The sequence below is a fragment of the Vipera berus genome (genome assembly GCF_964194415.1).
Source record: "Vipera berus genome assembly, chromosome: 4".
Lineage (NCBI taxonomy): Eukaryota > Metazoa > Chordata > Lepidosauria > Squamata > Viperidae > Vipera > Vipera berus.
Genome location: NC_138206.1, coordinates 268157 through 336239, shown reverse-complemented (window position 1 = coordinate 336239; position 68083 = coordinate 268157). Strand labels below are relative to the sequence as shown.

The 68083-nt window shown below is 58.7% G+C and overlaps 5 protein-coding genes across 8 annotated transcripts; 4 read left to right on the top strand and 1 right to left on the bottom strand.

Moving 5' to 3' along the window:
• Window positions 1–13279: 13279 nt before the first annotated feature.
• On the top strand, window positions 13280–14521 carry LOC308667848 (leukocyte cysteine proteinase inhibitor 1-like; the record flags this gene model as incomplete). The annotated part of the gene is made up of 3 exons (XM_081327379.1): window positions 13280–13345; window positions 13559–13660; window positions 14387–14521. The coding sequence occupies 3 exons, from the start codon at window positions 13280–13282 to the stop codon at window positions 14519–14521; spliced, it is 303 nt and encodes a 100-aa protein (XP_081183505.1).
• A 2224-nt stretch (window positions 14522–16745) lies between these two features.
• LOC308667828 (uncharacterized protein) lies at window positions 16746–21616 on the top strand (the record flags this gene model as incomplete). Its single annotated transcript, XM_081327350.1, has 3 exons — window positions 16746–17137; window positions 18020–18273; window positions 18633–21616. 3 exons carry the CDS (start codon window positions 16746–16748, stop codon window positions 21614–21616), a joined length of 3630 nt encoding a protein of 1209 aa, XP_081183476.1.
• Window positions 21617–25202: 3586 nt separating this feature from the next.
• Window positions 25203–28678, top strand: LOC308667838 (uncharacterized protein C11orf42; the record flags this gene model as incomplete). The annotated part of the gene is made up of 3 exons (XM_081327369.1): window positions 25203–25274; window positions 27270–27975; window positions 28545–28678. The coding sequence occupies 3 exons, from the start codon at window positions 25203–25205 to the stop codon at window positions 28676–28678; spliced, it is 912 nt and encodes a 303-aa protein (XP_081183495.1).
• A 447-nt stretch (window positions 28679–29125) lies between these two features.
• FHIP1B (FHF complex subunit HOOK interacting protein 1B) lies at window positions 29126–46396 on the bottom strand. 4 transcript variants are annotated; one of them, XM_081327473.1, is made up of 13 exons: window positions 46346–46391; window positions 46106–46153; window positions 35763–36045; window positions 34941–35552; window positions 33717–33875; window positions 33084–33170; window positions 32664–32831; window positions 32286–32365; window positions 31727–31896; window positions 30659–31576; window positions 30074–30252; window positions 29819–29981; window positions 29126–29619 (listed from the first exon to the last, which is right to left on the bottom strand). In XM_081327473.1, the coding sequence occupies exons 3-13, from the start codon at window positions 35901–35903 to the stop codon at window positions 29324–29326; spliced, it is 2973 nt and encodes a 990-aa protein (XP_081183599.1). In that variant the 5' UTR covers window positions 35904–36045; window positions 46106–46153; window positions 46346–46391; the 3' UTR covers window positions 29126–29323. The 4 variants fall into 4 exon arrangements, with proteins under 4 accessions (XP_081183599.1, XP_081183600.1, XP_081183602.1 ...); XM_081327474.1 differs by lacking the exon at window positions 46106–46153 and having other exon boundaries at window positions 46346–46396; XM_081327476.1 differs by lacking the exon at window positions 46346–46391 and having other exon boundaries at window positions 35750–36045; window positions 46106–46158.
• A 2410-nt stretch (window positions 46397–48806) lies between these two features.
• Window positions 48807–55664, top strand: CNGA4 (cyclic nucleotide gated channel subunit alpha 4; the record flags this gene model as incomplete). Its single annotated transcript, XM_081327676.1, has 5 exons — window positions 48807–48883; window positions 50085–50198; window positions 50619–50725; window positions 52975–53970; window positions 55270–55664. 5 exons carry the CDS (start codon window positions 48807–48809, stop codon window positions 55662–55664), a joined length of 1689 nt encoding a protein of 562 aa, XP_081183802.1.
• Window positions 55665–68083: the final 12419 nt, after the last annotated feature.

Below are 68083 nucleotides of genomic sequence, written 5' to 3'. Positions count from 1 at the left end.
CCAGAAGGCACCGGAGGGGAAAAGCAGGGGGTCTCTCTCAAAGGTGCTTTTTTCAAAAGCCAGCTGGACTTTTTTTTGGGGGGGGGGGCGGTTTCCTTGAAGATGTTTCACTTCTCATCCAAAAAGCTTCTTCATTTCTGAAGAAGCTTCTTCATGAATTAAAGAAGCTTCTTGGATGAGAAGCAAAACTTTTTCAGGGGAAAAAACAAGAGTTGCCTTTTGAAAAAGCACCTTTGGGACAACCAGGACCCGAGGAGGGCTGATCTGCACACACACACACACACACACTCCATCGAAATGAGGGTCTTTATTTGGACACTATGATACTTTTGCCAATAAAGCAACGTGATCTAATGACATGTACAGTGAAGTGTTATTTACAAAAGCCTCAAATGTACAGAAGCAAATAATATGAGAAACATTTCTTCTCGATTCTACTTCATTTTCTCCCTCTCACATCGTCTTCCCTTCACTTTCTGCTTTATTCCAGTTTCTCCTCGCCCTGGAGTCCCTGGGCCTTTTCTCCCAAACGGAGACCGGACCTCGCCACCTTTCCCTCTCCAACGGGCCCAACAGCCTCCGCCCCCCAGGCGCCCTTGCCGCCCTTCCTCCCCATCCCAGGCCGGGTTGTTTGGGCTTGGCAGGCTGGCCGGGCCCCCACTCCGCACCACGTCAACCGGGTGGTCTCCGCTCCAGCAGCAGGGCCTGCAGCCTCTGGAATACATTGGAAAAAACACAAACCCTTTATTATTTTGATCTTTGTATCTTAGAAATACCATTTTATGGGTGCCTTCTAGAACTCCCCCTTCCCCGGCTCCCGTTTCCTGGCCTTGTGCTGAGTCATCTGCAATAAACAAAGAGCCGCACACAAAGGTTAAGCGAATAAAGATACAGCCAACTTATAGTGGGTGGGCATCACCAATTGGCTTGATCCCCAAAACAGAGGGAGAAGTTATGTTTTGTACGGATCTTAGGAAATTAAATCATCGCTGCTTTTTATAAAGATCCTGTCAGCTGCGACCTTAGGCTGGCTTGTGCTTCCCTACTAAGAGGTGACAGGAAGCCAAAATCCCTGAGTTCCACTTTTCCATCCCTTTAACCGTCTCTCGTTGCCCCCCTCAGCGTGACCAGTCAGGTTCGTGCAGGATGTTTCCCTAACGGTCAGTCCAAGCGTGGTTTGGTGTGCGGCTCTCCCTTCCTCCAGCCAGGTGACCTTGAGGCAGCATCTGAAGGAATTACAGCACTTACCGTACTTTCCTTTCCCCGAAGCATTTCCCCCCTTCGTCACCCCCCCCACAGTCCTTGGCAGGTCCCATGCCAAGGTCAGTAGAACTAGGGGGTAGTCTAGGGAAAGGCAAGTAGCTGGGCTCAAAGAAAAGATGCTGCTGGGCAGCACATCAATGGACGTGGAAGTGGCTTTGTCAAAGCAGAGAGTCTACCTCAGTAGGAGCACCGGAAGTCCATTGTTGCTGTAATCGAGGGTGTTACTGCAATGGCACCATTCACAGTTTTCTTTCAGATTTTGGAGGAGACCGTCTTCAAAGCCATGGAGGCTTGCTTATTCATTCATTCATTCATTCATGACATTTATTTGCCGCCCATCTCTTATCCAACTATTCTGGGTGGCTCACAGCATAAAAACATACAAATGTTAAAAAAACAATAAAATCAGCCATCGTTGAACACAGCGGATAAAAGCATTGACAAATGAAAGCATTAACACAAGATGGCAAAGGAGAGGGCCGGACACACAGGAAGGGCGGGTGGGATGAGGTTTTAATTAGTCAACCTTCTCTAGAGTAAATCTCCCCCATTAAGTCCCCATGGCATCTGGCAGAGCCGGGTCCAAAGGCTCTTATGAAATTCCAGGAGGGTGGGAGCCAGGGCAGAGAAGGCTGGTCTCCTGCACCCCGCCAGCCAAAACTCCTTGGCTGGCAGGATCCGCAGTGGGGCCCCTCTGCCGGGCATGGGTGGGGCTCCCCAGCAACTTCTGTCAGCAGCCGCGTCTTCCGGCTTCCTTGGCTGAGGGACGCGGTGGTGCAGGGCTTCTTTCACAACGCCTCTGTCCACATACGTGGCCTTGAGCCCTTCCCAGACCCCAGTGCACTATGGAGCAACTGGCAAGGCATAATAACCCGTCCCACCATCTTATCTGGCCTCTGATAATCAGAGGCTCAATGACAGTGGACTCCCCGTGATCCAAGGACTCCACACTGATGACACGGCCTTGCCCAAAAAGTGCCGAGAATGGAGCAGAACATGTGCATGTGAAATTTTTTTTTCCCCGGCTCCAAAGATGACGGACGTGCTGGGGAGAGCTCCGTGAGCCCCCAACGGTAAGGGGCCCCCCAGGAGCCCCCAGGGATGTATCTGGACCCCTGTGGTGGGGTCAGAGGCTTGGGCTATTGAGTTGGGCAATGTGCCGCCCGCTGCCCCCCCGGACCAGCTGTAGGGGCGCCGGGCCATCTCCGCCCCGCCCCCTGGGCCGTTGGCGGCCGTTGTGAGTGGGTACCAGCGTCCCCTCGGCCTGCCCTTGAAGAATCGCCGCAGATCAGCTGTGCAGCGGAACCGGCCCTTGAACAAATTGCCGCAGATCAGCTGTGCGGCGGAATCGGCCCCTGAACAAAGCGCCGATCAGCTGTGCGGTGGAATCGGCCCTTGAACAGATCGCCGCAGATCAGCTGTGCGGCGGAATCAGCCCTAACAAATCGCTGCAGATCAGCTGTGCGGCAGAATCGGCGCGGATCAGCTATATGGCGGAAACGGCGGCAGCGAGGGCAACGGCGTCAGTGACAGCTTCTCTGGCCCCTGATCGACCGTTTTACCAGGGGCCTTGACAGCGACGGTAGCGGCGACGGCGTGGCATCTCCGGCCCGCCCCCTAAACCACCGCAGCCGCTTGAGTGGAACCGGCGTCTCTGCTCTGCCTCGGCCACCTTGGTCTGCTCCTGAGCGGCGGCCGCCTCCTGAGGGATTGACATCAAAGACGCGCCGCGGATCAGCTGTGCGGCGGCAGCGAGGGCGACGGTGGCGGCGACAGCTTATCCGGGCCCTGGTCGACCGTTTTTTTCCAAGGGTCCTTTGACAGCGGCGGTACCGGCGGCGGCGTGGCTGAACCGCTGCACCCGTTTTGAGTGGGACCGGCATCTCCGCTCTCCCTCGGCCACCTTGGCCCCGAGCCCCGGTCGACAGCTTTTCCAAGGGCCTTCGACGGCGGCGGTGGCGGCAGGAGATCTCCGGCCTGCACCCTGAGCCGTTGCAGATGTTTCAAGTGGGTGCCGACGTCCCCTCTATGCCTCGGCCGCCTCAACCTTTCCTGGGCGGCGGTGGCATCTCCGTACAGATCTTCATCAAAGGAGACGCCGCGGACCAGCTGATCAGTGAAGACACCATCGACGATGACGGCGACGGCGGCAACATCGACAACAGCATCCCCGAGCTCCTGGGACGCGGCATGGTCCGCCTTCTTCGAGGCACTTGGAACGGAGGCAGCGACATGGCATCTGGGACTCCCGTACCTCTGGGAGGCCGAGCTCTGGACGGTCCCCAACCAACAGGGGCCTATGGAGCTGCGGCCCCGGTCGACCACTTTTACCAAGAACCTTCGACGGCAGCATTAATAGACGCGGCGTGGCGTCTCCGGCCCGCACCCTGGGTGCCGACGGTGTCTCCGTGCCAATCCTCAACCAAAAAGACGCCACGATCCAGCTGATCAGTGGAGACAGCGGCGACTGGACCACCGAAGCCATCATCACCTTGCCTCTACCAACTCTCAACCTCCCTGCCCACCCTCTCCCCACAGGACATGATGGGCCTGGGTGCAAGCCACGGTGGCAGAGTGGCTTGACCTTACACCTGCAGCCCCATAGAGGTGAGAGCTCTATGGGGTATGCTTCACCCAGAGTGGGTTCTGGACCACCCCCGGAAACAGAGTCACAACCCATCGTGAGAGGATGGGGAGTGGCCTGCTTCTGGGGTTCACCCAGCCAAGTGGCAGTGGCTGGGTGACGGTCAGATACCCACCTACCCGACTCGACCCTCCTGCCAATTCTCCATCCAGGGGACTGCCTTCCCAAAAACCCTTGTGACTCTATGCTACTCCAATATTCCAGCACAGACCTACACGCCCTCAGGGGTTCCCCCATCTCCTGGGTGCGACCCGCCTACGCTACATCCAATCTCGATGACGGGCCAGACCATTGGGCCTCTGAAAGATGGCCGGGCAGGGTCAGGGGCCTCCAGCATAAGTCCAACAAGAGGCCCCTGGTTAAGTTCCTAGTTAAGTTCTTTGTCGGGTTAGGGAGGGGGGCGGGAAAAGACTATGGTTGTTCGGCGAAGGGGGGCCTTCCAACTACCATAGCGCAGGCCAGGCCTACGACCGTTCACGAAGGTGAGGAACGAGAGCCAGTCGCCGACAAAGCCCAGTGGCGAGCTGATGGACAACCAATTCCCAGGATGGTGGGGAAGGGCAGAAGGTGCACAAGCAGAGGGCCATATCGACACCGGGAGGGTCATCTCCGCTCTCTACAAGCGGTGAGACGCTCCGACCCTCTGTACTTCCCCCGAGGACCCGGGAGCGAAGATGTGCAGCCTCCTAAGCTCAGGCTGGTCTACCTAAATGCCAGGTCCGTTTTTAACAAGGCTCCTTGTTCGAGACCTAGTGGAGAGTGAGCACGCGGACCTGGCTTGCATCACGGAAACCTGGCTGGGCCCAGAGGGTGGTGTCCCTCTGGTTGACCTCTGCCCACCTGGTTTCCAGGTGCTGCACCAGCCTCGGGCCCATGGTAGGGGCGGAGGAGTGGCAGTAATCATCAAGGAGACCCTTAGCCCGCGGGAGACCACCGTCCCTCAGATAGTCGGGTGTGAGTCTCTCTTTCTGAGATACGGTCCGGGGGCGCAGTTGGGCCTGCTGCTGGCGTACCTTCCACCTAATCGTGCAGCGGCAGCCCTGCCTAAGCTACTCGATGTCCTCTCAGGGTTGGTGGTTGAATTCCCCAAACTCATGGTCTTGGGCGACTTCAACCTACCGTCCCTGGGAGGATCGTCCGAACTAGCTCGGGAGTTCATGGCTTCCATGACGGCCATGGACCTGTCGCAAATAATTTCTGGACCGACGCATGAGGGAGGCCACACCACCGACTTGGTGTTCTTATCTGGACGGTGGCGTGATGATATTGGTGGGGGCTCCACAACCGCTATGCCCCTGTCATGGACCGATCATCACCTCCTACGGCTAGACTTCCCCTTTGCCACCCCCCGCCGTGGGTACATGGTGTCAACCAGATGGTACTGCCCCAGGCGCCTAATGGACCCTGATAGGTTCCAAGCAGCGCTTGGGAACCCACCTGCACTCCCTGCTCACAGCTCGGTGGACGCCTTAGTGGAAGCCTGGGAAAGGGCAACCACGGAGGCTCTGGACCGAGTTGTACCCCTGCGGCCCCTGACCCGGCGCAGATCCCAGCGAGCCCCATGGTTCACTGCGGAGCTCCGGGAGATGAAGCGTCGGAGACGGGGCCTAGAGAGCCGTTGGAGATCCAGTCGATCAGAATCCGACCGATTGCGACTAAGAATCCTCACCAGGTCTTATCTCGCAGCGATAAGGGTGGCGAAATCCAATTATTTCTCCACCCTCATCGCGTCCGCAGATAATCGCCCGGCTGCCCTGTTCAGAGTGACTCGCTCCCTTCTGAACCAAGAGGTGAGGGAGGAACCCTTACAGGGTCGAGCCGAGGAATTCGGTCAATATCTGTTGGATAAAATCGCGCGGATTCGAACCGGCCTGGACTCCAACTGGGCAGAGTCGGAGGAACAGGACATGGGCAGTCTTGTCGACGTCATCTGGGAGGAATTTGATCCTGTGACTCCAAAGGAAGTGGACAGGATTATGAGGAGGTTGAGCTCCTCCACATGCTTACTGGACCCGTGCCCTTCCTGGCTGGCTTATGCAGCTCGAGAGGGGACACGTGGCTGGTTTCAAGCGGTCATCTCTGCTTCTCTGAGTGAGGGTCACTTCCCCACCTCCTTGAAGGAGGCGGTGGTGAGACCTCTCCTCAAGAAGCCCACCTTGGACCCAACCTCATTGAATAACTTTCGTCCAGTCTCCAACCTTCGCTTCCTTGCGAAGGTTGTTGAGAGTGTGGTGGCGCATCAACTTCCTCAGGTCCTGGAGGAAGCGGTTTATCTAGACCCGTGCCAATTGGGCTTCAGGCCGGGCTACAGCACGGAGACAGCATTGGTCGCTCTGATGAATGATCTCTGGAGGGCCCGGGACAGGGGCCATTCCTCTGTCCTAGTCTTATTAGACCTTTCGGCGGCTTTCGATACCATCGACCATGGTATCTTGCTGCGGCGCCTCAGGGGACTGGGAGTGGGAGGCACGGTTCTGCGGTGGTTCTCCTCCTTTCTCCTGGGTCGCTCGCAGTCGGTGCTGGCAGGAGGACAGAGGTCGACTCCGAGGCCTCTCGTTTGCGGAGTCCCTCAGGGGTCGGTTCTCTCGCCTCTCCTGTTCAACATCTACATGAAACCGCTGGGTGAGATCATTCGTGGTTTTGGAGTAGGGTACCATCAGTATGCTGATGACACCCAGCTTTTCATCTCAACTCCAAACAGCATCAGTGATGCCCTCGACGTGATGTCCCGTTGCCTGAAAGCGGTCCGGGAATGGATGGGGAGGAACAGGCTTCAACTCAACCCGGACAAGACTGAATGGCTGTACATACCGGCAAGCCAGGATACTCAGGACATTCCATCCCTTAACATCGGGGATGAGTTATTACCCCCTGTTGATAGGGCCCGCAACCTGGGTGTCCTCCTAGACTCACAGCTAACCTTGGAAGATCACATAGGAGCTGTGACCAAGGGGGCCTTCTCCCGGGTTCGACTGGTGTGCCAACTACGACCTTATCTGGACCTGGATGCCTTACGTACAGTCACCCATGCACTTGTGACCTCTCGCCTTGACTACTGTAACGCTCTCTACATGGGGCTGCCCTTGAGAGCCACTCGGAAGCTTCAACTGGTGCAGAGTGCAGCTGCACGAACACTTTTGGGGGCCTCCCGATACTCCCATATCACACCTCTCCTCCGTGAGCTGCACTGGCTTCCGGTTGCCTTCCGAGTGAAATTCAAGGTGCTAACAATGACATACAAAGCCCTACATGGCATGGGTCCGGACTACCTACGGGAGCACCTTCTGCCAACGTCAACGCCCCTCCGTCCTGTGCGCTCCCACAGAGAGGGCCTCTTCAGGGTGCCACCGCTCAAAGAATGTCGGCTGGTGGCCCCCAGGGGGAGGGCATTCTCAGTGGGTGCGCCAACCCTCTGGAACTGCTTGCCTACCGAAATCCGGACGGCCCCCGACCTTCGCACCTTCCGGCGCGACTTAAAAACTTACCTGTTCCAGCAGGCCGGCCTGGCCTGATAGCTCTTGGGGTCTCAGTTGTTTTTTACTATTGTTTTTACTATTGTTCAACTGTATACCTACCTTACTCTGTACACTGCCCCGAGTCCCTCGGGAGAAGGGCGGTATATAAAAACAAACAAATAAATAAATAAATAAATAAATAAATAAATAAATAAATAAATAAATAAATAAATAAATAAATTTCTGCAGGCATGTAACATGCCTTCGGTACAGAATCCAGAACTCCTTTCGTATAGGAGAGAACATAGCCTTGTAGACTTTCAGATTTGTGGAACTGCAGATGTTACGTTGATTGAGCACTCTAGTACACAGCTGCCCCTGTGCATAGCTGGCCCGGCTATGATCCTGGAGCCAATTCCTGTGTCCAAAGTAGTGCTGGGTGTCTTGGTAGACCACAGACTGAGCTGCATCAACCGTAGCATCAAGCTCACAGGGAACGGTGGTGCCGTGCTATGCTGCACTGGCTCAGACCACATCTGGAGTACCCTGTGCAATTCTGGTCACCACCATAGAGAAAGGATGCTGAGCACGTAGTATAGGAAGGAGTGACAGAGATGGTGCAGGGCTTGGAGACTTCAGCTCCCAAAATTCCCCAGCCAGCATAGCCAAGACTGCCATTCGTAGCAGCCACCTACACCACCCTAGCCCAGCCTCAGCCTGCCCCACCCGTGCAGGAAGTGGGGCAAAAGGGGAGGATGGCCCAGGATGGTCCAGCTCTGGAGCCAAGGAACTAGACATACCCAATTCCAGCAACCATTCTTTACATGTTTTAGCCTCCACCCACCCCCTGGTCATCTTTGTTGCTCTTCTCTGAACCCTTTCCAGAGTCTCAACAGCTTTTTTACATCGTGGTGACCAAAACTGGATGCCGTATTCCAAGTGTGGCCTTACCAAGGCCTTATAAAGTGGTAGTAACACTTCACCTGATCTTGATTCTATCCCTCTGTTGATGCAGCCCAGCACTGTGTTGGCTTTTTGGGAGGCTGCAGCACACGGCTGGCTCCTATTTAAGTGATTGTCCACTATGAGATCCCTCTCACAGTTACCACTATTAACAGGAAGCATGGTTGAACACTTTAGGAAGAAGAATCCAAATCTGGAGTAAGGAGGAATGTCCTAAGTGTGAAAGATACCAAGCAGTGGGACCTCCTGCCTGCTGGGACCATGAGGCTCCATCCTTGCAGATGTTCAAACCAAGTTTGGACATATATCTGGGATGGCCTGAGTACCCCAAGCCTCAGGGACACCAGTTGCATTGTGTTCACACACACACACACACACACACACACACACACACACACACACCCTCCTGAGTTAGAAGGTCTAACTCTCCCGGCATCTCAAGGCTGGGGGAGAAAGAGTGGGGAAGCGTTTCTTGGTTGCAGCATGCTGAGTGTCTCCACCCGCCTCCTCCTGCTTCTTCCCTTGCAGTCGCTTCCTTGGCTCCAGGGCTGGGCCATTCTGGGCCATCCTCCCCCTTTGCCCCAGTTCCTGCCTGGATGAGGCAGGCTGAGGCTGGCCTAGGCTGATGTAGGTGGGCGCTAGGAATGGCAGACTTGCCCGCTGTGGCAAGTGCGCAGGAGGGCTCTTTTCTGAGTTTGCCCCATCCTCCCGCTGCCCAAGGTTGCCAGTCGGGCTGAAGGAGGAGAAGGGAGGCCCAGCAAAGCAGGAGGAGCCCTCGGCAGAGGGAGACCCCCACCCTCTTAGTGGCAGCACTGCTGGAGAGAGGCAGAAGGGTGCTGTCGCTGGCACTCCCTAACGTAGTGATGGAGGGGGTAAACTGGAGCATCCCCCTCCTAGAAATAAAAGACTAAATGAAGAGAAACTCCTCACTGCAGAGAAGTTGCAGGACACCCGCCATAGCAGAATGACAGAGTTGAAAGGGACTTTGGAGGTCTTCTAGTCCAACCCTCTGCTCAAGTAGGAGACCCTATGGCATTCCAGACAAATGGCTGTCCAGTCTCTTCTTGAAAACCTCCAGTGATGGAGCCCCAACCTCTGGAGGCAAGCCAAATTGTTTGTCTCCAGAGGTTGTGGAGCTGTGGTGGCATGGTGGCACAGTGGTTAGAATGCAGTATTGCAGGCAACTCTGCCCAGAGCCAAGAATTCGATGCTGAACAGCTCAAGGTTAACTCAGCCTTCCATCCTTCCAAACTTGAAAAAATGAGCAGAGCCAGATTGTTGGGGGCAACAGGCTGACATCTGTAAACCACTCAGAGAGGGCTGTAAAGCACCTTGAAGCAGCATATAAGACCCTCTTCCAGACAAATGGTTGCCCCATCTCTTCTTGAAGGCCTCCAGTGATGGGAGCACCCACAGCTTCTGGAGGCAAGTTGTTCTATTGGTTAATTGTTCTCACTGTCAGGATATTCCCCATTAAGCTTCCATCTGTTGCGTCTTGTCCTGCCTTCAGGTGCTTTGGAGAATAGCTTGACCCCCAACTCTTCTTTGTGGCAGCCCCTCAAGTATTGGAAGACTGCTATCATGTCACCCGTAGTCCTTCTCTATGTTAGACTAGACCAGGGGTAGGCAACTTTGGCTCTTTTATGACTCGTGGACTTCAACTCCCAGAATTCCTGAGCCAGCCATGCTCAGGAGAAAGGGAGATGTTTCCATGCTGAGCCATGCTGGCTCAGGAATTCTGGGAGTTGAAGTCCACGAGTCATGAGGGGGCCATAGTTCCCCCATGTTGGCTGAGGAATTCTGGGAATTGAAGTCCACGAGTCATAAAAGAGCCAAGGTTGCTTACCCCTGGATTAGACATACCCAATTCCCTCACTCGTACATTATATGTTTTAGCCTCCAGATCCCTGATCATCCTTGTTGCTCTTCTCTGCACTCTTTCTAGAGGCTCAATATTTTTTTTTATTCGTGGTGACCAAAACTGGATGACGTATTCCAAGTGTGGCCTTACCAGTGCAGTATAAATCAGTACCAATATTTCACATGATCTTGATACTGCTGGCTCATATTTAAGTGAGGATACCTAGTTCCCTCTCACACTTACTGCTATTGGGCCAGGTACCACCTATTCTATACCTGTGCATTTGGTTTTTCTTGCCTAGGTGTAAAACCTTACTTTTCTCACCGATAAATTGCATTTTGTTGCAGTGTCCAAGTCTGTCAAGATCCTTCTGTATCTTGAACCTATCTTCTGGGGTGTTAGCCATTCCCTCCAACTTGCTGTCATTTGCAAACTTGGTGAGTTTCCACCCTATTCCCTCATCTAAATCATGTATTGAAGAGTACTGGCCCAAAACAGACCCTTGGAGTACCCCACTACTTATTTCCCTCCATGTAGATGTTGCTCCATTGAGGACTGCACACTGAGTGTGGCGGGTCAGCCAGTTATGAATCGATCTGGTGGTGATGCTGACTATCCCATATTTTTCTATCTTACCAAGAAGTAGGTTGTGGTCTACTTTGTCAAATGCTTCACTGAAGTCTAAGTTTGCTATGCCTAATTTGCTGATCCACGAACTTTTCAAAGAATTCAGTAAGGTTTGGCTGGAGCTGTGAAGTCCCACTTGAGTCAGCCTTCCGGACAGCTCAGGGCTAGAGGACCTCAGATACACACACACACACACACACACACGCACAGCCTGCTCTCTGGGGGCCAGCCCAGGTGCTTGGGGGACAGGAAAGGAGCAGATCCACTCACTGCCAGCACTTCAATACAGGAGGGAACTTATTCTGCAGTGTTTTTTGCCAATAAAGCAATGCGATCTAGTGACTTAACCAAGTGAAAGTATTATTTACGAAAGCTGGCATCGTGTCGCATAAGCTACATACCTGCTACCACCCAGGTCCCTTCCAGCATTTCCCCTTCTTGCCTGGCTGGTCACAGCCTCACGCCTGCTGAGTCATGGGCCTTCCAGGCAAAAATTCAGCGCCCCGGCACAGACCCAGCCTCTTTCCTCCTCCAGCACCGGCCTGCTGGCAGTTTGGACATTAACCCAGTGCCTAAGACCGATATTGTTGATTGCTGGCGAGGAGGTCTCTTGGGCTCACGGGGAGACTTAATCATAGCTTCAGCTGGGAAATTCAGAGCATCCTAGACCAGAAACGCTAAAGAATTCCTCGAAGCCCGGCACTCAAACAAATCAACCATCAACAGGCAGATAGAGATATGCAACATGTACATGCCATTCAAAAGAGACAATCAAAAAGCCAAAAAAAGGAAACAAAAGACCACCAAGTCTTTTTAATACCAAGATTAATATTAGGCCAACAATCAATAAGCAAACAATACCCCAATCAAGCAAACAATAAACAGCAGCCTACTCAAGAAACCACCAAGACTATTCCTACCAATGCTGACAGGGCAAGCCACTTGTCTATAAAATGAGAGCAAATCCCACTCTCCTCCAGCACTGATGGTGTTCCCTAGTTGGGTCATGAAATGTCCGCAAGAAAACCACCCAGCTCAGAGAGCACCAAGGACCCCACAGTCAGTCCTTCCTTCCTTCCTTCCTTCCTTCCTTCCTTCCTTCCTTCCTTCCTTCCTTCCTTCCTTCCTTCCTTCCTTCCTTCCTTCCTTCCTTCTAGCACTGATGGTGTTCCCTAGTTGGGTCATGAAATGTCTGCAAGAAAACAACCAAGCTCAGACAGCACCCAGGACCCCACAGTCCTTCCTTCCTTCCTTCCTTCCTTCCTTCCTTCCTTCCTTCCTTCCTTCCTTCCTTCCTTCCTTCCTTCCTTCCTTCCTTCTAGCACTGATGGTGTTCCCTAGTTGGGTCATGAAACGTCTGCAAGAAAACAACCAAGCTCAGAGAACACCAAGGACCCCACAGTCCTTCCTTCCTTCCTTCCTTCCTTCCTTCCTTCCTTCCTTCCTTCCTTCCTTCCTTCCTTCCTTCCTTCCCCTTCTTTCCTTCCTCCTCCCTTCTAGCACTGATGATGTTCCCTAGTTGGGTCATGACATGTCTGCAAGAAAACAACGAAGCTCAGACAGCACCCAGGACCACCTCCTCCTCCTCCTCCTCCCCAATTTATCCTTCTCCTCCACTCTGCAAGCGCCCCTCCCTTCTAGCACTGATGATGTTCCCTAGTTGGGTCATGAAATGTCCGGAAGGAAACCACCAAACCCACGGAGCCCCGGGGCTGAGGAAGCCCACCTGGCATACAAGATAGCCACAGAGGCCCTTCGAGAGTTTGGTGGCCACCATTTGGGTCTGTCCTTTTGGCAGCCAGAACCAGTGAGGAATTGGGTGGGGGGATTCCCCCAGAGGCCTAGCTGAGGTGGTCAGAGGAGGAAGTCGGGTGCTGGCAGCAGGGAGGGGGCTCCCAGATCCCAGCCTGCAAAGGCCTCAAGGCCTCCCAGCACGTTGTCTCAGGAGAAGGAGCAGGATGCCTTGGTAAAGCCGGGGCCAGCAAAGGCCTCTGCCAGCTGCCAGGGGGCGGCGGGGGTGGGAGAGATGCAGGAGCAGCCAGGCTCGAGAATGAGCCAGGTTAGAGGGAGGGTTTGGCCCGGGTCCCTTCCTCCCACGGCAGGTGGAGCAGGAGCCAGGTGGGGTCCCAGGAGCCCAGCCCCGCCAGAGATTGGCTGCTTTCCTCTCAGCCTCTGCTCTGGCCTCTAGGCGGGCCCTGACTCACACGCCGGCGCCCGGCCCCACCCTGTCCCTCTTGCGAAAGGGCCCCGACAGGCCTGGGCTGGTTCTCCTCCTTCCGTCACCGGGAGGGCAGGGCCGCGGACAAAACTGCCCTGGCCAGATGCACGGGTGGCCTCACGTGACAGCAGCAGCACGACACACAGGCAGCTCCCTGGACTGGCCATAAAAGACCAAGAGCTCCCAGAGGCTCCTCAGTCAGATCCCCACCCCGTCTGCCAGCTGCTTCTCCCAAGAACTTGAGCACCATGAGTGCCGGGGGACTTTCGCCTCCGGAACCAGCCACCCCTGAAATCCAAGGCATTGCTAACCAGGTAGGTCGCCCACCCAACCCCTCCGCAGGACCCCGTCCAGCTCCCTCCCCTGCTTTGCCAAGAAATGCCCCTTTCCTGAGCTCCCCAAAGCCGGTTCAAGCATGCACCCCTCAAGCCCCCGTCGTCTGCCCAGGCTGGCGAGGGCCCCCCTGGCGTCCCCCAGAAGTGCCCTCTCCTGTCTCACTGCCTTGGCCGTGTCGCTTCTGCCCCCAGGTGAAAGTCCAGCTGGAGGAGGAGACGAACAAGAGCTTTGCCATCTACAAGGCCATTTTGTACTCTGTGCAAGTGGTGGCCGGCATGAACTACTTTGTCAAGGTCAGTGGCTGGAACCACTGGATTCCCCGGATCCCAAGCGGGGGAGGGGGAAAATCAGCCTCTTAAGGACCATCAAGGAGGTTTTCCGGCATCGGCTTCTCTCTCTCCTTCACAACGGCTGTGCTCGAAAGATGCTTGGCCACACCAGTGGTTGATGTGGCCCCTGCATCCGTTTAGTTTCAATTTCTACTTCTTTTCCCTAAATCCTGAGGCGTGACCCATTCTGCCGCCCCACCCCACCCCGCTGGGCCCCTCGGGGGTTCAGTGCCACCCCAACCACTCAGACGGCCGCAGCCTTGGGCTCTCCCGGTCTGCCCTTGGAGGGGATGACCTTCCTCCAGACCGTCCTCTCCTCCCAGCAGCCCCCCCCCCCGCAAAAGCCTCTGGCTTGGAAGGAACACCTGAAGAGGTGCGAGGAGGAGGAGGAGGGTCTTCTGGTCTGGGTTTTAGCCAAACGGGCAAGTGTGAGCCCCCTGACCCATCTCCACCAGCTGGGCCAGGAAAGACCTTTTCTGGACCTCAGGCTCCCAGCATTAGAAAAGATGGGAGGGGTCTTCACCCTTAGAGGGCATCCGGCTGGAGAAGACGCCCCGGCCTCTGGCTGCTCAGTAGGACCCAGAATTCGTTTCTGAACTCCCACAAGTAGCAGCCGTAGACACCCCGTCACCCCGCTGGGGATGTGCCTGCTGGACCCTGATGCCCAGGTCCGCTGCTCCCCCCTCACAGATGCGATGCGGCGACAAAGAGAACGACTACGTCCACCTGAGGATCTTCGAGGCGCTGCCAGTTAATGGCGGACAGGTCGAACTCTCCAGCTTCCAGCTGGGCAAGACCAAGGAGGACCCCATCGCCTACTTCTAGACGCAGCCCTCCGTCTCTGCAGGAAAGGGGACGGGCCCCGGCCACGCACTGCCAGAGCCACGTAAGCTTCCCGGCACAATAAACAAATGCATCTCTGCTAAAATGTCCATGGATTTTTGATACAAACTCAGCTGGCCGGTATTTACAGCTAGTCCTCAAGTTACAGCAGTTCTTTAGCGATCGTTCGAAGTTACAACTGCACTAGAGAAAGTGACTTGTGACATTCGCAGCCATTGCAGCATCCCCAGGGTCACGTGCTTAACAACTGACTCATATTTATGACAGGCGCAGCGTCCCAGGGGAGGGTGTGTCACGTGATCCCTTTTTGAGACCTTCTGACAAGCAAAGCCAATGGGGAAGCCGGATTCACTTAACAACCCACGTTACTAACTTAACAACCACGGTGATTCACTTAACATCTGTGACAGGAAAGGTCGTAAAAAGCGGCAAAATTTGCTTAACAACTGTCTCAACAACAGAGATTTTGGGCTCAGTTGTGGTCGTAAGTCAAGGACTGCCTGTTCTTAGAAAAACTCTCCATCCACTGCAAAAACACTGGGGGGGAGACCGGGGGGGGGCAAGTCAGCGACCCAGAGACAGTGGAGGACCCTCCTCCTCCTCCCGGCCGTTCTCTGAAGCGGGAGCTCCGGAGACACATGGGGAGCCCCAGCCTCCTGGGCGGACGGCCTCTTCTCTGCCCGGGGAAGCCCCCACGGAGCCCGGGGGCCGAGGCCAGGCCACCCCAAGTAGTTAGGCCCGCTCTGTCCAGGTTTCCAAAGCTGTATTTAGGCTTGCCAACATGTTCACCTCACTCTGTCACGGGACAAGGAGGATGCAGGCAGACAATGAAACTTAGATACGGGAAAGAGGGAAATTGTGGTTTGCAAGTTACGTTCAGGAACAATGAATACATGTGTGAAAGTGACAAGTAAAAAATGCTAAGAGGGAGTTAAATAACCCTTTATAATAAAGGGGACGACTGAGAAGGAGGTGGCTGGATGGAGTCACTGAAGCAGTAGGTGTGCGCCTAAATGGACTCCAGAAGATGGCAGAGGACAGGAAGGCCTGGAGGAGCGTTGCCCATGGGGTCGCGATGGGTCGGACACGACTTCGCAACTAACAACAACAATAGGGCTGGTGAACTATGTGAGTTCCAGAATTCCTGAGCTAGCATGGCTGCTCAGGAATTCTGGGAGTTGAAGTCCACAGGTCATAAAGGGGCCATAGTTCTCCAGCCCTGTGTTTTGTGTGTGTGTGTGTGTGTGTCTGTGTGTGTGGGTAGGTAGGTAGGTAGATAGATAGATAGGTAGATAGATAGATAGACAGCTCTGTGTCACATGGAAGAGATTCAAAATATAGAGGATCTGCTTCTTTATGCTCGCTCTACTGACCCACAAGTGAGCAGAGAGGCGATGCATGCCCACAACACACCCGCACCCAGGAGCACGCTGGCTTCTTTCCTAGCGAATGCCCAGAAGCCCGGGAGACTTCCGGAGTAAGGAGGTGAAGCCCTGCCGCGGTCAGTCCTCGCCAGCCGCCCGGCTCCCAATTCCCTCTGCGGACTCTCCAGTCGGACTCGCAAGAAGCGGCGCTCCTCCTTCGGCGACCCGCAGTCCCAAGTCAGGCCGGCTCAGCACCGGGACTCGCCCCCCACGCCGCGCCGCCCCTCGCCCAGCCGGCGATGCTCAGAGCGGGGGTGGCGCCTAGCCGGCCGCTGGGCTCCTCCGCCGCGTTCCTGGAGGAGCCCAGCGGATGCCCGCGCTGCTCTGGCTCGCCCGCCGGCTTCCCGTTGCCGCCACGTGGAGCCAGCCGGGGGGAGAGAGACGCGGCCGGCGAGGGGCGGGGCGGCGCGCCCGGGAGTCGCGAGAGGCCAGCAGCGCCGGCTGACTCGCCCGGGCCGCCGGGGCTCCGTGCCGGGGCCGCCGACGCCCCAGGGCAAGCCGGGCTGCCGGTCGCCGCCGGGGAGGGGGAAGCGCCGCCCCCGGGGCTCCTGCAGGGCGAGGACCGCGCGGTCTCGGGCAGGAGGGCGTCACTGGCCCGCCGGGAGGCCGGCCCGGCTCGGGGGTTGGGCGGGTGAATCAGCATCCGCTGCCAGCCGCTCGGCGCGCCGGCTGCTGCGCGGGCCCCGCCTGGCCGCTCCCTGAGCCGTGCGCCCGGGGGCCGCGGATCGGCGCAGGGGGGACCCGCGCGCAACCCCGCCCGCCCCGGGTGAGGCTCGCCGCGCATGGAGCCCGCCGGGAGCCGCCTGCAGGGCAAGCCCTTCCACGGGCGCGAGTGGGCGCTGGGCCGGCTGGCGCTGAGCCTGGAAGGGGGCGGCGGGGTGCTGGTCACGGGCGGCCCCGGCAGCGGCAAGACGGCCCTGTGCACCGAGGCGCTCTGGCCCACCTCCGGGCCGGGCCTGCGGGTGGCGCTGGGCGACTCTGCCCTGGCGTGGCACTTCTGCCAGGCGCACGACGCCGCCGCCACCTGCACCCCGCGCGGGTTCCTGCTGCGGCTGGTGCGGCAGCTCGAGCGCTGCCCGCTGCTGCCCGGCTACCGCGAGCGCCTCCGTCGGGGCGGCGCCCCCCGGCCGCTGGAAGCAGCCGCGTGCGTGGACCCGGACGAGGTCTTCCGCAGGTAAGCGGCCCCCGGCTCCCCTGCCCGAGGACGGTCTCGCCGCCTTGGCCGGCCTCGGAGCCCCTGGGCTGCCCTTCCGGAGAGGGGAGATGCCTGAGGAAGCGAGGGCCGGGCCAGCCCCTCCCCCGCCAGGCTCCGGCCGGCCTTCCCGGGCACATTGGGGCCAGGCAGGGTGCCCCCCCCCGCTTTGATCTAACATGGGGGGGCTTTGCAGAGCACATCCGGCCCTCCGGATTGTTTGGCTGCCTGCGATTCCAGTCACCTTGGTTGCTCGAGGTGCAGTCTGGAAGTCGTAGGGATGGCGGGGGGGGGGCAGTGGCAGGGAATGGGGTTTGTATTGAACCAAGGTGGTCAGCCAGTGCTCTTCTTGTGCCCGGGAACAGAAACACCACCCGTGAGGGACCGCTTGGTTCTTAAAGCTCCGAGGAGAGGGGGGCGGGGAGGGGGTGTTGCATTGTCAGCCTGGTCACCGCTGGCGCTGGGTTTCCTGGAGGAGCAGAGAGGATGCAGGCGCATTTCCCGTTTGCATTCCTGGGCTGGATGCACTTTCCCTGCCTGCTTAGGCCAGCCTCTGCCATGCGCTGGGCCCACATGTGGCCAGAGGGGCCCTGGGCCAGTGGCCAAAGCAGGGACTGGGGGACTGGAAGAGGCGGGCTTGGTCCCTGTGGCCCTCTGGTTTTAAGCTTCCTATCGTTGTTGACTGTCCAAACGCTGTTTCCTTTCATCAGAGATTGCTTTAAATTTATAAACTACATAGAAACCAAACTGCACCCACAAGAGGTCCTGAGGCTGGGGTGCAAGCAGTGCCTGGCCTAGGCCGATAGGCTCCAGCTGCAGAACACTGGAGGCTCCCCTCAACTCTCCCCCTTTCCCTCCCCCCAGAGCAGTGCTGCTGCCCCTGCTGGACCTGCCACCCCCCCAAAAGCCTCTGCTGATCGTGGTGGATGCCTTGGATGCAGGCAAGAGAGATCGCCAGGAGGAAGAGGAGGAGGAGGAGGAAGAAAGAGGCCCCACTCCAGGGCCCAGCAAGTCCATTGCCCAACTTCTGGGAAGCCACCTGCGGCTGCTGCCCCCCTGGCTGCTCCTGGTCTGCAGTGCCCGCTCTCAGAGCCAGTGGGTCCGGCGCCTCTTTCCTGGTGAGCAGGCCCTTGGGGTGGGGGAGGGGCAGGCTCTGTCCTGGGCCACCTTACGGGTAGAGCTTTCAATGGAGGGGGTCCTTGACTCTTCAGTCCTGGGGGGGGGGAACTGAAGAGCAAACGGAAGAGACCTCTGCCCAGATATGACCCCTGTCAAACTAACCCCGCTGCCTTTTGCAAACCAGCTCCCGGTGACATGGGGGCAGCCTCTCCCTTGAGAACAGGGGCCAAATGGGTGGGGAGAGCCGGCACGTGGACGCTGGCCACTCTTTGCTTGCAGGGGCCCGTGGCCCTCAGCCCCAGTGAGAGGGAGCCGGTGTGGGGCAGGCCATTGTTTCATCAGGCCTCTTCCGCTGCAGGATTTCGACAACTGTGCCTCGATGATCTTCAGAGGGAGCCCATCATCTGCGATGTGCAACACTACATCCTCGCCCGGCTGGACCGGGAGGAGGCGCTCCGGCGGCGCTTCACCCAGGACACAACCGCAGCCCTGACCCAGCTGCACCTGAAGAGCGACGGCTGCCTGCTGTACTTGGAACAGGTGCTAGACAGAGTGGCGGAAGAGTCGGTCACCCCGCAAGAGGTTCGTCACATCCCAGGGACGCTCTCTGGACTGTACCTGTGGCTCTGCCAGCGCCTCTTCCCACACAAACGGTTTGCCCTGATCCGCCCTCTGCTAGAGGCCCTGCTGGCAGCCCCTCACCTGCTGACGCCTCGTGAGCTTCACGCTGCCGTCTGGACGTGCCATCCGCTGCTCTGGGAGAGCTTTCAGGTCCGTCTGGCAACCTTGGCAGGACTTCTTCAAAAGGGCCCTGGGGGTACCTGCATGTTCTTCCACGTCAGCTTTGCCGAGTGGCTTTGTGACATCAAGCTTTGTACGTGGAAGTACCACTGCTGCCCGGCCCGAGGGCACGCCCTGCTTGCCGTGAGTGCCTCCTGCCGGGCACTGGAATTAAGCCCAGAGGAGGTGATTGAACTGGCCCGGCACTTGCTGGCTGCCGAGCTCAGCCTTGAGGCCTGGCAGCTGGCGATGTGGCTGGTGTGGTGCCGGGTGCCTGTGGAGCGCTGCTTGGGGCTGGAGCTGCAGGCGCCTTTGGAGCCAGCAGTGCTGGAGCTGCTGGTGCTGGCAGGCGCTCGCCTGGGGGACCGAGGGCCAGCCCCATCCCTGCACCACGCCTTGGAGCGGGAAGATTCTGTGCGACTGCTACTAGAAAACGGCACCAGCGTTAACCAGCGGGACATGGACGGGCGCACCTGGCTTGCTAGTGCCGCCCACAGCGGCAACCATGAAGTGGTGGGGCTGCTCTTGACACATGGTGCGCAACCAGAGGCCCCAGATCACCTTGGACAGACCCCCATGACCTTGGCTGCTCGCCAAGGACACACAAAGGCCCTGCTTTGCCTGCTGGCCCACGGCACAAAGGTCGATTGTGCGGATCACAAAGGTTGGACAGCTCTACGTGCGGCTGCCTGGGGCGGTCACAGCGAAGCCGTTGGTGTTCTGCTGCAAGCTGGGGCCAGTGTGGATTGCGCTGATACTGAGGGAAGAACAGCACTGAGGGCTGCTGCCTGGGGTGGCCATGAGGACATTGTGGCCACTCTATTGGAGCACGGAGCAGATGTCAACCAGGCTGATTCTGAGGGGCGGACGCCACTCATTGCTGCTGCCTACATGGGTCATGGAGGGATTGTGGCTCTGCTGCTGAGCCATGGGGCCCGTGTTGACCACGCCGACATGGATGGGCGGACGGCCCTTTCAGTGGCCGCTTTGTGCATTCCAGTGAACCGTGGCTGTGCCAAGGTCGTAGAGCTTCTCTTAGATCACGGTGCTTCTCCGGGCCATGCCGACTGGGACAATGTGACTCCCTTGCTGGTAGCTGCCTATGAAGGCCACGTGGACGTCGTGGAGCTCTTGCTGGAAGCAGGGGCCGAGGTGGACCAGGCCGATTCCAGAGGCTGCACCCCACTCTTGGCTGCTTCCTCCATGGGCCATCGGGCAGTGGTAGAGACTTTGCTGCTTTGGGGGGCAGCCATTGATGTCCTAGACAATGAAGGCCGGACCGCTCTGGGTGTTGCAGCTGGACAGGGCAGCAAAGCCGTTGTCCAGGTTCTGCTAAAGCGGGGCTTGGATGAAAACCACCCGGATGGGCTGGGCTGGACCCCATTGCACTTGGCAGCCTGGCAGGGCCATCACAGGACATGTGCAGCTCTTTTGGAGGCTGGAGCACACGTAGGAGAGCCGAACCAGGACGGCCGCATCCCACTGATGCTGGCAGCCCAGGAAGGACACACGGATGCTGTGCAGCTCCTGCTCGAGCACCACTCCCCCATCAACCACCAGGGCTACGATGGGCTCTCGGCCTTGTCTCTGGCTATGCTGGCTGGACACCACAGCACCGCCGAGCTGCTTCTGCGCAAGGGGGCAGAGGTGAACTTGTCTGACTCCGAAGGGCGCCCCATGCTGTACCTTCTGATGCTGGAGGGCTGTGTGGAGATGGCCGAATTGTTACTGGAACACGGGGCCAGGCTGGAGGGGCGGGATGCCCAGGGCCGCACCGCATTGCACGTCACCTGCTGGCAGGGGCAGGGGGAGGCCACCCAGCTGCTGCTGAACTACGGGGCGGACGTGGATGCCCTCGACAAGGAATGCCGCTCGGCCTTGCACCTGGCTGCCTGGCAGGGCCACGGGAGCATCGCACACCTGTTGCTGGAGAGGGGGGCGCAGCCCAACCATAGTTGCAGCCAAGGGGCCACTGCTCTGGGGGTGGCCGCGCAGGAAGGGTGGGCTAATGTGGTGAGCGTTTTGCTGCAGCACGGGGCCAGCCCCGATGTCCAGGACAAGGCAGGCCGCACGCCCAGGTGGCTGGCAGCCAAGCGGGACCACCAGGCTGTGCTAAAGCTGATGGAAGGTTATGGGGCCTGGCCGGGACCAGCCTCTCCCCAGCTGGGCGCTTCCAGCAGCTCGGCCAGCAACCCCGTCCCCCAAGGCAGGCGAGGCAAGTCTCCTGCGGCCTGGCTGGGTTCCACTGGTGAGTCACAGGCCTCCCACGGCTCTTCAGCCACAACGTCCATTTTCCACTCCCATGCTGCCCCCCAAATAGTTCCTCTGGACCCACTCTCTGGGGCACAGCACATGCAGCGATACTCCCCACCCCATCGGCCCCGGCCAGGCCCTTTGGCGCTACCACCGTCTCCAGCTCGGGACAAGCATAGCCAAGACTCCAGGGGGGCCCAGATCTCCATTGACACGCTGGCCCCCCACCTGCACCGCAAGGCAGCCATCAAGCTGCAGTTTGAGGGCCCGACTTGTGGCTATCACTATAAGCAGGAAACTCCCCTTTGATGTGGGGAAGGGGGCGAGTCTCCACAGGCGCCAGTGCCAGGCCGGTGTGGTTGGTCAGAGGTGCGGTCCTTGGCACAGTGCTTTGGCACTCGTGGCTAGGAGTGCTGAGGGGGTCCACTTTAGGACCTCTGGTGCCCACCCCAAGACCCACTCCAGCTTTGGAAAGGTGGGTCCCATCCAAGGGCAGGGGCAGAAGTGCCACAGTGGTGTCGGGCATCACATGCTCTGTGGCCATGTGGGGGTCATGTTCCTCTCAGCAGCGGAGAGCCTCCCCCAGGAAAGGGGGCTGGTGACCCTCAGCTGTGCCAGTAAAAGGCAACCAGGGTCGGGCTGGCTTTCTGCACCTAGACCGAGCATAAAACTAGCACATCATACAGTGCCTGCACGCGCACAACCTGCTATGCACAAAAGAGCCACGCTTGTGAGTTAAGATGACGGCCTTGTTCGCACAATATGCCGCATCACACACATCACCCAGGCCTTTTACACTCATCTGTGGTCTCGTGTGAATTCAGTTGCTGACTCTGGCCTGGTGGCCGAGGCCGGAAGGGAGCATCTGGGTGTCTTTGAACGTCTCCTGTGCCGGGGGGAGGGGGGGTGCTCAGCCCCATAAAGGAAGGGTCTTACCCCACAACCTCAATCTCTGGCTGTTTGAGAGCAGCCCTCCGGCACTGGAGGCGGCTGACTGCCAGGGATGCTGCGATGAAGGACTCCTGCCCTGGGTCAGAGTTCAGCTGGATGACCTCTAGGATCCCTTCCAGGTTTTTCTTAAAAGTACTGCTAAGCCTGAAAGGGGATGGAGAAACTTTGGGAAGGAAGGGAGGGAGGGAGGACAAAGGAAGGAAGGCCTCCGCTGTGCTGGGTGGTCCCATCTGCCCGCTCCTTGGGCTGGGCGCTATTCCCCCTTTGCCTCTGGGGAGACCTCGTTTGCCTCCCTGGTGCTGCAGCCCTCGGTGCTGGCATGGGATCGGGCACCTGCCAGGTGGGGCTCTGCCCTTGGGTGCTCTCTGCCACCCCACCTGCGGCTCCAGATGAGGCCCTCGGCCTGGCGGGGGAGGGGAGAGGCACGGAAGGCGGCCATTTCACTGCCCAGAGATGTGGAGGAGCAGACCTCAATAAAGGTTCAGCCAACGCTGGTGTTCCTGTCGCCTGGTTTTTGGCGGGGTCCTTGGGGAAGGAGAGGAGGAGGAAGGAGCAGAAAGTGGGGGAGGTGGGTGGGCACAACCCCTTCGGGCGCCCTCAACACCCACCCAACACAGAGGCCCACCGAGAATCCAGGAGCCTTCAGAAAGGGACGACACGGCTCAAAAGGCCGTGTTGCCCCAGGGCAGGGGTGGGCAACCTTGGCTCTTATGACTCTTGGGCTTCAACTCCCAGAATTCCTGAGCCAGCCATGCTGAAGGAAAAGGGAGAGGTTTCCAAGCTGAGTCATGCTGGCTGAGGAATTCTGGGAGAAGCTTCTTCAGTTCTGTGCGTAGCTAAATGCCGATGGAGATTCTCAGTCATCCAGGTCATGCTTGTCCCAAGAACTGAGGAAGCTTCTTGGATGAGAAGCGAAACGTCTTCACGGAGAAACCAATCCCAATGGCCTCCGGAAAAAGCACCTTTGGGTTATCCCTGTCTGGTTGCATCAGGGCCTGTGGAGAGCCAGGCAGGCTAAGAACTGGCGACGTCCAGCGGCAATCGCCAAAACTGCCCTCCACTCAGGCAGGCCTCTTCAAGGGAAAACCGAGTCCAGTTGCCTCTTGAAGAAGCTCCTTTGGGATGACGGAGAAGCTCCACACACAAACAGGGATAACCCTTAACAACAGCTGTGCAAACAACAACGCACACCAGGGTGCCTTACGAGCAACCGGCAGGGTTTCCTGGGACGGGGCCTGCCGTGAGCCCAGGCCACAGCAGCAAGGGGTCGCTTGGGACTACCGGGAACGTGGCGGGAGAGAATTTTGCAAAAGGGGGAGGGGGCTACCACAGAGAAGGCCTTCTGCCTGCCCCCTTACTTGGGGTGTTCTCGGCAGGCACCTGGGGGTAGATCCCACCTGATCAGCACTAGGATGTTCTCTGGGCAGGGCCTGCAGTGGAGTCCCCGTGCAGGGCCTGAGGAAGAAACACACCCCCCCAGAGCTGTGTGGGGCAGCATGGAGCCTGAAGGAGGAGGAGGAGCTGCTCCATGGCCCATCTCAGGCCAGCCTGTGAGCAGCCTTGCATTCCCGGCCGGTTGTGGCCTGTGCCTGCTTTCCAAGACTTGAGTTCAGATCAGCTTGCTCTTGCTGCCTGCGAGGGCCTGGCCTTTCGGGGGGGCCTCGTCTGCAGGGCTGATCTCCCCCGTTGGCCAGCCTCCCCCACAGCAGCCAGAGGCCATCCAGGGGGGTGTCGAGGTTCTTCCGCCCATCCATCTGGGCAGGAGGCTGGGAGCCCTTCTTGAGCCAAAGCCTCCCAGGACTGATGCCTCAGAGGGAGCCAGGGGAGCCCAGTCAGCGCGGGGGCGGGCAGGGCAGCTCGTCAACAGTGAGACTCCAAGGCTACCAGCAGACAGTGTGAGGGTGGCCAGCTGGTGTGGCAGCAGCGCCCCTTGTGCCACCCATGCGGCCTGCTGGAGGGCAGCCAGCTCTCACTGCCACTGTGCCCAACTGCTCCTCTTCTGCAGCCCTATGGCAGCCGTGCCAGCTGATCCTGCCTGTACGTGCAGAGCCCCTCCTGCCAAGTGCCAGCACCAAAGAGCAGCCCTGATGTGCCAGGGAGGGGGGGCAGTAGCCCAGGCAAGCAGAGAGCATCCCCGCCTGAGGGCAGCACGGCTCAGCTGGGGGTGCACAGGCGCTATTCACCTGGCCAACCTGACCAGGCCACACACACGTGTGTCTTACTCATCTCTGGTCCAGACTAGCACAAGGCACTCTAGGTGGTGCTGCCCTTGAAGACCATTCCGAAGCTGCGGCTGGCCCAGATGGCAGCAGCTCAAGTAGGCCTCACTTCCCGGACATGCTGCCTGCAATGGCGCTCTGTTGCCTCTGGACGCCACCTTTAAAGCTGGCTGCTCCCAAAGGCTTCTTCCCAACCACCGTGACTGGGAAGAGGGGATCCCTCAGGCATCCCCATCTTAAAGAGAACCATCCACACGAATCCCAGAGGCCTGCTGAGCAGAAAATTGCTGTCCTTCCTCTCTCTCTCTCTCTCTCTCTCACACACACACACACACACACACACACACAGGCTTTCAAGATTGTGTTACTGAAGCCGATATCAATCAATGGAGTTTCACCCAGTCCTGGGGAGTCAGTTTTCCCATTTGGCCTACCTCGCAGGGCTGGTTCTCTGCATCATTTCCCCATAGCAGAGGAAGGGCGTTGCTTCCTCCTCCTCCTCCTCCCCCTCCCGCCCAACTGATGCAAGCAGAGCTTTCTTTGTGACTTCACAGGCCAGGTGGGCTTCTGGGCTGCTGTTCCCTGGCCCTGCTGCCTCCAGGACTCTGGGGGAAACCCCTCCTCCCTCCCCAACTGGCTTCCCCCCATCTCTCCTGGCTTCCCTTGTGCCCCCTGCCCCCCCACACACCCTGGATCCCTTACGGGGCAGCCCCACAGCGGGCAAGATGGACAGCGGAGGGACCCCGAGTCTCAAGATCCGCGAGGCAGATGCCCACTGGGAACTGATCCGGGACAAGGTGAGAGCTGGCACTGGGAAGGCCAGTACCCCAGCGGGCTAAGAGGCCAGCCTAGATGCGGGTCAGGGGCAGCAGCAGCAGGGGCATTGCAGGGCCCCTGCCCCCCCCTTGGCCTGGATGGGGAGGGGTTCGTCAGCTGCAGGGGACTGGGGGGAGGCGTCTTTGGCAGCCCTGGACACCTGCGTCCATTTGGCCGTGAGCGAGCTAATGTGTGGTCTGAATGCATTGATGGTTCGGTTCCCTTGATTGCTGGACATCTCTCCGAAACCCATCAGTTCAGGAGAGCGGGGGGGGGGGGTGCGGGGGAGAGAAAAGCACTTGCAGCCACAGATGAAGAGAAAGATCATTTACGAATGAAGGCGAATCTACGTGTCCCAGGATCATGTTGAAGGATCCAGTCTGGGTCGGTCACCAGAACCAGAGGTTTCTTCTTCCGAGCTTTTGGACTCGTGCTGGACCCCCCCACCCCCCCATCCTCAGGGAACGTCTCTCTAGCAGAGTGGTGCTTTTGGCTGTTCTGTGTGTGATATTTATATGGTGCCTGTCGTGTGTGGCTTTTCAATCAACATCTAAAAAGCCACACACACAACAGGCACTATATAAATTTCATACACAGAACAGCCCAAAGCGCACACACTGCTAGAGACAAGTTCCCTGAGGATGGCGGGGGGGGGGTCTAGCACGAGTCCAAAAGCTCCGGAGTCAGCGCCTCCAGTCCCAGTGACCGACCCAGAAAGATCCTTTCTCCAGGCCAAACTAACATCTGGTTTGGCTCAACCATCAAGGGAGGTGGGAACGGTTGACTTGTGCAGGGGGGGGGAGCACTTGCCAAGGGAGGGGCACCAGGGAGCCCCCCCCCTGGGAGAGAAGGCAGTGGGGAGCAGGGCATGGAGACCCAGAGAAGAGCACTTCCACCCAGGAGCCTGGAAGGGATGTCCGGTTTCCCCTCCCCCCCCCACCGCTGTGACCCTTCTGAGCCCCAGAAGAAGAACGGCTGCCAGGCACTAAGCAGGCAGGGATGAGAAGGGCTGGGGGGGGGCTGGGGACTCGAGGCTCCTCCCGGCAGCCCATCAGAAAGCCTATCAAGGTGTTCGTTAAGCTCAGTCAATTGAAGCAGAGGAGACTTCAACTCCCAGAATTCCTGCTGGCTATGGAATTCTGGGAGTTGGAAAGTCCACACATCTTCAAGGGTGAGAAAAGCTGGTCTATCCGGTGAGACGGGGGAGAGGAGGGAAGGGCAGCAGCTGGCAAGGAAGCAAGGCTTTAAGCTGAATCCTGTAGCGGTGGGAGCCGAGGACTACAAAGTCCAGGCCTGCGTTTTGAGTGGCGGGATGGGGGTGGAGGCGCCTGGAGACCGGCATGTAACTGCAGGATGGGAACAGGCCATCTGCGTATCCCAGGGAGGCCAAACTCTCTGCACTAGGGCACAAAAACGCCAGCATGTATGTCGGCCTCTGAGCACGCGGGTCCAGGCAAGAGCATCGGCGTCCTTAGGACGCGAGGGGTTCAGGAGCTACAGAAAATGCCATCCCGGGTGGAGCAGATCACAGTGCTTCTCTCGGGAAAGGCAATCTTGGGAGAACTCAACAGCCCAAACCTCAGTTGGAAAACTCACTTGGCCCAGTCTGTAAGGTTCAAAAATTCCTCCAGGGACAGGCCGGCCCTCTCGTCTTCCAGCAAGCAGGAGAGGAAGAAGCAGAATCCCAGCGTCCTGCGTCCTCTTCAATCCCCTCCAGTAAAGGGGGGGGCTGTCCACTGGCTCCCACAGAGGGTTTGGGCTCCAGGGTTGGGTTGCTTCTTCTCTTGACATGGACCGAGCAGTGGCATCTTTCCCCTGCCCGTCACACCCCCTACCCTTTGTGGCCCCCTCCCTCCCCATCTGGGTCCGGGGCCCGTCCTTCCTTGCTCGCCCCTCTCTTTGAGCAGCACTCCTGCTCCCCAAAGGCAGGGAAGGCCACGCTCCCTGGAACGGCCTCCCATCCTCTCTCCCCACAGGTCATCGAGGAGCGCTTCGGGCCCACGGTGGTGCCGGTCCCCTTCCTGGAAGACGCCGCCTCCTACGACCTCCTGACGGTGCTGATCAAAAAGCCGCAGCTGGGGCAAAACCTCCTGCGCAGGCAGTGCTGCCTGGTGCCCATCGGGCGCCTGGAGAGCCTGCTGCCCGGGGGCCCAGCCCCAAGGGAACTGACCCACTGCACCCGCGAGTACAGCGCCCGGGTGAGGGGCGAGTCCCGCTATGAGGAGACACGGCTGGTGGATGGGGCCCTGCGCCACATCCGCCTGTGCCTGGCCGGCGTCCATAAGAAGGTGGCCTTCTTGGCGCTGCGTCCCGGGACGGTGGCCCTGCGCCCGGACCTGCCGTGGCTGCGCTCCCAGAGCAGCCTCTACGTGGTGCACGAGGTCTTCTACGCCAGCAGCCTCTCACTGGCCGTCACCCAGGAGGCCGAGCACCGCCACTTCGTCCGGGAACAGCTGCTCCCGGTGGCTTTCTCCTGCCTCAAGTTCGCCCTCAGCCACAAAGGCGTGCTGGGCTCCCAGAAACCCATGGGCCACAGCCTGCCTGCCAGGGCGACCTGGGTGAGGATGGCCGTGCTGGAGGCCTCTCCCCCGGCCAGGGCTCTGGAGGGCCCCCTGTCCAGAGAGGGCACGGCCCTGCGCAAGCGATGGAGGGCCCTGGGCAGGCCCCTGCGGACAGTGACAGGTGAGGAAACGGGGAGAGGCTGCCCCCCACCTCCCCTAAAGCAAGGATGGAGTCCCTGGGCTTCCCCCCTCCCCAGAAAACTAAACCGAGGAGGGTCTGTTTTGCCCCAGATCTCAGGAGGGCTCCAGCCAGCTTGCACGGCAGGCTCTCCTTCTCTGGGCTGCCGAGGCAAAGGGCCACACAGCTCCTTTCCTGCTGCCTGGAGCCCACAGGGCCTCTCCTAGCACGGCCAGAGAGCAAGGCCCACCTGCTCACTCCCTTCCTGCATGTTTAGGAAGAAGGGGGGGCAGGAGGACTGTGGGGTCCTAGGTGACCTTTGATCTTGTTTTCTTGCAGACGTTTCATGACCCAACTAGGGTACCTTATCAGTGCTAGAGGGGAGTGTGGGCTTTGCAGAGGGGAGTACAAAGAGGAGGAAGCTTGGGAGAATAAGGCTCTGGTCCTGGTGACCGACTCAGATTGGAGGAGGAGGAGGATTTGGGATGCTCAGAATGGGGGAAACTCCGGGTGGTTTTTCCCTGGGGGACTCCTGCCAGGACCACCACCCCCCTTGTTCTGCGTCTCCACAGGGAAATGGCCCTTCAGGCAGCGACGGCCCAAGCTGGGGCTCTTCTGCGGCAGCCTGGCTGACCCCGAGAGGCACTGCATGTCGCTGCCCCTCCTGCAGAGCATCGCAGCCGCGGAGAGCGACACGGAGGAGTGATGTGGACGGCAGCAGCCCCCCTCCCCAGCAATAAATTACCTTGTTTCACATGCAGCAATCCCCAGACTCTGGCCTGGCTGGGGGGGGCTGTTCTCCAGACGGGGGGCAGCAGGGTCCCTCCAGCCAAGGCCCCGGAGGACAGGAAAGATCAGCCCTGTGGTGGCTCCCGTCTTGGATCCTTGGCAAGCTGGCACCGGGGGGGGGCATACAGCACAGCTGCGCAAAGCCCTGTTGGGGAGCTTGAGGTGCCCCCCGGTAGGAAAAGAAAAAAGCAAGAGGGTCCCTGCTCTGGCTTAAGCTGCCCCCCTCAGAGGCCCGGGGTAGAGAGAGGGAGAAGGGCTGAGAGAGCGCTGGGCATGGAGACCAACTTGCCCAAGGACCCACGTATGGATGGGCGAGGGGCGGCCCCGCCCAAGACACAGACACGCCGCGGAGGGCAGGCAGAAGCAGCTTCTTATAGATATATATATCTATATATATTGCAACAAACAAATTTTCCAGAAAAAAAACATTCATTCCCAATAAATTAAAAAGGTCCATGTCCTGGTATGGAGTTTTAAAAAGAGGGGGGGCCTCCCTGCGGGTGCCCCACCCCAACCGGTGGGCCTGACAGGCTGCGGAGCCTGGGGAGGAGAGATGGGGGCGTCACTCCGGGGGGGGCTCCAGCAGGAAGGGCGAGGTGACGGCGTGGGCCTGAGCGATGGCCGCCAGCTCCTTGAGGAATTCGCTGAAGACGACCGCGCAGTAGATGGCGTTCTTCACCCGCAGCGCTTCGCCCTGCTTCTCGGCGGAGCTGCGGAAGAGGGAGCCACCCGAGAGCGCCTGCAGCACCTGGCCCTCGCGCACATGTTGCAGCGCCAGCTGGGCGGCCTGGCGAGCCCGTGTGGGGCTGTTGGTGTGGCGCATGATCAGCTCCCCGATGGTGGGCTTCCGGCTCTTCACTGGCGGGAGAGTGGACACGGGTCAAGGCTGGCAGCCTCACGGCCAGTGGGCGAAGGCCGAGCCTCGCCAGGGCCACTGAGCGCCCGGCCCTGGCAGCCCTCCCAGCAAGCAAGCCGTCCCAGGAGAGCCCCTCCCCCTCCCCCCAGCCAAGCCCCCCAGGCGCCCTTCCTCCCTCGCCAAGGGCCCCGCCTCGCTCACCGAGGGCCTCAGGGCGGCGCAGGGGAGGCAAGGGGTTGGTGGCGTCGGGGCCGTCCGGCCTGGCCCGGGCAATCAGGTACTTCCTGGCCTTGAAGAGCAGCGAGGGGAAGTCCTCCTGGCTGGCCGCAAAGCCCTCGATTTTGTTCTTCACGGAGCCCAGAACCTGCCGGAGGGGGGAGGAAGCCAGACCGTCAGCCACCTCCTGCAGGGAGAGCCTGGGGCGCCCCTCCCCCTCCCCACTGGCCGCAGGGCTACCTGGAGGAGGGACTTGACGCTGGGCTGGAAGACCATGTTGGTGTTCAGCAGGAAGGAGCGCAGGAGGGGCTGTGGGTAGCAGGCGAGCTGGGCCAGCAGCCCCGTCAGCAGGAAGTTGACGTAGAGCGAATTCTGCAGCATGTTCTCCAGCTTGGCCAGCAGGATGCCCAGGAAGGGGCCTGCGGACACAGGTGGCCACCGTCAGACGGGTGGAGCGAGACATGGGCCCTCCCCGGTCCCTGGGCTGCTGTACAGGAGGGCTCGGGTGGGAGGGGCACCAATCCTGCCGCTTGGGCGGCCTACACTGGAGCTGAGAGGCCGCCGGAGATGGGAAGGGCCCCTCCCCTCCGCTCTCCCCTGGTGGTTCAGAACCCTCGTGAGCCGGTTCACCGATTGCAGCCCGGAAGACCCCTGACCAAAAATGGCCAGGCAGCAGCTTCCCTTAAAAGGGCCCTTTAGGAAACAAACAGCACGAAGGGTCGCAAGAACCTCCTTCCCTGGGAGGGCAACGTGACGGACAGGCAGGGCAACAGCCCAAGGCGGGAAGGGAAACCCCGCCCGGGGGTCCTGGAGAAAGAAACTCACCGGTGAAAGGCTGGCTGGGAGGCTGCCCCGAGGGCCGGGGGGGGCTGCTGATGATCTGGGACAGGGGGTCAGCAGGTGGGGCGGGGGCCGAGCCCTCGGGGCAGGAGGAGAGGTGGTGGTAGGCGTCCTCTTCCTCCAGGGAAAGCGGTTCAGGCTCGGGAGGCGGGTCTGACGCAGGGTCTTCCTCGGCTCGGCCCCCATTGGCCATCTCGTCCTGTAGCTGGCACAGTTCCCGATGGAACTCCTCAACCGTCAGCGGCCCCCCATTCTCCAGGGGGGCCTGGCTCAGCCCCTCGCCCACAGGCAAGTCCAGGCAGGAGGCGGCCTCCCAAGGGCCGGGGGACGGGACCGACCCGTTCTCCAAGAGGCCCTCAGGCGGGCACCAGCGGCCCTTCTTGATGCCAGCGTCCAGGTGGGCCCCGTTAAGCAGAGGGTGCTTGTCTTTGGTGTCCGCGGGTGGGGCGGTGCCGGGTGGCAGACCAGCAGGGGCCCCTTCTAGGCTCGCTCCCCGCTTTTTAGTCCGGGGGGAGGCAGGTGCAGGCTCTGGCGGGGGCCCCCTGGGGTGGACGGATGCGTTGGCTGTCGAGGAGGCATCCGGAGGCGGACCTAAGCTGCCAGCATTGGGCTCCTCCCCATCGTAGGGGGCTGACCAGACGCGACAGGCACGAACGCAGTGGTCAATGTTGAGCCGCGCATCCCGCAGGTATTCCAGGTAGTTCCCTTCCAGCTCCGAGACCTCCTCCCACCTGCCGGGATGGTGACCAGGGCTGCCCGTGGGCGTCCCTGGAGAGTGGGGCGTGGGACTGGGGGCCTCCATGCTGAAGCTGGACTGGCGGGTGAAGAAGGAGATGCGAGACGGCGTGGAGGGCTTGGGGACGGTCACCACGGAAGAAGAGTCTACGCTGGGGCTGCCATGGCCTGGGGATACGGATGAAGGAGGGTCAAGCAAGGTCACAAAGCCACTCTGGACAGAGCCCCGTCCTCAACAGGAGGGGCTCTGCATGTACAGGCAGAGACCCCCCCCCCAGGAGGGAGCCCTGTTGGTTAGGCTCTCCCCCTTAGCCTCACCCTTGGACCAGGCTGCGCGTTCCTCCTCCTGTTCAGGGGTGGGCAGGCTCTCCGGGCAGCAGCAGCGAGGGATCAGCGAGAGGAACTTGGCAGCGGCCTTGCCATACAGGTCCAGCTCCTTGACCGCCCTTTTCTGGCTCAGCATGACGTGGCTGCAGGGGATCAGGTACCTACAAGGGGGAAACAGCAGCTCATGAGTAAAGAGCTGTGGCACCACCTGCACTGTGCTAGAGGCCCACCAGGGGGCGCTCCCCACCCAAAGATGCCAAGCAGATGAACTAAACCTGCACTGTGCTGGAGGCCCACCAGGGGGCGCTCCCCATCCAAAGATGCCAAGCAGATGAAGGGGTGCCCGGGCAGCTGTTCTAAAGGGAGTCATTTTCCTGCCACCCCTCCAAAGAGATGCCGGGCAGACCTTCCTCCTCTGGCTTCAGCACTGCTGGGGGGACATTCGCTTCCCCTTCCCCACAAAGAAGGCCTCTCTGCCCCCACCCGCTTTGGGCAAAGCGACCCCTCCCTCAGGGATCCCCGGATTCCCCCTGCAAGGATCCCCCAGTACCTCAGCACCAGCTGCAGAAGGACATCCTCGCAGTGGAGGCTGATCAGAGTCCGGAAGAGGCTGAGGGAGACCATGCAGAGCTGGGGAAACAAGGAGAAGGAAGGGGAGAATTAAAGAAGCCCCCCAGAGCCCCCCCCCAACTAGGCAAAGGCGCTGAGCCCCTCCCTCCCTTCGGGGTGGGCCTTCCTGCAACCCTGAGCTACGAAGCCGTCCTGCCAAGCCGAGCTCCTGCTCCTTGGAGGGCGGGGAGCTGAAGGGGGTCTCTCTTCTGGAGACTGATTTGGGGGTGCGGAATGACTGTTTTCAGCCTTCACTTCCTCCCAGCCTTGTGCTCCCCCACCACACACCCCGGTGCCCATGCCAGGCTGGCCGCCTCACCCGGGAGTTGCTGGCGATCCGTGCCACCAGCGTGTCGAGGATGGTGCTGTTGTCGTGGTGATGGAGCAGCAGGAAGCGCAGGAAAGTCTTCAGCAGGGCCGTCTCGCTGATGCTGCGCAGGAAGAGGTCCAGGTAGGCCGTGCTGGCGATCATCTCTTCGATGGACGTCTGCAGACAGAGGGACGTCAGCAAAGGCTGCCCCCCGCCCCGCCCCGCCCCTGAGGCCTGCCGCTGGAGGACGCGGCTGACCCAGCGGGGGGAAAGACGCCCACCACCGCCCACCGATAGCTCGTCTTTGGCAGAAGCTCTGGGTGTCTCATAGACAAAGCAGCAGGTGCCCGGCCAAAGGCAGCCCTCCCCCCCCAGTTTACCCAGGGGGCATCAGCCCCCTTTTGAAAGGGAGAGAAGGCCCACCCTCACCTTGTGCAAAGCCGGGCCCATAACTGGCACCAGGAACCCGTTGTGGATGTAATCCACCAGCTGCTTCTGGACCAGCGGGTGGGCCACCTGCAAGGAAAAGGGGCCGGGGGAGTCAGGAGGGGTGCCCGCCAGGACCCACAAGAGGAGAAACAGCTCAGAGCAGCTAGGCAAGTCCCACACTCAACAGGTGAAATTTGGTCACCCTGGGCCTGGCCAAAACACCTCAGGAAGGGCAGCCGCCCCTCCCTTAAGCTCGGGGGGCTCATCGGAGGAACAGCCTGGTGCTCTACCTGCGGGGGGGGGGCAGCAGCAAGGAAGGGGGAAAGGGGCCCTGGGTAATACCTGAGAGGGGCAGGATCCAGAGACCGGCATATGAGTGAAGGCCGCCCCAATGGGGGGGTGCCTAGCCCCCTTTGCACACGGCCTTAGCAGAGGGGGGGGCCCGCACACCTCTGAGCTGCTCTTGGGGGCTACCGCTCCCCCATTCCTCCAGAGTCCACAAGAGCTGAATCTTAAGGACTCTGCTCAGCCCTCCAGGCGGCACCTTTTGGGTGAGACCTGCTCAGGGCTGGGTGCCCGTCTTTGCCCCACTCCCCGCCCACCTCAGCTCTCCCTGCTGGACAGCAGCCTTACCTGGATGACCGCATTGCAGAACTCCAGGGAGTTCATGAACAGGACGAGGGACGGGACCCCGATCCAGTCCTCCCGGCGCAGGAAATGCCAGTCGTCCCCACGGACTTCAAGTTTGCGGGGCAGCGAGGAGTACAGGGCGCTCAGCCCCGTGGCCAGGACCTGGGGGGGGGTTGGAAGCTCCTGTCATAATGGGGGGGGCAGCCATTACCAAGCCAGACTTCTAAAACTGGACCAGATCTTTGATTCCCAGGACAGAGAAGAGGGGTGCAGAGAGCCTCCGCACGGCTGCCTATCCACTCTGGGAAGCAGCTGTGGCTTTATTGATTTCTGCCCCCCTTGAGCCGTTTCTCAATCTGAGCCGCTGAAGACGCCTGAACGTCCCACTCCTGAAACTCCCCAGGCAGCAAAGAGAGACTCTCTCCTTCCACCAGGATGCTGATGGGAGCTGCCCCCCCCAGCTCAAGAGGTGCAGGGTCCCAGTGCCCAACCAGGGGCAAGAAGCTGCACAGGGCCCCTCCTTTGCACTCATCTGGAGGAGGAGAGGGGGCACACGGCCTTCCCCAGTGGGGGGGGGGTAGGCAAACGGGCAGTCCACACCCCCTGCCAATGCCTGTGTGGGCTGACTGCTGGAGCCAGCTGGCCCCCTTGCAGGACGTGCCTCCACAGCCGATCAGTTGCAGCACCGCCCGTCAGGCGGGCACGGTCAGGCAAGCGCAGAGCCAGCAGGCCAACCCCGCCAACTGACCCAGCCACTCCTGGCATAGACGAGGGTCTGCCAAATGACCGCAGGGAGGAACCACAGCCCAGACCCCGAGCGGCATCTTTGCTATTTCTGGCCTGACATTTTAAGTCTCTTCTCCTCCCTCCACAGCCTGCAGTTCTGGGTGCCCACATTTGTTTCTAAAACTGGTTCACCGCTCTATAGCAACAGCTCTGGGGTAACAAATATAACCGAAACCTCAGCTCAAAATAACGTAGAAGCCTGAAAAAATAACGGGGTTATCTTAATCACTTTAAAACAGCTGTTAAAAACAACAAATGAAAGAGATTGCCGCGAGGCAAATGTTGAATTTGGCACGTCAGCCGCCGGCCTACCTTGCAGGAGCCAACGAAGGCTCTGAAAGGCAGCCGGGTGCCAACCAAACCAGCAGGGCAACGGCCAATGGCGCCTCCCCTGGGCTGGCAGAGAAAAAAATACCCGGACGGTGATTTCCGCGGCCTTACCGGGCAGAAGTAGGAGTGTTCAGTGATGTAGCGGGCGACGGTCTGGCTGCCGGAGGACACGGCCATGAGCAGGAGCAGCGCGTCCCGCGCCTGCTGGCCCACGACCCCTTCGTGGTGGATGCAGGGGATGAGGAGGGAGAAGAGGAGCAGGTGGGGGGGTCCCTGCTCGGAGGGGCTGTGGAAGAAGAGCTCCAGCAGCGGGGGGTCCCGGGCCACGGAGACGCAGAGCTGGTTCAGCAGCAGCACCAGGCTGCTCTCCAGCAGGGGCGAGGCCGGCTCGGCGCACAGGGCCAGCAGCCGCAGCAGGGGTGCCACCACGGCCTTCTGGTGCAGCAGCGGCTGGTGGGCCTGGCTGATCAGCATCTCGAACAGCTTCAGCAGCTCCACCTTGCGCTCCTCGGGCACCTCCCGCTGCAGGTGCCAGCCCAGCAGGTGCTCCAGCACATTCTCCGAGACGGCAAACTCCAAAACGGGCCCCATCGTCGGCTCGGCACGCGGGCGCTCCTCTGCCAGCAGGGTGACCATCTGGTAGGTGTTGTTGCGCACGGCGCTCAGGTCGTCCGCAGAGCCCGGGGCCATGTGGGGCCCGCGCTTCTCCAGAATCCTTAGCACCTACCCAGAGAGGAAATGTGTCGGGCTGGGTCCGTCCCCTACTGGGCCAGACCCATTCCAGGGGGTGCCCTGACGTGGGGAGGGTTCCTTGCACACCCATCCCGTCTGCGCCACACACACTGGCTGTGGTCCTCTGCGCTCCACTGCCCGCTCGCGCTGCCCCGGGCTGCCCAAAGCTGCTCACCTGAGCCACTCACCTGAACCACTCACCTGAGCCCAGTGGTTCTTGAAGACCATCAGGCAGGTTTCGGGGTCCGCCATCACCGGGCCCTGCAGGCTGGCACCCCGGCTCGCCTTCGGCCCAGCTGCCGCTCGGGGGTTCAGTTTGCTCAGCCAGCTCATCTTCTCCATGGGGAGGGGCCTCCCAGACAGAACAACCGGGAGGGGAGGGGGCTGCAGGCAGGTCAAAGGTGGCCTCGGGTGAGGCAGAGCAGGTGAGAAGCCGCCAGTCTCCTGGCTGGGGCATCCATGTTGCTACAGAGGTGGTGCCAAGCTGCAAACACAAGATAGAGAACGTGGGCTGTGGGGGGCCGGAGGGGGATCCCAAGTGCTTGGGCAGAAGACCCTCCAGGGCTGGAGAATCAGAACTCTGGAAAGCAGACCCACCAGTCAAGGAAGGGGGTAGATGCAGCTGTCAGGCAAACGACTCAGAGCCCTTGGCAGGTGGGCACCAGCTGCTCTCGACCCCAGAGGGGAGGGAGGCCCCGCAAGGCTTTTGCTACAGGAGAGTAGCAGAGGGGGAAAGAGGCCCTTGAGCAGGGGGGGGCACATGGTCCCAGCCCCACCTTCTGGGCTCAGATGCTCTCCCCGTGGAAGGCCAGTTTCCCAGGCAGAAGAGGGCTCTGCCAAGTGACGAGGGCAACTTCAGGACGCTCCGCACCACCCCCACCCCCACCCAAGCCGTTTGGCCTGGCCAAGGCTGCCTGTTCTTAGGGAGCACCCAGCGTCCCAGCCCTGGAACAGGAACCGCGGCTGCCAAGTTCACCGTGAATAAGCAAAGTGGAGACGTCAGGTCCGTGCCAGGGAAATCCCTTGCCACCTGCCAGCGGGCAACTGCTGGGGCTCAAGCGCTCGAGTGCCCGGAGGGTCTTGGCACAAAACCCAGGGAAGGCCAGGGACCTCCTCAGGTGCCAAGGAAAGGGGGGGAGGCTCCAAGGAGATGAGGAGGCAAAAGCTGCATGACGGGCAGCTGCCATTGGGGCGCCCTGGCACAAGAAGGGCCCCTTCAGTGCTTCTGCATTTTCTCTCATCAGAAGCCGAAGTGAGGCTCAGAAACCACTTCCTGAACGTCATTCTGCCAACGGGCAGCGCCAGGGTTTCCGGATAGTGTCCAGCTTTGAAATGGCCTCTCAGCTCAGCTGGAAGGCCTCCTGCATGTCCCTCACTCAGGGCACACCACAGGCTGGTCACTCCTGATAAGGCAGATGCCTTCAATGCCCACAAAACCGCCCCAGGAGGGATTTGCTCCCAAGAACTGAAATGGAGCCCGTGCCCAAAGAGCCAGGGGAACCGACCTCCAGCTGACAGCGGCTCCCCGGCTGGTCCGACAGAGATCTCAGCTGCTTCATCAGCACAACTGCCCGGTGGAGCTGCCAGGAAGACGGTCTCGGCTCCTTTTAAAGCAAGCATGGCCCGTTTGCAAGGACCAGCAGCCACCGCCAGCAGAGGACCCCGTGAGCTCAGCCCCATGGGCCCTGAGCTGCAAGAGCGGGGAAGCCAGCTTCATTTCAGCTTTCCTTCCCAAAGGCTGTGGACCGCCGGAGGCCACGGGGAGAAGGCTTGGCCGTGCGTCCCAGGACAGAAGGGCACCGCCAGCTGGGAGTGCTGCGAGGGAAGACTGCTGGGACTGCCACCACCCAAAGCCAGGGCCAGCTTCCCAGCAGCCTTCCCAGCAGTGCCACCAGGCGGGATCCGCATCCGCCAGCCTAGGCAAGGGACAGGCAGGGCAGTGGCACGCTCAAGAGGGATGGAAAAGCGCGGCACCTCGTTGCAGATCTCAGTGCCACAACTGCCACCTCACTCCTGCGCTCTGCAACCGCTTTGGCACCAGTCTGGGGAGAAGGAGGGGCAGCACTGGGGAGGGAGTAGACGTTCAGAAAGGGAAGGTGTAGATAATGTGTTTAAAGTGCATATTTTAAGACAGGCATTGTTGAGAGTTTGGAAGAAGTATAGACATAAGTTAGACTACAAGATGCCATTGTGGGCAATCCCGAAACATGCAATAGAAAACATAAATGTTGGCTTCAAACATGATGTGATTACGTATAAGGGGATCTTAAGCTTGGAAAGGAACGTCTGGTGTTTGAAGCCGTACAATCTCTTGCGAGATGAGAAGATCGTTCAAACTTGGTTTCAATATACTCAATTACGTGCCAGGTGGAAAGAAGATCAGAAAATTGGTTTCTCAATGACTGATGAAAATTTGATAAAGCAAATTAGAAACCAGGGTCCAGCACATATCAAACGGATTTATCTTGCATTGATAGATATTGACTCAGAAACAGAACTTGTTAAGGATTGTATGATAAAATGGGCCCAGAATATTCAAGAAGTTATTACAATGGACACGTGGGAAAAGATCTGGGTGAGGAACGTAAAATTTACGCAAGCCCAAAACCTAAGAGAGAACTTTTATAAAATGTTTTATAGATGGCATTTAGATCCTAAAAAGCTTGCAAGTATGTATCCGAACTATCAGTCAAAATGTTGGAGATGTGGTGGCGAAGATGCAACGTATTTTCATATATGGTGGACCTGTAAAAAGGTTAAGGCTTTTTGGATAAAAATTTGGTGGAATATGCAGAAGATCTTCAAGCAAAGGATAAAGTTTTGTCCGCAATTGTTTTTATTGGGCATAATTACAGATGCTACTGTTGTGGACACTAAGTTGATGCTGAATTTAATTACAGCAGCAAGACTTTTAATAGGTCAATATTGGAAGAAGGAGGAACTGCCAACTATAGAAGAATGGACTCTAAAAGTTTCTGACCTGGCGGAAATGGCAAAGATTTCGGCTTACTTGAAAGATCATTCGCAAGAACGTTATATTATGGAGTGGAAAAAGTGGATTGATTATATCCAGAACAAATATGGGACTAAAAAGTTTCATTTAGCATTTGAATAAGTTTCCTTTTCTTTTTTCTTTTTTTTTCTTTTTATATGTAACATTAGTATTGCTTGTAGTTATCTTATATGAGCTAGAGGGCGATAGAATTAATAGTTTATTGTTGTTAGCATATGGATGTTTATGATTGTTCTTTGTTTTTATACCTTGTACTTAGCTCTGGGAAGTGGGGGGGGGAATGGGGGGGAGGGATAGGGAGGGTTAGGTAGGGGTGGGGGGAGGGAGGGGGGGATTGTTAAAGATAAAATGTACTGTAAAACTTTTCAATTAAAAAAAAAAAGAAAGGGAAGGTGTCTCCCCAGACGGCCTTTCAAGGTCGCTCCTGGCTGCAAAGAGCCGTTTCCAAAACATCTCCTTCTTCGAAATTGATTGGATGGGGGGAGGGACCAGCAGAGGGACGTGGGGAAGTTTGGGGTGCCAAAACACTTGGGCTTTTGGCACACCAATTTCAAGTTCTGGCTTGGCACTCCTGTACTTCACTTGGCTTCTCGTCAACCACACTTCTCTCCAGCCGATGGTCTTGAGCACCGGTCTTGCTTAGAGGCTCCAGGTGAGGCAGGGCTGACCCTCAGCACGTGGGCCGCCTTCAAGCCTGCCCAGGGAGGAGAGGCAGATTCTTCCCTGGGGTTGGGGGGGGGGTGTAGGCTGGGACGCTCAGCTCTATTTGGGATTCCCTGAGTTCCCCACCCCCACCCCAGGGATAGGCTTCCTACAAGGCCCCCTCAAGAGGTCCTCCCGTTGTACCCACCAGCCCCGGCCCAGGTTTTCCAGTTATGGGGGAAGCCGACCCCCATCTTGCAGGCCCTGTTTACATTCTGATACTTTGACCTGCCCAGGCAAGGGGAGCAGCGCAGGATCCTGGCTCCAGCAATTGGGCGAGGGGAGCAGTTGGCACCAGGGTGCCAGCAGGAAGATGCCCTTTGAGCTGAGACCAGCCAGCTGCCTCTCTCAGCTCTGGGTAAGACCGGGAGAGGGACTTTTAAAAAAATGCCCTGTTGCAAAGCATAACTCTTGAAATGTCTAATTAAGTATTATAACTTTTAAAGTCGCACTGATGTATTTTTACACAACGTGCAACATTCAAGGACACCTGTAGAAACCGAAGCTTGAAATGGAGCCAGGTTGCAAATGCTGCTTATGGGAGTTTCATTCCAGCACCCCACCCTTGAGCAGCCCCCCCTTCCCCCTCCCGCACCAAAGGAGGCTGGCGGGGCCCTCGGTCTTGGGTCAACGGATCACGAAGGATTCTCACAGGCACCGAAAGGGCCACAAATGCGAGCTTCAGCTAAGCTCAAGCTGAGAACGGCAAAGGCCCCCCCCACTCCCTAAAAAGGACCCCTTGTTTCGAAACCCCCATTATCCCCAAATCCAGATCCAAACCACACCCCCATCACAACGGGAGGGAGGGAGGGAGAACTTGGTGACACCTCTGGATTTACAAGCCTTCCCCCACACCAACACCAACGTCAGTTTCTACTGCAATCTGGAAGTAAACAGAGGAGTGAAGGGGGGGGGTTGCTGACCACAAGACCTCGAAGAGCCAGCGGGAGCAAAGCACCCTCCGCAATGGCCAAGGGAAGGCCGGCTCAGGACGGGCTGCGAGGGCCGGCACAGAGCTCGGCTACAGTGGCCACTCAGCCAAGGAGAGCCAGGGGGAAGCTCTGCTCCACCCTTTTGGGCAGCCCTGGGCCTCGGCCACTGGCCATCCCAAAATTTCCCAGGCCACGAAAAACAGGGACTGGGCCAAGACTGGCCAAAGGGTGCTGAGGGGGGGTCAGCAGCAGCCCACCCAGGGCCACCAGCCCAGAAGGGAGACTCCCCAGAGCCACAACACGCCCAGACCTCCTGCTGGACCTGCCCCCCCCCCGGGTCTCCAGCTTTCCCACCCGGGACAGACCCCATCCCCCCCAGCAGGGGTTTGAAGGCGGGGTTGACTGGAAACCTGACTAAGACCACCTCCCCATCCCCAACATGGGGCAAGCGTCCCCCCAGGCTCACTCACCCGCTGCCGCCAAGACAAGAAGGCGGAAGCAGCTGCTCGGCTTTCGTTTCCTTGGACTTTGCCCCTTCCGGGAGCCACAAGGAGGCAGGGGCAGGCCAAGGCACGGCCTCCCTCAACCCCCCCCCACGCCAGACTGGACATAAAGGTGCAGAAGCCCCTTACCCAGCACCCAGGCAGCACCGGGACCACCTGCTCTCCAGCCTTGCAGGGATGCTCCAGCCAAACCGGAGCCACAGGGCCCCGTCCGAGGAGGAGTCCGGCTTCACTGCAATGGTCAGACTCTCAGCCGCAGCCGCCCCTCCCTGAGGGCCCACAAGGAAGCCGGTGTCTGCTCAGCCCCAGGCAAGCACAAGGCCTTCCCAGACTGGCCGTCGGAGCCCACCAGCCGAGTCTTGGTCTCAACCAGCCGGGAGGGGAGCCCTTGCCAAGGGCAGGCAGGCGGGTGGCCCAACCTAAACACTGGGCCAGGGGAGAAAGGGCGACCCTGCCCGCCATCAAACACCCCCCCCCCCCAGCCAGAAAGGCGTCAACACTGGGGTTTTCAACTGAAGTCTTGTTTCAATGGTGGGGAAATCTACCCGGTGGTGCCCACTTCCTTTCGCTTAGCCCCATCACCCCTTGCGTAGGTTGTGGATAGTTAGTGATGTTCACCTGCACATAAGGCTGATGGTTCCCTGGCACCTAAAAGCCGCCCTCCCTAGACGGGCACCTCTGAGCCCACGGAGGCCTCACTCGTGGCAGGCACCTTCCCACTGCCCCCCCCCTTAAATGAGGCTTTCCACCTGCCCCCCATGCGAAGCAATTCACACGTTCCTGCTGGTCAGGAAGTCTTCTGTCGGGGCCAGCTGCCCTGGGTGGCAGAAAAGGCTGAAGACCACCCCAGCTAGGATCAGCAGGAAGACCCCCGAGGCCGACTCAGCCCCCACTGCCTCCCACCCGGCTGCTGCCCTTTACCCACCCACCCCCGGCATTACACAGCAGCCGGGAAAATCCATGGGGCACAACCGAATCTGCATCAGCCCAGATGGGGATGGGGCTGCAGTTCTTCCCATCACTCTGTGGGGAGGGGATAATAATGTCCGGAGAGGCCAAGCTTCACCGGGGCTCCCAGACCTGCCCTTGACCACAGGCATCAGAGCGAAGGGGGGAGGGTGGGCAGCCAAAGAAATACCTCCCACGGTTAAGCTAGTTGAGTGCTACAATTCACAAATCCCACAGTAGAAAAGCTCAAGGGGACACTGATCTGACCCCTCTGCCCGGTCTACTCCACAGGGCTGTTGTGTTGGGAGGCACCGGAAGAGGGAATGCTACATAAGGTGCCTTGTGGTGCTACAGGAAAAGGAAATCTGAAACAAGCTGACAAACGGGAGCCACTTTTCCAGACTGCTCAGCTCCCAGCTAATCGCTCGGATTGCGCAGGACGCACCTGCGGGCTCAGCTGTCCAGTGTGTTCCCCAAGGAGCCGGAGAAGCCCCAGCAAAGCCCCATCGTGTCTGTGTGGGAAACAGCAGAGGTGCGAAAGACGTTTCAAGGAAGGAGGGATACCAGACCGGTAGCTGCTCCTCTGAAAAGGATTTGGGCGTTTTGGCGACTTGCCAGTTGAGCTAAGCCAATGGTGTGACGCAGCTGCAAACAAAGCCAACGCCATCCTCTCTCTCCTCTGCCACTCGGACCACAGCTAGCATCGTGGGGGGGCACACATGGGCGATCCGAGGTCCCCCTCGAGGAGGGAGCCAGGGCAATAAGGCCGAGGGTGTGGGAAGTCCTGGAAGGCACTGGGGCAGAGGGGACCCCTGTGGGGAGGTGCCCTACTACTCTTCCAAGCGGACCGCCGAGCGGAAGCCAGGGGCCCAGAGGTTCAAGGAAGCCAATTTTACATGGGGAGCTGGCCTGCCCTGCCCTGTCGGCATCCGAAGAGAGGCTCGATGGGCGTTGGCTGGGGGTGCTGTTTGATAGGGGTCAGACTAGATGATCCCCAAGATACCTTCAGGGCCAGGAGACTTTCCCCACGCAAAGCAAAGGGGGCCAAGGGAGGAGTGCTTGAAAGGACCCCAACATCCCTCCTTGGGGATGTAGGTAAGGGAGTTATGCCCCCACCAGGTGACCCCTACCTCTCAAACCGGACTTGGCTGGAAAAGGCTGGCACATAGCAGGAGCTGGCAGCCAGAACTAGGCCAGGTTTGTGTTTGTGGGGTTCCCATTAACTCCCTAGATTAATTCCTCTGTTGGGGGGCAGCTAAATTCTGGGGCACAAAAGATGCAGCCTCCCCCCAGCCTCCTCCCCATCTATCCCCCAGGTCAGCTTGGCCTCACTGGCAGGCAGCTGTTCTCCAGGGCAGCCCCGGCCCCCTCTGGGGCGGATCCCGGGGACAAGGCTGCTGCCCGCAGGTGCTGCCCAGCAGGGCCCACTGACTGACCGGCAGACCCATCCAGAGGCTGCAGCAACACACACACACAGAGGGTGCCGTCGGCCAGGCAATGCCGGCTGGCGACCCCCAGGAGGGGAGCCTTCTCTGTGGGCCCACCGACCCTCTGGAACGAACTGCCCCCGGAGCTGCGGATGGCCCCTGACCTTCGGTCCTTCCACCGTGACCTAAGGACCTGGTTATTCCAACAAGCGGGCCTGGACTGATCATAGTTTTTAAATTTGGTTTTTTATTGGTTTAAACTGTTCTTATTTCTTATATTGCTTAATCCTCTTTTAATTTTTGTATTTATATCTTTTAACTTTTTATTGTTGTGAGCTGCCCTGAGTCCTCAGGGAGAAGGACGGCATATAAATTTAATAAACCTTAAACCTTAAACACACACACAAGACGGCAACACACAGGCTCTTTGTTTTAGGAAGGGGCAGCAGAGGCTCCCTCAGCCCAGATGTGCAAGGCCGGGGGGGGGGGGACAGAGAGTGTGCCAGGGCTGACAAGCTCTCCTCCCGGCAGGCAGCAGACCCCCACAGCCAAATGCCTTCTGCCCCCCCCCCAGGAAAACCGACCCAGCAGAAATCAATCAGGCTCGGCTGTCCCATGTCCCCCTCCCCAGGATAGCCAGCCCCCCCATCCCGCTGCGTATGCGGGACAGTTCCTGCCTCTTCGGCCAGATGCAGCTCTTCTCCCAAAATTGCTGGGTCCCCCCTTCGGTGCAAGTCACCCCAGGTTCCCTCGACAAAGAAGCTGAGGATTGTGGGGCAGGAAGAGGAGTTCTACAAGACCCCCCCCCTGTCATTCAGCAGGGGGCTGGTGTGCCCCTCCAGCAACTGCTGCCCTCCCTCTGAGTAGGGCGCCCCCTTGGCAGAAGCTGCCAATCAGGATGCTCAGAGGGCCCCCGTCTGTGTGTGGGTTGCAGGAGCAGCCCAGCCCCCACCCTGGTGAGCCCACCCCTCACTGCAGCACGAAGGCTCCCAACTGGTCACAGGCAGAGGGGAGCCCCACTTCCCCACATCTAGAAGGAAAGGGACACCCTAGAGGCCGTCTGCCCCCACACCTCCTCCCTGGCAAACCAGCAGCCCCACAAGCGGTGCCAAACTCATTGGTGTCCCTGGGAATGAAGCAGCTCCTGCCCCACAGCCTAAGGTGCGGTTGGGGCTCAGGCAACTCAGAGCCTGCGTCCATTCCTGCTGGGGGGCAGAGGAGCCCCCCCCCCAGAACCTTGTCCTTAGCCAGAAATAGACTTTGTGGGGAGGGGAAGGGCTGCCAAGGCCCCACGGGGTCGCCTGGTGATACAAGAACTCCAAGAAAGAGGAACAGCTCAAGTTGGGGGGGGGGGGCAAGTCCTTCACAGGATTCTTCCACTCCCGGGCTTCCTTGGCGGGCAGAGGCCAGGGCCTGAGCCAGCCGGCCAGGGCAGAGCGGGCAGCCAAGGTCCCAGGGGGGCTTTGGGGGAGGGACGGACACCTCCTCCACCCGGTTGGGAGGGGCCCACAAGGAGGGCAGAACAACCCGACCTCCAGCCGCCCAGAGGACTCCCTTGGGGGGCACAGCAACGCCAGGCCTGGAACCACCCACCCGCTCAGCCAAGGAGGAGCTGCACTTTCACAGCCTCTGGGCTAAATTTAGCTGTTTTTACAAGGCCGACAGACCTTGGAAACAGCAACAGCCTGGGGGAACAGAGGCAGGGGCACCTGCAGGGGGGAGCTGGCAATCCCCCCAGAAACGGGGGGGGGGACAGAGAACTGCTCCAAAGTAAGCCTTCAATCCAGGATGGAGGCCTACACTTTGGGGGCTTTTCACCATGAGCTCAGCCCCCACCTCCATGCAGCTTCCCCAGAGCAGCCCCCATCCTGTTCCTGAGCCTCTGATTTGGAGAAGACCCCCACCCCACCTGGCTGCTCTTTGGCCTCCAGGAGCAGACGGGGTCTTCCTCCAGCCCCTCCTGCTCCCCCCAAAAGAGGACAAGCTCCCCTGAGCATGTTCTCTGCCCCTCCATAAGCACAGCCACCCGGGGGAGGAGGTAGAGGTGGTCTCCCCCCCTCACCTGAGACGCCAGCCAGGGCAAGTCCAGGCAGGATGGCCACCGCAACCCCAGCGCCGGCTGGACCTTCCTCCCCCCCACCTTGCAGAAGCAGGGCAGCCCCCAGGCGGAAATCTCCCTCTGCGGCAAGGCGGACCAGCCCGGCTACCCGCCCAGACGATGCCCGCCCGACTGCGGAGGGCGCTGCGGCCAAAGGGGCGCACCCAAGACGGGCGATACCCGGCAGCAGCTGTTGCCTGGCAGCGGGCGCCGGATTGCAGCCTGGGGCGCGCAGCTGCCGCGCGACCGGAGCCGGCAGCCCCGCGGGAGTCCCCTTGGCCGAGAGAGGCCGTCCCGCCAAGAGCCAGCCGCCGCCCCCCGCCCCGGTGCCTGGTGTCCGAGACGATGCGCAGCAGCCGGAGCCGCAGAGACCCGCGGGATCGGGAGACCATCACCCAGAAGGGCCCATTGCGGAAGCCCCCCCCCCACTGCAAAGCCTAGCCGTGATGCGTTGGGGCTGCCTTCCCCGGGATTCTCCCGCCCCCCGCGGGGACCCTCGCCGCACCCGCCTTCCTGGCAGCTCCGGCCCCCAAGGCGGACGCCCCCGCACCGCCCGCCACAGCCGCCAATCAGCCCCCCTGCTCCGGCGCAAGCAGCATCAGGGTCCCGGGCGGCCCGGACCGGCTTCCCTCGGCCTCCCTGCCCCGCCACGATCCGGCGGTGCGCAGGCCGCAGGCGAACCCCGAAAGCACCAGGCTGCCCCTTTGCGGCAGGACGGACGGAGAGGCGCTGCCAGCCGGGACCCCCAGGGGAACAGATCCTGCCGGCGCCCGCGGGCGCCCGGTTGCACCCGACGGGCCCCTCCAGCCTGGCGCAACGGAAGGGGCGAAGCAGCGCCAGCCCCGGTTTGCAGCCCCCACCCCGCCACCCCCGGCGGGCTCCACCAGGAGCAGCAGCGCCCCCGGCCCAGTGCCCGCTTACCCATCCGCGGGGGCGGCCGGCGGAGCTCCTGTCCCGCACGCGCTGCAACTGGGGGGACGAGGGGGGAGAGAGGCCGGTCAGGAGGGGGTCAGCTGGGGAGGCGTCCCGCTTGCACCCCCCTCGCGCGCGCAGAGGCTGGCCGGGCGCGCGGCTCGCAGGCCCGGTGGAGGAAGGGCGCGGAGGGGAGGGGGAGCGCCGGGGGTCCCGAAGCCCCTCCCCGGGCGCAGGGGGCGGCCTTACCTGGGTGCCGCCGCCGCCGCCGCCATTTTCCCCGCGCCGCCGCCCGCGCAAGCCCCGCCCGCCGGGAGGAGCCCTCCCGCCGCAGTCTCCGCCTCGGCCCGCCCCCACCTGCGGGCCCCGCCCCCACCGCGGCGGAGGCGCTCTGCACGCGCCCCGGGACGGTCCCGGGCGCTGCTTCGAGCGCCTCGCGGCCTCCCGCGACAAAGCCGGCCGCGCGGTGGCTGTGCGGGACGCGAAGGCGGCGCTCGGGGTCTCCTGCGAGGAGGGAAACCGGGATCGTGGCCCGGAGGGGCTCCCGGGTCCCAGCCTCTTCCTTGGGCCCCTCTCTCTGCCCACCCTCCGCCGCCATACGCGGCCGGGCTGGAGCGCGGACCCTCGAAAGGGCTGTTTCTGTGGCCGCCTTAGGTGCCGCGTGGATTGGGTGCCTCGGGGGGCTCCATCAGCTCCTGCAGGCCCTGGCGCGAGGCCTTGGGAGCCCCCTCAGCTGGAGCGTGGCGGAGCCCCGCCTGACACGATCCGCAAGGGGAGCCCGGTTTCTTAAGCAAGGCAAGGTGGCCGGAGCCACACAACGCCCTAAGCTTGGGGGGTGGGGGAGAGAGAGAGAGTTCTTCGCGTGTCCCGCGGCTCCTCGCAACGGGGCCTCGTTCTTCTCCGAGGGCTAAACCGCCGGTTCAACGGGCGGGCGGCGGCGGCGGTGGTTTGCCTGGTGCTTTGCCAGCCCAGGTGTTGCGCAGCTGCCCTGATTGTGCAACCCTTTTCTGCAGAAGGAGAGAGGAAGCAGTGGGCCCCCCGCCCCCCCCTCCCCGGCCAGGGGATGGCATCACATCCTGTGGTCTAAGGCAAGCAGCCCTGAAGGCCGTGTCACACCCACTCCCCCCCCCAAGGAGGACGGCCAAATGAGAGCAGCCTCAGGCCATTCTGATGCAAGTGCTCCCCCCCCCACTGATGGGGGGGCTTGTGCTGGCAAAGCTGCTCTGCTCAGGCAAAAGGAAGGCCCCTTCCCCAAAATACAGATGCAGCACCTTCTGTTCAGCTTCTCCAGCCTTTGGCTTTGCTTAAGGGGGAGCTTGCATGCCTCCTCCCTGGACCCTCATCAAGAGGTCCCTGAAGCAGTTTTCACCCCGATTCTGCCGGAGCCCGTGGAAGCCTCCTCCCTCGCCAAAAGCAGTTGCTGCAAGGGAGGCATCTCCCGCTTCCCGGAGAGAGAAAAGAGACCCCCCCACACACACACACACCAACCTCCAGACCCTGAGGTAGAATCCCGTGTGGAATGCCACCGCCACGGACCCTGGTGCAGGGGAGGGGAGAGGGGGGCAACTCTAGGTAACATTCAAGGGCAGACCCCCCCACCCATCTTGCCAGCAAAGGCCATGGTCCCAGGAATGGGGGAGGAAAGGTCAGCCGCTTGGACCGAAGACCAGAGGAGCCAGTGCTGCGACCGTAGAGGAAGTGGGGTTGGGGCTCTTTCCTGGGAGTAAAAGGCTTTAGGGAAGACCCAGGGGGTCTTCAAACAGGGGGCTGCCCTGTGAGGACGGGCCCCACCTGATCCTGATCAACCAAGCAAGAACCCACAAGAAGCTGTCAGCGGTCCGAAGTGCCCCTTGATCTCTCTCCCGGTTGAGTGGGGGGGATTCTGGGGCACCCCCAAGGCTGGTGAGCATAAATGCAGGACCACTTCTCTCTTCTTACAACAGATCCAGAAAAGGATTCACACCCTTCCCCTATTCTGCTAAATTTATACTTGGGGGGGGGCATTTTGTAGAGGACGGTGGGTTCTGCAGAAAATCCCCATCACACAATCTGGCTGTGGGTTGGAGAGGGCAGTTTTACTACATACTGCCAAAAAACACAGCACAATGTCTCCACCGTCCCTGAGCTCTTCCGGGACATGCCCACTCAGCCCCCCTCCCCGGCCGCCCCTTGGATTCCAGCACTCCCCACTGGATCCCAGTTGAGAGGGGAAGAAGGATCAAGTTAGAAGGATCAAGAGCAAGTCCAGAGGCCTGACACGTATATTTTTTATGTGCGTATATATGTAAATATATATGTATTTACGCATTTAGGTATCCAATCACCGCCCCCCCCATCTCACTCTGAGTAGTAGCCGAACCGCCCTGATAGTGCTGAGAACACAAAACGGGTTTTCTCAGCCAGATTGTGCGTCCACACGTGCGAAGCGCAGAGCCAGACCACAACTGAACTCGAGGAACGGCCCATGGGACGGAGCAGCGATTGCGCGCGGCTAGGACTGCAGGGAGCCGGCACACCCCGCGAAGGCCGCCCCTCTGGTTTCGTGCTTCGGCCTCCGCGTCCCCGGTCTCCCCGGACCCGTCACGTCCCTGATTGGGCCGTTTAGAGTCGCACCTGCCGGCGGGGACCCGGGGGAGCCGCGTTGCCACGGGCGGCCTGGCGCACGGGGGGGGGGGGGAGCCGCTGGCGCAGAAGCCGCCCGCATCGCATCATGAACGGGGTGGCCGGGGCAGCCCGCAAAGGCGCCGAGGCTGCGCGCTCCGAGACGGCCGACCCCAAGGCCCCGCGGTAAACGGGGCGTGGGGGGGCGCGGGGGGAGGCTCCACCGGCCTTGGGCAGGCGCCTGGGAGCAGTTCCCCCGGAGGAGGCTGAGGGCCAGCCGGGGAAAGCCCTCGGGATCCTGGGCAGGGGGAGCGCGGGGTCTCTGGCGGGACTGGGGGGGGCTTCGCAGCTCCCGGCGGGGTTCCACAGGGAAAGGGCGCGCCGAGGCAACCGCAGCCGCGCCAGCTGCTCCCCTTCCACCTGCGTGCCCAGGGCGGGCCAGCACCGGCGGCCGCTGCCGCCCCCCAAATATGCGGTGAAGTCGCCCCCGGAGGGAGCCCCTCCCTTTCCTTAATCCAGAGCAGTGGCAACGGGTCAGGGCGAGGCCGAGCCTGGGGCAGCTTTTCACCCTGAAGTCTCTGCTTCGGATTGGTGGTTCAGCTGCTGGGAAGCTTGGAAGCCGCCCTGAGTCTTCGGAGAAGGGCGGGATATAAATGGAATTAAAATAAAAAAATTAAAAAAAACAGCAGCTCCTCTCGATTGCCTGACCTGCGAAATGGGCCAACTTGGGTCGTTTCTGTGTCCGGGTCTAAGGCCAAGGGTGAGCAGGAAAAGGAATTCAGAGCGTTCCAGCCCTCTGAAGGCCTTTCTTCTGGGCAAGATTGCGAGGCCAGGGAGAAGCTGCCCCCCAGCCCCGGCTTCTCCTGCCACACCTCTGGGCAGCCTGGCACACAGAGCCATGCCAGAAGCCCCTCCCCCTCTTCCCCTGGCCAGCTTCCTGCCCTCCCCCAAACAGCCCCAGAAGCGGCAATGGGCAGGGCCCAAGGGCTCCTCCGTGAAGCGACAGCTTTGGGGCTTCTCCAGTTCAGGCTGCTCCAGCCCCACAGAGAAGCCTGCGGGGAGGGGGGGGCGGGGGGGGAGAGAGAGACTGAAAAGAGCAGGAGTCTCTGGGTGACAACCAGCAGAGCCCCGAGGATATTCCTCAATATTCCTGTTATTCCTCAATCAACCACCTTCATTGCGCTGATCCTCCACTGGGGGCCCACAACCCCGTCTTTAGCAGCAGGAGCAGATGGCCCAATCCCAGTTGACCTTGCCCCATTGTCATGAAGGGCCCCTTCTCTCTCTCTCTCTCTCTCTCTCTCTCTCTCTCTCTCTCTCTCTCTCTCTCTCTCTCTCTCTCTCTCTCTCTCTCTCTCTCTCTCTGCTTTTTCCTCCCCTCCTCCAGCGAGGACTCGGGCAGTAGGACTTGCATCCTGGACCCCTCTGGCGATAAATATTACTACTGGCTGATCCTGATGGTGCCCCCCATCCTCTACAACTGGGTCATCCTCATCTGCAGGTAGGGTGCTGAAGGGGGCGGGGAGGGTCTGCCCCCCACGAAGTGCCAAGCACGGATAAGCTCCTGAACTGCCTGAAAAGTCAGCAGAGGGCCGAGAAGAAGCCAGTGGAATCCCCCCTCCCCGTGAAAGGAGGACATTTTTATCAGCAAGCCAGGAGCAGGTGGGAAGAGAAGAAGAGCTGCACGGCCCCTCTGGGGTGGGGGGGGAAGGAGGAAGGAAGGAAGGGGTGGCTGGCCCGGAGCAGGAGGTCCCTCGCCTGGGGCACGCCAAGAAGGCAGAGCAGCGGGCAGGCCTCTGGGGGTGGGGGGGCTGCAGAATGGAGATGGCGGCTCAGCCAGGGCGGGAGGGAGGGAGCGTGGCCAGTTCCCTGCCTTGGGCAGGGCGGGGGGGGGGGCTCAGCCGTCTCTTCTCCTCCCCAGGTTCTGCTTCCCCGAACTGCAGCAGAGGTACCTGCTGCTCTGGCTGGCCTTGGACTACCTCTGCGACCTGCTCTACCTGATGGACATTGTGGTGCATTTCCATACTGGTCAGTCCAGCAGTTGGGGGCCCTGGGCAGGGGAGTTCGGCCGGCTGTCCCGTCCCCACCACATGCTGCTGCCCACGGCCAAGGGGGAGGAGGGCCTGGGAAGGGGGGGCGGCCCTTGGACAGAGACCTTCCCGCTCTCCCCCCACGGAGGGCTGTCTCTCATTGTTGCTGACCTCCCCACTGAGTGGGCTGGGCCGCCTCCCCTCCCCCTCCCCTGCACTTTGCCTGGGCCTTTGGCGACTCTGAACACACCCAGGGCAGAGTTGCCAGACCCCAGGCAGACCTTCATGCGAAATGCTTGGGGGTCTTTGGAAGCCCAAGGCCAGGGATATTGGGGGGGGGAAATCCAGGGCCGGCTGAAACTTGGGATCGCACACCTGAAGCTCTGGGTTGTGATTCCTGCCCCTGAAGGCTTTGCAAATGCCCCACAGACACACACACTCTCTCAGCTCTGCACCCTCCGGATGCCGGGCGGAGGAGCGTGGCACAGCATGATCCCTGTGGAAGGAGACAGAATCTGCACCATGGGGGGGGGGCAGTTCCCAAAGAGCTCTCCTCAAAGACCAGCCAGATCAGCCATTGAATCAGCTGGGGGGGGGCAGTGGCGGACTGTGCGTGTGCTTGCTTCCTAATGTATGTGATCCAACTCAAAGGGACTCTGGGAAAAACCCCTCCTCCCCCCTCCCGCATTCTTGTCTGGGGCGGGAGAGAAGCCAGGCATGCCAGACTTCCTGACCCCCAAGGAGAAGACTGGGCCACAGAATCTGGAAACCGATATGGGGGAATCTTTGTAGCTCAGGGTTGAAGTGAGGGGGACCCCTCAAAAGTCTGGGCAGCTTCAGGAGTGCTGAGCCCTGTTGGCTGCCCAGGTTGACAGCCCCCAGGATCCTGGGAGATTTGCCTCCAAAAGGAATACCAAGCACTTCAGAGGTTATAAAAACATTCAGCTCTCTCTCTCTCTCTCTCTCTCTCTCTCTCTCTCTCTCACACACACACACACACACACACACACACACACACACAGAGAGAGAGAGAGAGAGAGAGAGAGAGAGAGAGCGCTTCTTCGATTCCAAATGCTTTGCAAATGGTCAGCCAGCAGAGGGCGCCCTTTAACGGTATACAAATACAAAGCCAGCAAAAAAAAAAGGGAAGCAGCGGGGCTGCATCTCCAGAATACATGCAACATAACCCCCCCCCCGCCATCCGACCCCCACCCAGGTCTTCCTGGATTTCCAGATGGGGGGGGGAACCAGTGAGATCTCTGGCAGGGTGATGTCCCCAAGGAGAGGAGCCGCAACAGGGGACACTGTTCTAAGGGTCCAGGCTGAATTGGGCCTGGATCCCAACTGGTTACCAGTGAAGAGACCTCACTGTAGTTCGGCTGCTGCTGACCCCCCCCGCCCAGCCAGCCCCCGAACCCTGCGCTGTGGGCCAGGGGTGTTTTCTGGGTGGTGCACTTTTGCCAGGGCCTTCTGACCCCCCAAAGGCCCACAGCCGGCATACCAGCCACAGCCGAGCGTCTCGACCACGGCTGACGCAGCAGGAGCTGGGAGATGAAGAAAACCGGGGGGGGGGGGCTGTTTCCAGGCTGGCACTGCCCACTGTGAAAGGAGCATAATGCCATCCACCTAGGCTGATGGCCCGCCAAGGGGCCATCCTGCTCACGTGGCCCTGTCTTTCTACAAGGGGCTGGGGGCGGTGCACCCCCAATATGCTGGGGAGCACTCAGGCAGCGATCAAGGGGGCGCCCATCCTATGCCTTCACTTTGGACCGAAAGAGCTCCAGCTCCTCATTTAGCCGAGCCCCCCCACACACACCTTCTCCAGAATCCTCCCGCCAAGGGCTAGACCAGGGGGGAGGTCCAGCTGGATCAAGGCAGGCAGTGACTCTCCCTTCCTCAGAAGGCCGATTGCGTCTCCTATCTGGACACACACAGTTGCCCAGAGAAGCCAGCTGGGTCTGGCCCACGGCCCGGGAAGGGGAGGGGGGCTCCCTGTGCACCTCCTTGGTCTCTCCAAGCAATCTTGCCAGAGGCGAGGGCAGAGCGAGTTGCTCAGGGACTTTCCTCATCTTCCGAGGGACCTGCTCACAGGTAGCAGCCCACCACCAGCAGCCAGGGCTGTGGAGGGGAGCTCTCTGGGGTGCTGGGGTGGTGCAGCAGAGCGGCTCCCCCAGCCCTTAGCCAAACACCTATCCCCTCTGCTGCCCCCCTCCCGCATGCTGATGCCCCCCCTCCTTCCTCTGCTAGGCTTCCTGGAAGATGGGTCCCTGGTTCAAGAACGCACCCAGATCTCCCAAAGGTACTGCCGCTCCTCGGCCTTCCTGTGGGACTTCCTCTCCGTGCTGCCCACTGACCTCCTCTACCTGTACGTGGGGCTGGGCCGGCCAGCAGTCCGAGCCAACCGCTTCCTGCGGAGCCCCCGGTTGTTTGAGGCCTTCGACCGCATCGAGACCCGCACGGCGCACCCAAACTCCTTCCGCATCTCCAAGCTGATGCTCTACGTCTTCGTCACCATCCACTGGAACAGCTGCGTCTACTTCGCGCTCTCTGGCTTCATCGGCTTCGGCACAGACGAGTGGGTCTACCCCAACCGCAGCCTGCCCGGCTTTGACCAGCTCCTTCGCCAGTACCTCTACAGCTTCTACTTCTCCACCCTCATCCTGACCACGGTGGGCGACACCCCCATGCCCCAGCGGGAGGAGGAGTTCCTCTTCATGGCCATCGACTTCCTCCTGGCCGTCATGGGCTTCGCCACCATCATGGGCAGCATGACGTCCGTCATCTCCAACATGAACCAAGCGGACAGGTCCTTCTACCCGAACTACGACCTGGTGAAGGACTACCTGCACTCGCAGCCGGTCAGCCGGCAGCTGCAGCACCGGGTGGTCGACTGGCAGCAGCACCTGCAGATGAATAAGAAGATGACCAACGAGCTGCAGATCCTCCAGCACCTGCCCGAGCGCCTGCGAGCCGAGGTGGCCATCAGCGTCCACCTGCCCACCCTCCGGAAAGTCCAGATCTTCCAGAACTGCGAGCAGAGCCTGCTGGAGGAGCTGGTGCTCAAGCTGAAGCCGCAGGTCTACAGCCCCGGGGAGTACGTGTGCCGGAAGGGGGACATCGGCCGGGAGATGTACTTCATCCGCGAAGGGCAGCTGGCCGTGGTGGCAGACGATGGCGTGACCCAGTACGCTGTGCTGGGGGAGGGGCTGTACTTTGGAGAGATCAGCATCATCAGCATCAAAGGTGAGGGGAGGGGGAGGGGAGGGATCCCCTGGCGTACCACTTGAGCTGCAGAGGAGCAGACACCCCCCCCCAGTTGAGAACCCTGAATCCTTCCTTTGGGGGTTGAAGACTCTGCCTGTTGCATCTCTTTGTTCAGGTCCTCCAACAGTTCAGGGGTTCCACCTGCGGCTTCTCATTGACCAGATGGGGAGGCGCCTCCTGAGGTCATGACAGCTGAGAATCGGGGAGATGACCTGGGGCAGGGGGGGGGAAACTTGGCCCTTTTATGACTTGTGGACTTCAACACCCAGAGTTCCTGAACCTGCCATGCTGACTCAGGAATTCTGGGAGTTGAAGCCCGCAGTTCATAAAAGAGCTAAGGTTGCCTATCCCTGACCTGGGGGGGGGGGAGTTTGTAAGAGCCATGGCATAAGCAAAGGGGGCTGAAACACCCTTTAAGTCTTGGGAAAGAAGATAATGTTTGGAAGTGGCTCAGACAGACCCCCTCCCTGATTTAAGGAGCATTGTCAGGCTTAGCTCAAGAATGACTCAAAACCACCTAGCCGAGATTCAGTTTAATTTTAATTTAATAATATTTCTATACCGCCCTTCTCCCTGAGTTTGTTGTCTGCATGCGCCGTACAGGCAGAATCTTGCCGGACTAAACCCTGGCTACCCTCACTCTAACAGTTTCTTATCTTGGGAGATCCTGGGCTACCCTAAATCTCTTCCCCTTCACACATCCAGCTCCAGACTGTGCGGTCTCTTGCCTCACCCCCCCTTCCCTGAAATCCACCCCTCCTCCCTGGGAACCTGGTGCGTTACTGCGGTCCGTCACAGGCAGGAGGGGAGGTGAAGCCCAGAGAGGCTTGGGAGACTCAATTGCCACTGCCTCTCTCGGAGCCTAGTTCTGGTCTTCCCGTGGTTGGTGTCTGTGGCCTGGCCTGGTCTACCTCGAAGGGCTGAAAGGGAATTCCCCAAAGTCAGCCAGAAATGAGAAACAGCCCTGGGCTCAGTTCTAGCTTCATGGGGGAAATGTCCCCTCTTTGTGGAGGGTGGGCCAGTTCTAGGTCTGCACGTGACCGGCCAGGCGCCCGGGGGAAGGACCCTCCTCACGATCCTCTGGACCCCAGAAGCTAACTAAAGAAACCACAGTCTGTGGTGTAAGCTGGGTAATTGAGCTGTGTTGACCCGGACCACCCAGATCTGCAAGAAGCACTTGAGGAGCATGCGAGGGAAACATCCCCGCAGCCCCCACAGCTTCAGCTGCGGTCTCAGCGCGTGCAGAAGCCCCTCCCGACGCTTCCTCCCCTCTCCCAGGGAACCAGTCCGGGAACCGCCGTACGGCCAACATCAAAAGCATCGGCTACTCGGACCTCTTCTGCCTCTCCAAGGAGGACCTCAAGGAGGTGCTGGCCGAGTTCCCCAACGCCAAGGCGGTGATGGAGGCCAAGGGCCGGGAGATCCTGCTCAAGATGAACAAGCTGGACGTCAACGCCGAGGCGGCCGAGATCGCCCAGCAGCAGGAGGAGGAGCGGCGGACGGCGGCCCTGGAAGAGGGGCTGGACGCCCTGCAGACCAAACTGGCCCGCGTCCTGGCGGGGCTGGAGTCCAGCGCCTTCAAGGTGGCCCTGCGCCTGGAGCGCCTGGAGTGGCAGCTGCTGGTCTGGGGCGAGGGGGAGGTGGGGGGCACGGAGGAAGGGACCGAGGCCTAGGTGCCCCCCCCGCACCCCTTAATCAGCTGGCCTGGGGGCTGCAGCCCTGCTTGCCCAGGGCCGGCCGGGGATGGGCCCTTTTCCCTTTTCCTCTTGGGTCTGGGGTCTTCCACTTCAGTGGAGGGGGCAGGAAGGGAGGCTGGCTGGAAAGCCACACACTGCAACGTCCTCTGGGTGCAGGCTGTGTTGGAGGGGAATCCTGACCCAACAACTGCATCCCTCCCGCCCGCCTGTTTTCATGAGTGGGGGGGGAGGAGAGACAGGCACAGAGCGGCCCCAGGGCTCCCGTAGGGGTCTTGGAGGGGGGCAGCCAATGAAGAAGCCGTGCCTGCAGCCTCAGGGCCTTTGTGGATTCCTGTAATGTAAGGCTGGCAAGGGCCCTTGGAGGTCATCTAGCCCAGCCACGGCTAGAGGGTGATATTCTGGGCCTGTCTTCAGAGGGGAGTCCTTGCCCTGACCGCAGTCGGCAGCCACCGTTTCAAAGAATTCCTCCCATTCGCTCTAGGACAGGGATGGCCCAGACTGCAACCCGAAACCCACTTACGTATCCTCGGGTGCCGGGTGGACGTGGCCCGTTGGGTGGGCGTGGCTGCAGGGGTAATGGGAGACTGGGTGGGACTAAAAAGTTCAATTAATCAATTCCAACTTTGCGAGATCTTTTTTTTTCTCCACGAGAAGTTGATTGATTGATTGAACCTTTTTTTTTTTTGCACACGGCAGCGGAGGCCTAAAGCAAAAAGTTTTATGAAACCCAACTGAAGGCCTAGGACTAAGACGATGGGGTGCGTGCCCACAGAGAGGGCTCTGCATGCCACCTGTAGCACACGTGCCATAGGTTCGCCACCACGGCTCTAGGAAATCCCTCAAATTCTCAACACCCCTCCCCCCCCCCAGGTCTCCAACCCTTCTGGGCCCTGGTCACTTTCCTTGCTCCCCCTGTGGGGGTCCTGGGCAGAGCAAGATGGAGGTCAAAGGTCAGGCGAGTCCCCTGGCCACCCTGCACCTTAGCAGCCCTCGGCCACCTGGGCCCATGAGGGTGGGGGGAACTGGCCTGGGTCCTGTGGTCAAGGCACTTTGGCCGTGCTGCTCTTGGGAACTGGCCCGCTGCTGTTCCAGAGGGGGCGGGAAGAGAGGTATACACAGTATGGACTTTGTAATACTTGCAATACGGTTTTTGTAGTACTGTTGCACTAGTTAACTAACATGGGTTTTCTGGAATTTTAATCAGCCTTTCATATGTATTGCTAATAACTTGCCATAAGCCTTAACTTTCAAGAAGAATGTAAAGAAGCCTTTTCTTTTAGAAACTAGGACTGGCCAAAGTGTTTGGTACGTAGTAAATAAAATACTTTTCATTTTCTGCTCTCCCCAAGCTTCCACAAACAAAGCACTGTGAATGTATCTTTACCAATGTTTTTTTTTCCCTTTGCAAATGGTCCTTTTATTCAGAATACAATGCTCTTTTCAGTTCTAACGCTTGCGTATTATTAGATGTCTAATTTTTCATGACATAACTGGACAGATGGCTTTTCCTAATCCAATCAACTTTTACCTTGAAGTTTTTTTGTTGCGCAAACTATAAAAAAGAAATGCAATCTATGTTCTGGGTTCTCTCTCTTGTAAAAGGGAATTCTTTTTGTCTTGGAGGGCTCCAAATAAATAAAAAAATATTTAAGGGAATTTAAGGAGCCTGCAATAAAGTCAGGGAGACCAAAGGCAGGAGAGGCGCAACCCAGAATGTTGCGTTTCGCTGGATAAGAACGATTTTTCGTCTGGATGCACCTAATTTGTTTTCCTGCTTTGCTCTCCCTTGATTTTTCAAAGCGCGCGTCAGCCCTGGTCACCTGGAGCCAGGCGGCCTCTAAATTGTATAAATGAGCACAAATGTAATTCCTGATTTTGGCCAGGGACAGCATTTTTAGGATGAAAGTTTCTTCCCCTCCTGAAGGCTGATGGGTTCTGGATGTCAAGTCTTCTGCAGATGAAATGCACTGATGAAGCCCCTGGCATTTCTCTCCGTTGTCTGTTTATTTAGAGAGTCAGACAATGACCTTGATGGCGATATGCAAGCGCTGTTGCCAAGGCAACGAGGGGAAAACATTTCTTAATGTCCGGAACATCCAGAGAACATTCAAAAGTGGCTCCGATGGACAAACACCCCCCAGTTCACTGAACTGGAAAGAGCAGGGGAGGCATCATCCGATTTCCAAAATTCATTTCTTGCATCCAAAGCAGCTTTAGGCTTTCTCCGGAGTTGATCTCTTGGCCTGGTCTACCTCAAGGGGCCGAGGTGTTTTGGTTTGGTTGCAAGCCCTCGGGGTGCCCAGCTGTGGGGCCAAGGGGGGACACGCCTTGGCCATTCAGAGAAACCCCGCAGGTTTGGCTGGGTGTCCACACCAGAAGGGGGGGGCAGGCATAGATTGTGCTGAGCGGGGGAGGGGGTGGCCGGACACACGGGAGACCTGAGGCTCATTTCCCCGTAAAATAAAACTGGGAGGAACACGCAATGCCTGCCTCCCTTTCAGACCCTCAGAGGAATGGAAGACCCTCCCCCATTTCATCCAATGAGCCTTAAGGCAGCGGCAGTGACGGAAGAACCCACAATCCTGGTGGAGTCCAAAGACACACACACATCCTTTTGGCTTTGCAGGCAGGGGCCCTTCCTGGGGGCGGAGGGCCTGGGCACCAGCTGTGCAAGACAGGGGCCTGGATTTTTTCTCCCCCCCCCCCCCGTGGGCTTTGTGCTGCCCTCTCTTGCAGCGCTCCTGTGGAGGGTGTGCCGCAACCACAACCTGCGTTCCTCTTCCTCCCTCGGCAGCCCCTGGTTCGTCAGCCCTTGAAACTGGTTCATGCAACTGGCTCAATGACAACACAAGTGAGCGCAGGAGTTGTGCACTCACAACGCTGGCACCCATCGTGAACAGGCCTGGCGTGCATCTCCTAATGAGGGCAAGGTGGTCTCTCGCCAGTGGCACCCCAAAGAAATCAGATGGCCCCTCGCCCTCCTCTGCTTTGGAGACCCCTCGTTGTCAGGGCGAGGTGGGTGTGAGGGAGCCAGCCGTGCCCAGGCCAGAGATGGGGGGTGAGCAGATAGAAGCCCTCCTGGGCCCAAAGGATTTGCTGCAAGGCGCAACGGAAAAGCTCCTATTGTGGCTCCCCCCCCCCTTTTATTAAGATGGCCTGGAAAATGGGCAGCATTTTTTTTCCAGTTTCCATAACTTGCCTTCACAAGAACTACTCACCCCTCGAAGCCCCCTCCCCCCTGCCAAGGACCCCTGCCGCTCTTGCTGTGCACAGGGAACCCGCTTGGCACTAAACAGATTTGGAAGCCAGCCCTGGCTTAATGCAGAGGGATGCCAGGTGAGGAGGGGGCTAAGCCTACCGGCCAGCAAGGGGTCCTTGGGAGCAAAAAGGCAGAAGGGGAGAGGCCCCTCTTGGCTTTCTCGGGATGGAGGGATCCAGACACCGTTTCCAGGCAAGGGGGACGGCAGAGTCTTCCTCGCTGCTTGAGGAGCAAACCGAGAAAATAAGGCCGCCGAAGGGCACCGCAGGTGGCAGGGAAGATCTTGGCATCCCACGGTTGCCCAGCCCTGGTGATCCAGTCTTTCTTTGCCACCCAGCCCTGCTGTGGCAGTAGGGAAGCAGGCAGCTCTCCGTTTTCCCTGCTGCCCCATGGCTTCTCCCCCCTGCCCCCTCCAGACCCAGACAGCAGCTTGGGGGTTTGGGAACTTCAGGCCAGACGGGCGGCCAGCAAGAGACTTGCGCCCTCAAGACGTCTTTGCGTGTCTATCACGGATCACTGTCGCAAGGAGGCTGTGAGACCTGCCCCGTCGGGTCCCTTAGGAAAGAAAGACCCTCGGCTCCATCTGGGTGAAGAGACGGGTTCTTTTACTGAAGGCGAAAAGTTGCACATTTTATCCCTTGTCCCGGCCCTCTCCCCCCCATGCCTGGTCTGTCTTCAGCCAACGAAGAGCTGCCTGGGTGTTTTGAGAAACGCTGAGGTGCCTGGGGTGATCCACGTTCTCTCTCAGGGTGCCTGGCCTTGGGCACTGGGACAAACTTGGTTCCCATCTTCTTTGTTCTTCATCAAGCTGTCATGTCCCCCCTCCCTATTTCCCATCACATCCCCATCCATGTTTATTGCCTCGTTTGTCCTCCTAACCCCCCCCCCTTGCTCCCTCCCTCCTGGCCTTTGATGGCAGATTGCCAGTGGGGTGTCAAGCCAAAGATGGCAGACCTGACAAAGGCATTCTCAAGAGGAGAGGGCTGGCGCTCCTGCGCACGTGCAGAGTGACTGCCCTTGCAGCCAGTCTCCAGCCTGGAGCCCCCAGCATGAACCACAGCAGGCAAAGTGCCCTGAGTGGGCATCCTTCTCTCTCTCTCTCTCTCTCTCTCTCTCTCTCTCTCTCTCTCTCTCTCTCTCTCTCTCTCTCTCTCTCTCTCCTGCCACCCCCCCCCCTCACTGTGGGCGGCCTGTACGTATGTCCCTGCTTCTTGGGAAACACATCATTCCCCTGTCAAAGCAACAACCCACACACACACAGGTGGCACACAGGACTATCGTCTGCCAAAGCTGGGGGAGGGGAGGCCGATATGCCTGGCCTTGAATCGCCCAGCTGCTTCAGTGCAGCATGAGAATGCAGTTACACCCAGGTCAGAAAAAGACATCAGATCCTTGGGAGAGGGGGGGGAGGAAGAGGAGGGGAGGGGGAGGGCCAGATTGCAATACTGTTTGTTAAATAGTGGATTCTTTGGTGCAGGAATGACGACGCGAAGCTGAGTACAGGATAATTCATCGTTTATTATTTGCTGGAACTGTACTGAGGCAAATGCTGCAACCAGCCGCAATATATAGTCTAGCCCCTAGGTGGAAACCAATAGGTTTGAATCAACCATTGCCGCCTGGGGATAGCCAACTGTAGCACCGGAGACTGGTAGTCTGGGTTGCTGGAGAGCCGTTAGCTGCTCCAGCAACCCACGTGGTGTATCTCAAGAGCCCAGTACATAACACCCCTCCCCTCTTAGATCAGACTATGACAACAACAATTAGTCTCAACAGTTGTTAAGACTCGTTATTCAAACACACACAAAGTAAAGTGATAATAATAAAAATAATAAAAACAATGTGGATTACAATGAGATTAAACAATGTCTCAATGATCAGGCTTCCATTTGCAGTAATAGGCAGTTACACATAGCACTAGTTTCTGTAGTCTAGTGGCAACAGGTTGTGCTCCTGAGTCAAGGGGATTCGATGCACTCTGGCTGGCCTCACCATGTTGGCCCACCCCAGAGTCAGTCTGTTTGGCAGGATAGGCACAGCGGTTGCTGAAGTTCGGTTGGCTCGCTTCGTCAGGGGGTCCACGTTGCACTCTTGAGCTCCCCGGTTCTCCCTCTGGTTCCATCTCAGTTAAGAAGGAAAAGTCCTGGTAGTCCATGTGAGGGCTGGCTTGGCCGCAAGTTTGAGGACCTTGGGAGGGACTTATGATGCAGTCCTCACTTAGTGGCCATTCTGGAAACCATTTCCTGAGCTGATCAATGTGTCATCTGACAACTCGCCCTCCCTCCAATCCCACTTCATAAGATAGGGGTCCGGATGCCTTGGTGATTTGACCAGAAACCCACAGATTCCCCTGACCATAGTTCCTGGCCCAAACCCAATCGCCCATGTGCAGTCCCCTTGGGGTTTTGGTCGAGAGGCTTCTGCTGCCACTCAATTTGGATGCAACCTGTCCAGTTTAGTCCTTGAGTAGAATGCTATAGGAATGTTGTGATTCAGGGTCAGCCTGTGGGTTCGGCAGTTGGGTCGGATGACTCAGAGGAGGAGGAGGGTGTTGAAGACCTTGCTGAGGGGGTTGAAGATCTTGCTGATGATAGCCCTCAGCCAGGCCCCTCCCACTTGGTCACCACGGAGACCCAGCTGTGTGAGCCTGACAGTGTGGATGAAGATGACCCACAGCTGGCCCTGTTCAAGGACGCCCGACGCAGGAGGCGGTCAAGTAGGAGTAAACAGAGGAAGGCAATGGGGCTTCTCGGAAGGAGGCAGAGAGAAGCCACACCCTGAACTCTATATAAGGGGAATGTGTGGGGAGGGCTGGTTTGCTGAAGGCAACCGCTCGGATAGTGTTTCTTAAAGCTCCTGTTTCTTGGTTCGTGTCTTGTTTGTTTTTGTAGTAATAAATTTGGCAGGCGTAATTCCAGCCTCTTGCCGTTTGTAAAGGGGTTGCCTTTTCTGCAGGGCCGGTAGCAGGCTGGTACAGAACAAGGAACCTGTTTCCCATTTTTTTCTATGTGACTTAAAACTGCCCCCACCCCATAGGGAAATGCATCACATGCAAGACATACAGGTTTAGACTCTTTGTAGTGAGTTACAGTGGACTTTTCTGACAATAGTGCTTTTAATTCCTGGAAACATTTTTCATGTAAGTTAGTCCATTTCCATGGAGCTTTCTTATCAAGAAGTCTGTGGAGGGGCTCTCCTATTGCAGCCTTATAAGGTAGAAATGTGTGATAGAAGTTTAGGAGACCCAAGAATGCTTGTAGCTCTCCTTTTGATTTGGGCCTAGGAGCCATTTTAATGGCCTTCACTTTAGAATCAGCGGGGTGAATGCCGTTAGCAGCAATATGGAAACCCAAGAATTCTGTTGAAGAATTAATTTTTTTAAATTTTAATTCCATTTATATCCCGCCCTTCTCCGAAGACTCAGGGCGGCTTACAAGCTTAGCAGTAGCCTTCATTCTATGTATATACCTGCTTATTAGGGCTTTCACACACACCCCAAACGGCATTATTAGAAAATTAAAATTAGAAAGTCAGCTTAATTGCCCCCAACAATCTGGGTCCTCATTTTACCTACCTGGGAAGGATGGAAGGCTGAGTCAACCTTGAGCCTGGTGGGATGCGAACCTGCACTAATTGCAGGCAGCTGGTGTTACTTAAGGAGGCATTAGCCCACTGCTCCACCAAGGCTCTTTTAAGAAACCCCAATACTATACTTGTTCTTTTTTAATTTGAGGCCTGCTTCGCAAAGCCTCTGCAAAACAGCCCTGAGCCTTCTGGCCAGCACCTCAGGGGATTCCCCTGCGATAAGAACATCATCAAAATAAGGGTGGATGCCCTGAATACCCTTAAGTGTACGTTCCATGATCCCTTGGAAAATACCCGGTGCAACACTGACTCCAAACTGTAAGTGTTTAACCTTGAATGCCCCTCTGTGAGTCACGATCGTTTGAGCCACGGCTGTGGCCTCATCAACCGGCAATTGCTGATAGGCCTGTGCTAAATCAAGTTTCGCAAAAATAGTCCCCCTTTGCAAGGAGGCTAAAATATGGTTGACCACTGGGACCAGGTAAGTATGTTGCTTGGGGGCCTTATTTAATGTGCATTTATAGTCAGCACAAATGCGAAATTCCCCGTTGGCTTTAAGTGGAGTGACAATAGGAGTTTCCCACTCCCCCCCATCAACAGGCTGTAACCCGCCCTGTTCTACGAGCTTATCAATTTTGGAATCAATTTTATGTTTTAAAGCAAACGGGACCCTGCGAGGCTTAACCCTGATTGGGACTATGTTGGGATCTTACTTAAATGAGATAGGTGGGCCTGTGTACATGCCTAGGGTTGAATCAAAACATCCGCGTATTCCTCGCACACTGACATGAGGTCTATGTCCGGTTTATGCCAGTAATCTGAATACCTAAGGCGTCAAACCAATCAAGTCCAATGAGACTCGTTCTCTGGCCCCCTACTACTATTACATCCAGGTACCCCCAAAACCCTTTAAACTTTACCAACAAAGTGGCTTCTCCCTTAACTTTAACGTGAGCATTTTGAAAATCCATTAAAATGATATCTGAGGGTCTTAGTTGGCCCAATTGTTACTGAGCCTACACACAAAGTTAAAAGTGTCTTGAGAAATGATGCAGAGTCGGAGTCTAATTCCATCTTACATGGAACTCCTTGTAGCTCTACCAACAGCTTAAGTTTGGGTTTGAGGGGGCATTGAGCCCCGGTGCAGCATACACTTCTACGGCTCCTGAAGAATCCCACACTAACTGGACCCTGGGCCCCAGTACCTCTCCTAGTCAGTTCTTCCGACTGGTGTTTGGGTGGCTGGTGTCTCTGGTGGGCTCTGCAAACCACCGCGATGTGGCCTGTCCTTCCACAAGCTCTACACGTGGCCGAACGAAATCTGCAATTAGCGCAAAGATGGTTGCCACCGCACCCCTTGCATCTTGGTAAGAGAACTGCCTTGTAACTCTCTTCTCGCTGGTGGCTGTTGTGGTGTTGCGCGTTGGGTTGCTTTTGGAGTCGGTTGATTTTAGGTTCTTCTTCTTCTGACGATTCTCCGGTGCATTTGGCGACCTCAAGATGGACCAATTCTTCGACTTTTGAAGATTTGGCAGGCTGAACTGTCTGCACTGCGCCCCTGGCAGCTTCGTCAGCCATCACCTCGTCCTGTGCTTCAGAAAACGTTAAATTGGGCCTAGCAAATAGTATCTGCTGAAGCGTTCTGTCCCGTAGGCCGCAGACGAGCCGGTCTCTTAGTCGTTCTTCTAAATTTGAGAATTTGCATAGGCGTGTGACCTGTCTTAGGCCTGCTATGAACTCCGAAGCTGTCTCCCCGGGTAGCTGCACTCTTTGGTCAAACTTGAACCGCCAAGCCATCTCAGACATCTTTGGCTGGAAGTGCCCGGTTAGCTTCTTTTTTAGATCTGTGTAGGAGACCGCCTCGATTGGTGTCGGCACAAAAAGATTCTCCACCAAATCAAAGGTTGCTGGGCCACACATGCAAAGTAGTGTTGTGGCCTTCAGTCCTTCTTCTGCAATCTGATTGGCTCTGAGGTAGTTTTCTACTTGCGAAAGATAAGATGGCCATTCCTCCGGGTGTTTCACGTCGAATTCTCTTAGTCTGCCAACCTTCGGCATTCTTTCAGGTTCCTGCGATTGTCTGGATCCTGCTTCTAGGCTCAGGGAATGAGTCCACTGAGCGCGAGGCCGTTAGTGTAGCTTGCTACCTGGCCTTGGGGGGGGGGGAAATACCTCTTCCCTCTGGCGTGTGCTGCCTTTCCCTCGTGGACTTCAGCTCTTTAATCAGCGAAGCAGGATCCCATCCTCATCGCCACTGTTAAATAGCGGGTTCTTTGGTGCAGGAATGACGACGCGAAGCTGAGTACAGGATAACTCATCGTTTATTATTTGCTGGAACTGTACTGAGGCAAATGCTGCAACCAGCCGCAATATATAGTCTAGCCCACGGGTCGGCAAACCGCGGCTCTGGAGCCGCATGCGGCTCTTTGAGCCGTCTCCTGCGGCTCCCAGCCGCCCGGTACGCGCGCACCTCTTCGAACGGGCAGTGGTGCGCGCGCACCTCTCCAAATGGAGAGTGGCACCGCCTGTTTGGAGAGGTGTGCGCACACCTCCCCAAACCTTTGAAGATGTGCACGCGCACCTCCGTGCGAACGGGCAGCGGCACCGCTCTTTGGGAAAGCTGCCATGGCACATTTGCAGGCTGCCGAAAGCGGCAGCTCTGCAAACGGGCCGCAGCAGCTTTCCCGACAAGCGGCGCCGCTGCCCATTCCGAGAGGTGCGCACGAACGGGCAGCGGCGCCACTCTTTGGGAAAGCTGTCACGGCACGTTTGCAGGCTGCCGAAGGCAGCAGCTCTGCAAACGGGCCGTCGCCGTCGCGCAACCGGGAACCGGTTCCATCACACATAAAAAAATGGCAACCGCGCGCGTCCGCACATGCGAAAGAAAAAACCATTTTTGTGCATGCGCGTGCATGGACGCACGCACGCGGCTCCCACTTTTTTTTATGTGTGATGGAACCGGTTCCCAGTGGCTCTTTTCCTTTTTCAGGTTGCCGACCCCTGGTCTAGCCCCTACGTGGCAGCCAATAGGTTTGAATCAACCATTGCCACCTGGGGATAGCCAATTGCAGCACAGGAGACTGGTAGTCTGGGTTGCTGGAGAGCCGTTAGCTGCTCCAGCAACCCACATGGTGTATCACAAGAGCCCAGTACATAACACTGTTGGACACCCAGGACCCAGCGGGGAGCAGGACAAGCACCAATGTGGTCATTAGTGACCTTCGCACAGTCTGTGCAGCCAGGGCAATGAAAGGTGTAGCAGCTCCACTCGCTTAAGAGACTCAGTAGGGTTAATCTGGGGTCTGTTTTTATGGCAAAGGCTGCTGTGGAATCCCAGCCCCTTGAGTTAATTTAGGGCCCGAGGATCTGTTCCCCATAAAGAATCCCCCGACTTAAGGAGTGTCTCCCCAGCAGAGGAGGCCAAGCCGTAGCCTGCGTCTGAATGGGGGCGGCGGAGGGGCTGGTTTCAAAGAAGGGGAGACTCAGTCAGAACAACTGCCCAGGCGCGAGGTTTGGCCGGGATGACACCGGCTGGGGCGGCAGGTGGGGAGAGACCCGCAAGAGGCATTGGGGGAGGGCCAAGGACAGAGGCCCAGCACGTCCGACCTGCCCAAGCCAGGCTGGAAGGCAGAGCGGCTGAGCTGCCAGAGGGAAGGAAACGGGGCCTCTGCTCTTCCCGAAGAAGAGCCCGGCCGGCTGGGGAGGAGGCCCTGGTGCGGGGAGGGTGAGCTGGCCGACAAGGAGCACCGAGAGCGGCCATTGCATTTGTGCCGCCTTTGTCCCTGAGCAAAGAGCACAAAGGCACTACAGCTTGCTGCATTGCACAAATGTGGAGAAGTGCGCGCGCACACACACACACCCACCCACTCACACACACACACAGAGGAGTCGTCCAGGCCCAGAAGCAGCAAAGGCCATCCTCATAAGGGGGGGCGCGACATCTTCCCCCCCCCCCCAGTTCTGGGTGGCTCCTCCTCTTCTGGCATTCCCAAAGCATTGCCTGGACTCCATCTGGGCCTCAGTTTCACTGAAAAGTCCCTGGGAGAGAGTAAATCTTCTCTCCGGATTTTAACAATTGGTACAGTGTGCAACTTGCCCTGTAAAGCTCTGTTTTGGTTTTGACTTTGTTGTAGTCAAATTGCAACCACAATTGGAACCAAACCATCCGTTGCCAAGAGAGACGGTTACTAAATGGGTCGTGCCTAACTGGACAGCCTTTTTGCCATGGTTGTTAGGTGAATCATTGCAGTTGTGAAGTGACTCGCATGGTTATTAAGCAAATCCAGCTTCCCGCATCGGCTTTGCTTGCTGAAAGCCGGCTGGGAAGGTCACCGTTCCTGGTCACGTGACCCTGGGATGCTGCAAGAGTTGTAAAGACATGTCGGTCCCAATTTTGATCAGGCGACCGCGGGGACTGTGCCACGGTCGTTAAGTGAGAGGATTGGTTGTAAGTCACTTTTTCAGCTCTGTCGTCACGTTGCGCCCTCCTGCTTGCTTAAAGTCTGCCTGAACCATCAGAGGCTCAGATCTGAGGAGGGGGGAACTGGTCGGCTGGGGGGGGGGCAACCAGTTTCCATCCTCCAGAACAGGACGGCTTACAAAACAAAGCTCATTGTACGCATTATTCTTTACAGTGAGCTTGTGTTACAGAACCCTCGTCTCCCAAAGCTGCTCCTTTGATTTTCTCAAATATTGGTTCATTCCCTCCCATCCAAAGGTGTCTTTTTGTTTCAAAATCCTGATTGATTGATTTATACATCAAATTTCTAGGCCACCCAACTGCAGACTGGCTCTGTGCAATGTCATCAATTAGTCATCAGAAAGAGAAAACATGATGTAAAACCCAAGGAAATCAACCAACCTTCTCCCCACATAATCCCCAGCCTGAGGGGGCCGGTCTAAGCCCCTAACCCACGTTTAGTGAGCCTGCGGAGAGGGGGGGATGCGCGGGGGGGGCATTCACCCTTTACTAAATGGACAATCTTTTCTCTCAGAAAGCAGCCCTTTAGAGTTACCTGTTATTTTACCTAACTGGGTTTGCTCTTGAATCCCCTTTTGTGGAACAACAAACAACTTTTAATGCTTATGGGCTTCTTCCGGATTTGCCCCCCTTGTTTGGTCTGTCCTTTATTTTTTCCCCAAGAAAATGTGGTCATCGAAGGGAGGGTGGCTCCTGGGATGCTTCCGGATCCCAGCTGAAGCTTGCAAGCCGAGTCCGTCTGATCCCAAAGACAGGCAGATGCGACTGGAGACGGACGGGCCCTGGAGCAGCCATTTTACTCTTTGCTTCCAAAGATCAGGCAGCCTGGAGCTCCTTTGCCAGCTCCAGACTTGGACTGAAGGCAGGAGCTGCCACTCAGCGCATCGGTGGCAGAGGGTGGCTGGACCCATGCCGGGCTTCAACTGGGAGGAGGCAGCTGCCTGGCTGAGGAATTCTGGGAGTTGAAGTCCACAAGTCATTAAAGGGCCAAGTTTGAAGACCCCTGCTGTATTAAGCATCACACCTGCTCTTTTTACTCATCTATTGTTTGGATACATTTGTTGTTTTAAT

Bases quoted from the DNA above. Each gene is read 5' to 3' on its own strand.
- FHIP1B (XM_081327474.1), bottom strand. From the start codon at position 35,903: ATGGAGAAGATGAGCTGGCTGAGCAAACTGAACCCCCGAGCGGCAGCT. The intron at 33,876-34,940 runs GTAAGGCCGCGG...ACCCCCCCCCAG, and splicing joins AACACTCCTACTTCTGCCCG to GTCCTGGCCACGGGGCTGAG. The intron at 31,897-32,285 runs GTACTGGGGGAT...TCCCCCTTGTAG, and splicing joins CTTCTGCAGCTGGTGCTGAG to GTACCTGATCCCCTGCAGCC.